At 37.6% G+C, this 72,089-nt stretch overlaps 1 protein-coding gene and 1 pseudogene across 1 annotated transcript; both read right to left on the bottom strand.

The window, feature by feature from the left end:
* Window positions 1-27,382: 27,382 nt before the first annotated feature.
* LOC107759658 (receptor-like protein Cf-9 homolog) lies at window positions 27,383-30,788 on the bottom strand. The gene is made up of 2 exons (XM_016577648.2): window positions 27,809-30,788; window positions 27,383-27,590 (listed from the first exon to the last, which is right to left on the bottom strand). The coding sequence occupies exon 1, from the start codon at window positions 30,512-30,514 to the stop codon at window positions 27,842-27,844; it is 2,673 nt and encodes an 890-aa protein (XP_016433134.2). The 5' UTR covers window positions 30,515-30,788; the 3' UTR covers window positions 27,383-27,590; window positions 27,809-27,841.
* A 3,481-nt stretch (window positions 30,789-34,269) lies between these two features.
* On the bottom strand, window positions 34,270-38,891 carry LOC142174646 (receptor-like protein 9DC3; annotated as a pseudogene).
* Between the last annotated feature and the right edge of the window lie 33,198 nt (window positions 38,892-72,089).

Here is a 72,089-nt window from a genome sequence, read left to right as displayed (position 1 = left end):
ATAGAAGAGATATATATATATATATTTTCTTATATGAAACTGCAGAAAAGGAGATTTGGTTCACTGAAAATTAAATTTAGTAGAAAAAGAAAAAGGGCAGAGAGCATTTAATTCAAACAAGGACAGTATCAAGTGGCCAAGTTTTGTTTTGTTATTAGATGAAAATGACCACTCTGTCTTAGTATATGGCACAAACATGTTTGATATTCAGTCTTAGAACAATAAGCTCGAGTAAATTTCTCAAATGAATTATCTCTAATATATACCGTAATTGTATAAAATGCAGGTACAAACACAACTTTGAAAAATAATATTTGAAATTTAAAATTATGTTTGGACATGCATTTCACTCGAAAAAATATTGTAGTTTCGTGAGTGGAAATAAATTCCGAAAATTTTGAAAATGTGGTCAAAACCACTTTTTGGTTTTTGAAAAATCTCCAAAAGCTTATAAATTGTCATGAACAAATACATTTAAAAAAATCGGCAAAAATAATAAAAAATAAAAAATCTATGAACAAACGAATCCTTAGAATCCATAGTAAACTCTGGATGAACAGCTCATTAAGTGATGAGTGAAAATATTATTGATTTCCAAGTCTTGCTGTGAAAATTTCAAATGAAAGCTACTTAATATACACATTCCTTTCACTTTGAATTTTCATATTGATTTTACTACTCATTAAGTGAACGTATTGTTTACTCTAATTTTCGTTGCCAAGGATCATGGGTTAGTATATAACCAATCACTCAATTCTTGTTGTTTTGAACTATAAAAAGAGACCCCATTGTTTTGGTGTTGCTCCCCAAGGATAAACAAAAGGTAATGTTTCCACTAGATGATGGTTTAAGTGATTAGAAACAGAATTAGAATTTGATGCTTATGGATTCAAGATTTTTTAGTTTTTTAAGCTATTGAATTTTAAATTAATAATTTGTACATATTGATCGTCGGAATTTCAAAGAATCCATTTTTTCCAGCGCAAAATTATTTTCAGGTGACAAGATTTTTTGTCCAGACGTCGTCGATGTATGTTGTATTCGATGGAACCTCATGTAAAGAAGAGAAGAAAAGAATATTATAGAAAAAGGCAAAGAAAAAGAAAAGAGAAAGGTAAGAAGGTATATATTTAATTAAAAAAATCTGCTCCTCACTCTCTTTGAAATACACACACTGCCACATAAGCCTTTAGGATGTAAATAATTCCACCCTAAAGTAGTTTAGCAGAATAATAGGACCACCGTAAAGGGAAGATGTGTAGTTGGAAATATGACTATAGTTCAGGGGCGTACTTATTCATTTTCTCTAACTTATTTGGAATTGATCAGCGTAATTGTTATTGTTATATACTCTCTAGTAGTTCAGATTTCATTACATGTACTTTCAAAGGGAAAATACATAAGTACCCCCGTGACCTATACCCGGATTTCCAACTGCACACTTTATCTTTGCGGGGTTTTTATTACCCCCTAAACTATTTTAAAGTAGAATTATTTGCACCCTTAAAGCTGACGTGGCAGAGTGTATGTATTTCACTCTACTTGGGAGAGTGAGAAGCAAGAAAAAATGATTTTCAGATTTTTCTTTTTGCTTTTTTTACCATTTTTTCTTACTTTTTGTCCCTTTTCCTTTTTCTTTGTCCTTTTCTTTTACTTCTTTTTTCGTTTCTTCTCTAGCGAATATCCATTCACCGGCGACTTTGTCTAACCGTTTTTCTTTCATTTATTATATTTTTTTTCCTCTTTATATCTTTTTCACACCCAAATTAAACTCTTAAAAAGAGCTATTCATAAGCAAAGCAAAATATACTCAGATCGGGATAAAATTTGTCGCCGGAAAAAATAGTGTTCTTGATAATCCGACGACCACCATTTTCTGCCACCGGTGACCAAAACAAAAAGAAAGAGAATGAAATAACCAAAAAAATTGAGAATAATAAGAAATAAGAAAAAGAAGAAAGAATAAAAAAAATAAAAATACATGTGGCAGTGCATGTACTTCACTTCTTGTCAAGAGTTTGGTTGTCTAGTTTTAGGGTGGTATTTATTCCATTTAAAATAGTGTAGGGGGTGGGGGGTAATAGGATTCTCGCAAAGATAAAGTGCGTAGTTGAGAATCTGGGTATAGGTCAGGGTGGTACTTATGCATTTTTTCTACTTTTTTTGGTAATTAAATCATTGTATTAACCACCAAAGTAAATATTTACAAGTCAGTAGGTCATCTCGACCTAACTTCCTTACTGGAAAAAAACACTCAACTGACTCTATATCAGACTACCTTCTAATATCTTCTATGTAATTTCTATCTGACTACCTACTCAGTAATTACATTTTGCTAGTAAGACACAAGTATATCCCTCAGCTCTAATGTTGCACATGCATACTACTCTCCTTACAAGAACATCCGATGCTGTTGCTTTTTTCTCAAATTTCTTGCATTTCTTTCAATCCACAATGTGTATGTGTATTCTGGGGCATTTGCATCTATACCCGCTTTTTGTGTCATGTTTTAACTTGTGCCCGCTTTGCAAAAAAAATTGCAAGTGTACCCGCTTTTTCGCATAACTTCAGCATACGGGGCTGAAGTAGCAAAGGAAATCGCGCAAAACTTTAGCATTCTAGTAGCCGGGCCTAAAATTCAGCTCTAGAGCTGAAGTTTTTGTTTTGTAACTGTCGAACTTCAGCTCTAGAGCTGAAGTTTTTGTTTGTAACTGGTGAAGTTTTTGTTTGTAATTAAGCTTCAGCTCTAGAGCTGAAGTTTTTGTTTTTTAACTATCGAATTTGTAAGCTTCAGCTCTAGAGCTGAAGTTTTTGTTTTGTAAGCTTCAGCTCTAGAGCTGAAGTTTTTATTTTTTAACTATCGAACTTAAGCTCTAGAGCTGAAGTTTTTGTTTGTAAGCTTCAGCTCTAGAGCAGAAGTTTTTGTTTTGTAAGCTTCAGCTCTAGAGCTGAAGTTTTTGTTTTTTAACTATCGAACTTCAGCTCTAGAGCTGAAGTTTTTGTTTGTAAGTTTCAACTCTAGAGCTGAAGTTTTTGTTTTTTAACTATTGACCTTCAGCTCTAGAGCTGAAGTTTTTGTTTGTTAGCTTTAGCTCTAGAGCTGAAGTTTTTGTTTGTAACTGGCGAACTTCAGCTCTAGAACTGAATTTTTTTCTGGAAAAATAAGCTTTTTGTGTTATCGTCCGCTTTGCAGCAACCTCATTTCGTCTAACTCACGCTCAACTTTGCTCAGCCATTTTTATTGCTAAGCAGCTGATATTCGAAAATACAAAACAATTAGAAAATCCTTATGAGGATTTATCTTTATGATATGTTGGAGTCGAAGTCTGGCTTATAGGTTCAGTTACAGCTTTAAAATAAGAGAATGACAACGATTAAGGGTAATGGCGTGTAATGCAGTAAAAGGGAAGCAACACAGAAAAAACATTCCACTTTGAAATGAAAACAATAAAGACTCAGACTACCAAGAACAGTAATGATCCCTAAGATGACATATTCAAAAGATTCAGTAGCTCCACCACACTGTACAATCTCAGACAATCACCAAGAAACTTGCATTCACAGGTTATATACATAGCCGTAACAGATCTCTTGCAGAAAAAGGGAAAAGGAGAAGTTTGAGAAAGAAGAGGCGGATATAACTTTGAGGAGGAGAAAGAGGGCTGAAGTTGTTTAAAAACTGGGTACAAGTTAAAAGTTTTAAAAAAAAAATGGGTATAGGTTAAATGGGGGAAACCAAATAGGGCGCCCCATGCAATTTTTACATGTATTCTACAAATACCATTTTGAGGATTCTAGCCATTTGAGATCTACCTTTTGTCTTCTGTATTATCCAATTCTGCCATTCAGGCTATGAAGATATTATTGGTTGAACTTGTAACCATTTCATGAGCCTGCACCACATGTTTCTACCATATGAGCATTCTGCAAAGATATGCTCCCTTGTTTCCAGTGCTTGATTGCAAAAATAACATGTTTCATCCACTTGTACTTTCCATTTCTTCAACCTATCATTAATAAGTAACCTTCCATGCATTAGCAACCACATTGCGAAGATTGCTTTTAGTCGAGCTCGATTCTAGTACATTAGGCCTTTCCATGTAATCTTTGGCAGCTCACCTAACAACTTCAAGTAGACTTTCTTAATCATTGTCTTTTAATTAACTTGATTGCTCCTGATATTGTCCATATTACCTCTTGCTCCAAATATTTTCCTTATCATCCAAGAAGCCTGTTTTGGTGCTTCCATATTGGCAAAAAATTGATCCTTAATATAGTAACTACGGATCCATTTGATCCACTGTTTGTCCTTCTTGTTTTCCAACTCCCAGCTTGCTTTTGTAATAGTTGTCTTGTTCCATATTGCTAAATTGATCAAGTTGAGCCCCCTTATAGCTCTAGGTGCACACACTTTTTTCCCATGACACTAAAGCCTTTTTAGTAATGACATTCTCCCCTGACCATACATAGCTTCTACAATATGCCTCTATTGTTTTAATAACTTTAGCTGGGATGATGAATATCTGAGCCCAACAAGCTTGAATTCGAAAGATTACATGTTGTACCAACTGAATTCTGCCTGCATACGATAGTTTCTTTGTTGTCCAAGATGATATTCTAGCAACTATTTTTTCAATAAGTGGCTTCCATTACATAACTGAAAGCTTGTTTAAGTGGTATGCTTAGGTATTTTAAAGGCAATGAACCTTTGCTATAACCAAGCTTGTGTTGTATCTCTTTTTGTACCTTCAAGCTAACTCCTCCATAGTAAATAGAGTTTTTAGATAGATTAGCATTAAGCCCAGATGCTGCTGAGAAGGTCTGGAATCTGTCATGCATCAATGCTACTGATGTAGCATCTCCTCTTGCAAAAAGCAAGAGTTCATCCGCAAAACTCAAGTGAGTTATATCTAACCTTGAACACATAGGATGAAAGTGAAATGTTTTTTCCAGCTTCAAATTCTTCAAGTATCTGCTTAGGTACTCCATTGCTATAGCAAACAAAAAGGGAGACATTGGGTCCCCTTGTCTCAATCCTCTAGCTGCATCAAAAGGTCTAGTTGTCTCTCCATTAATGAGTACATTGTAGTTTACTGTTGTAACACATTCCATAACCCACCTAATGAATTTAGTGGGGAAGCCCAGTTCTTCTAACATTTAGTGTAAATATCTCCAATCCACAGTGTCATAGGCCTTTTGAATATCCACTTTAATGAGGCATCTAGGTGAAATATTCTTCCTTGAATAAGACTTGACCAATTCATGAGCAAGTAAAACATTGTCTGCCACCTTTCTACCTGGAAGGAATCCTGCCTGTGTATCTGATATAATAGAAGCAATTATTTTCTGGATTCTGTTGGCTAGAACCTTGGCAATGAGCTTATATAAAATAGTACAATAGTCTATTGGCTTATATTCTTTGATGCTTGAGGGGTTAGGAACTTTAGGGAGAATTGTAATAGTTGTACAATTGACTGCTCTGTATAACTTCCCTGTATGAAAGAATCCTTCTACTGCTTGGCACATTTCTGAGCTTATGATAGACCAACCTTTCTTGAAGAACAAAGCATTATATCCATCTATCCCTGATGCTTTATCATCTCCAATAGCACACAATCCTTCATATATTTCTTGATCAGTAACCTCAGCACATAAATTCACCTGTTGCATATAATTGATCACTGGTCCATTCTTCATTACCTGTTTATTTACTATAGGTAATTGGCTTACAGCTGATCCCATCAAGGATTTGTAAAAATTAATGATCTCTGCTTGTATCTGCTACTGATCCATTATTTTGTCTCCAAAGCCATTAACTAACTCTGTGATGACTTTTCTTTGCCTTCTTTCCTTCATAATTGCTGAAAAATACTTAGAATTTGCATCTCCTAACCTTATCCATTTTGCCCGAGCTTTTTATTGGATAATGCTTTCTTCTATTAGTGACCATTTTCTCAGCTTCTCTAAGGTTTATTTTTCCTCTGTAGCCAAATAATTTGAATAACAAGTTGACATTTGAGCTTGAATCCCCTGTAGTAAACCTCTTATTAGTTCCAGTCTTTCTTTGATACCCTTGAATTCTGAGTTGTTAAGCTGCTTCAGTAAAGGCCTTAAAACCTTCAGCTTCTACCAAACATTCTTCATATGATCATAATTATAGTACTCTTTCCATGTTTCCTCAACTAGTGTCATGAATTTTGGATGGTCAGCCCATATATTAAAGAATCTAAAAGGAATCTTTCCACCTGGTTCTAATCTCCTTATTGTTACAACCATTGGAGCATGATCTGATATGAATGGTAGCCTGTAATCAACTTCCATGTGCCCATAAGTCTGTATCCATTCATCATTCCATATGGCTCTATCAATCTTGTTATAGACTCTATCTATCCCTTGCTGTTTATTTGACCAAGTGTAGAAACCCCCCTTCCAAGATAACTCATTCAATTTTAACATCTGCATACACTCTGAGAAGTTTTGTATTTCATTCTTTGTAACTGGCTTGCCACAAATCTTGTCTTGTATTATTAAGACTGAGTTGAAGTCTCCCCATATGATCCATGGTATATTGCTCTGTGGTGCTAAGTCATTCAATTGTTGCCATAATGGTTTCCTTTTTTAATTAGTATTGAATCCATAAACTACAGTCATGATGCAATTTATTAGATTCTGTCTGCCAGCAACTCTACAATGTATTATTTGAGCAAATGTTTCTAGGACTGTAATTTCATAAGCTTGAGGGTCCCATAGTATCCAAATGCTCCCATTTAGTGCATAATCATAGTTGTAACTTGCCTGCCAACCTGGTGCCACTAGTTGAGTTATCTGTTCTGCCTTATCCTTCTTTACTCTAGTTTCCACTAAGCCTATAAACTTTATGTTATTCTTTTTTTTATAGGTACACAACTCCTTTTATTTGTATCTCTTGTTGGTACCTCTTATGTTCCACACCATCCAGGACATCATACATACTGAATTTGGCCACCCGTGATAGGTGGTTTCAAGTTAGCTATCACAAGTAGACTTGCTTGTTGTTGTGGTCCTTGCTTCACAGGAGACGGAATTGCTTTAGCATAAGTCATTGGAACACCATTGATCTCCACTGCAATCTTCCCCTTTTTTAGTTGTCTTTGTGCACCTTCTTCTGTTTGTTGTTGATCATCTGTGCTTTCTACTAGCTTTGAAGTACACTCTACTTCCTTGCTTATTGTGTCCACCTGCTTTTGGCTTGCTTCAACAGTGGGAGCCACTGTTGATTCTTTGGCTTTCCATATCTACTTCAATGGTGGAGGTCTCCTCTTTCTGGGCTGGGGGTCTTGTTTAACTCTTTCTTTTGGAATTTTTTATTGAATAAAAAAAATACAATAAACACAAAATGGATTTCCTTGAGCCCCTGTATCCAAAACCAAATCCAAGCCATTATTTCACTTGAAATTAATATTCCTCCGTCGTCAAACTAGCTATATATATTTTCAAACTTCAAATTCTCTATGTAAAATAAATACTTATTTGATACTCTTTACCCAAGAGTAGGGGTGTCAATAAATATTTCAAAACCGATCGAACCATATCATATCGAACGAATTTTAAGAATTTTTAAATAATACTGTAGGTTTTTATATAAATTTATAACCGTACGGATAATTAGGGTAGGTTTTTCATTTTATAAAAATAAACCGAAAAAATATTGAACCGTACCGAATAGATTTACATGTGAAAAATATATTTATATATATAAAGTTTAAAAATAATAATGTATTAAAATTATCCCTGGGCCTTAGAGTTGCGAAACTGTTACAAACCAACAAGTAATTAAAATCAAAATTCTAATTCCCAAATCTATAATGCTACTCCTATTAAAGCTAAATTATTTCCAGTATATTCACTAGCAAGACATAAAGGTATTCTAGCGATTAGTAGCAAACTACAATGTATTGAATATGTTTCCTTTTGTATTGTAACGACCCAGTCCCTCATTTTGAGAGTTGTAGTTCCATTTCCCCATTTACTATTCATTTCCTGCTTAATTGTTATTATGTGACTTGCCGGGGTAGTTGGTTCGGTTCCGAAAAGGTTTCGGAATGAATTGAGACTGTCACGACCCGAATATCCCACCGTCGGGACCGTGATGGCGCCTAAAATCGCACTCGCTAGGCAAGCCAACGTTAGAGTTATATTCACCTTTTTCCTATACATTTTTGTAGTTATAATTAACAAAGCTAAACCAAACAGAAATAAATGCGGAAATACATATTAAATCGATTATCTATCTTTATTAACAATTCCGAAACTGTTACCACCTAGAAACTGGTGTCATAATCCACGAACATACTACAAATCACTACAAATACTGGTCTGAAAGAAGTACATCTGTCTCAAAAGAAAAGAAAACAGGAAAATAGAAACATAGGAGGGGACACCAGGGCCTGCGAACGCCAGTAAGACTACCTTGGGTCTCCTGAATGAAGTATCTGCAACCGACCTCTCGATCAGCCACTACCAGCTCCGAAATCTGCACAGAAAGTGCAGAGTGCAGTATCAGTACAACTGATCCCATATACTGGTAAGTGCAGAGCCTAACCTCGACGAGGTAGTGACGAGGCTACGACGGGGCATTTACAATATAACTTGCATACAATATATAATAAAGCAAAAAGGAAGTACGGAATGAAAAGGGACAGGAACTTGCAGTAAAGTAAATACGGAACTCAATTATCTTGCCGGTTTCAGCTATAACCAATCCTTAAGAGAGTTACAATGCTACAGAATAAAATCACAGCAGAGGAAGAATACATAAACAACAAAATGATGCGGCGCGTATCCCGATCCCACCATATCATCAGTAACAATATGAACATTCACCCTTATTACTCCTGTTGCAGCGTGCAACCCGATGCCACCAGTCCACCATTATTACTCCTCAATATATCACCCGTATTCCTTCTGTTGTAGCATGCAACCTGATCCCACCAATCCACCCTTATTACTCTTGTTGCGGCGCTCAACCCGAATCCCACTAGACAATCACATTCACCCTTATTCCTCCTCAATATGTCACCCTTATTCCTCTTGTTGTGGAGTACAAACCGATCCCACCATATCAGTACTGATCACACAATAAGAACAAGAGTTTTCACAATTTAGCTCAAAACCCTCCACAATATTTAAGCCTAAAAGCAAAGCAAACGAAACTATATACCATTATGAAACTTCGCTCAATTAATACTACAACGTGAGACCAATCAAAATGTACCATGAAGCACCAATAACCAACTTAAACTAAAAATGTAATACAATGAAACTACGAAATTAATACTTCAATAAAGAAAACAACATTTAACAAGAAGCAATTAAACATGGAAGAACCAATAAGCATATAACAGTTAAGACAGGAAGACAATATATTAGGAACGGTGAAGGGAATAGGCTAAACAAATAATTTGGCGGCGCATAGGTACTCGTCACCTCACCTATACACCACACACATGGGTTTTCACATAGCAAATAAGTCGGGGATCCCTAATCCCTCGAGTCAAAGTTAGACCAAATACTTACCTCAATCCAACAACCAACTTAACGCTCAATTACCGCTTTTCCTCTAGATTTCACCTCCAATCCACTCGTATCTAGTCATAATTAACTTAATAACATCAATTATCGCTAAAGAAATTAATTTCAATGCATAATTATAGGTTTTCCAACAAGTTCCCCAAAAAGTCAATAACCGACCTCGGGTCTGCTTTGTCAAAATCTGAAATTCGGACCAAAACCTGATTACCCATTCACCCCTGAGCCCGGACCCGAGCCCGGATATACAATTGATTTTGAAATCCGACCTCAATTTGAGGTCTAAATCCCCAAATTTCGAAATTCCTAAGTTCTACCCAAAAATCCCCAATTCCACCCTGAAAACCCTAGATTCTAGGATAAAATATAATGAAAGAAGTAAAAAGATTGAAAGAAATGAGTTAAGAATCATTTACCTATGATTTGGGGAAGAAGTAGTCTTTAGAAGATTGCCTCTTGAGTTTAGGTTTTGAAAAATGGGAGAATAAATGAAAAATCCAGTCCAAAATAGTTTTTGAACAGTTGCAGATATCGCATTTGCGATCGGGGGTTCGCAAATGCAAACCCCGCAAATGCGAACATCCCTTCGCAAATGCGAAGAATGTCCAGGACCTGTTACTATCGCAAATTCGAACATTTGTTCGCAAATGCGACCAATTCTTATCGCAATTGCGACCTAGAGATTCGCAGTTGCAAAGGTCCCCTCCCAGCCCTTCTAATCACAAATGTGAATCTTCTTCGCAAATGCGATGCTTCCATTTGCGATGTCTGCAGTGCTGAAGCATACTAGCAAAATTCCTTAAGTCTAAATAACTCCGTAGCCTATCTGAAACTCACCCGAGCCCTCGGGGCACCAAACCAAACACGCACACAAGTCTTAAAACATCATACGAACTTGCTCGTGTGATCAAATCGCCAAAATAACACCTAGAACTATTAATTTAGTACCAAATTGCATGAAATTTTCAAGAAAGTTTCAAAAATTTTATTTTCTTAACCAAAGGTCTGAATCATGTCATATCAGTCCCGTTTCTCACCAAATTTCATAGATAGGACATAAATATCATAACAGACCTGTACTGGGCTCCGAAACCAAAATACGGACCCGATACCAACGAGATCAAATATTAACCAATTTCTTAAAACCGTTATAATTTCAGTTTTATATTTTTCATCAAAAATTCATTTCTCGGGCCTGGGACCTTGGAATTCGATTCTGGGCATATGCCCAGGTCCCATATTTTAATACGAACCTACTGGGATCATCAAAATACATGTCCGGATCCGTTTACCCAAAACGCTGACCGAAGATAACTAAAATCAACTTTTTAGGCCAAAAGTTGTTATTTCATAAATTTTCCACATAAAGGCTTTCCATAAACACGCCCGGATTGTGCATGCAAATCGAGGAGAAATAAAATAAGGTTTTTAAGGCTTCGAAACACAAAATTGAGTTCTAAAACATAAGATGACCCTTTGGGTCATCATAGAGACACTTAGTCTCAAGGTTGGAAGCTAAATTGAAAAGGTTGTTCGGATGTTGACTTATATATAAACGACTACAGAATTGAGTTTTGATAGTTTTGCTAGCTCCGTTGGATAATTTTGGACTTAGAAGTGTGTCCGGATTATATTTTGGAGGTCCGTAGTTGAATAAGACTTGAAATGGCAAAAGTTGAAAATATGGAAGTTTGACCGAGAGTGGACTTTGTGGTTACTAGGCTCGGAATGGGGTTATGGGAGTTGGAGTAGGTCCGTGGTATCATTTGTGATATGTGTGAAAATTTTTAGGTCAATCGGACGTGATTTAATAGATTTCTGCATCGTATGTAGAAGTTGGTTCAAGAGTTCATTAGGCTTGATTCGATGCACGATTTATGGTTTTAGCATTGTTTGATATGATTTAAAGGCTCAAATAAGTTTGTATGATGTTTTAGAAGTTGTTGGTAGGTTTGGTTGAGGTCCCGGGGGCCTCGGGTGGATTTCGGATGGTTATCGTATGGGAATTTGGACTTAGAAAATGGCTGAGGCTGCAAATTTCTGGTGTCTGATTTCCTTTTTCGCGTTTGTGATAGAAGTACCGTGTTAGCGATAGAAGTCCCGCGTTCACGAAGAGTATCTGGAGGCAGGTCAAGATTTGTTTATCGCATTCGCGAGTGGGGAACCGTGTTTGCGAAGGTTGGGGTCAGTTCGTCATCGCATTCATGAGAAGGATCTCGCATTTGCGTAGAACGTTTTGCGCAGCAAAATGGTTTGTGCTACGCAAACGCGAGAAGAGGGTTGTGTTCATGGAGAAGGGTCACCTGGGCAGAAACATAGATATTTCAAAACGAGGGTTTGAATTCATTTTCACAATTTGATTTTGAAAGTTCGGTGGGAGGCGATTCTTGGAGAGATTTTCAAGTGAGTGATTGGGGTAAGTGATTCTTACTTAGTTTTGGTTAAATTTCATGTTTATATTATTGATTTCATCATTTAATTAGAGATTTGTGATGGAAATTTTGGGGAAAATGGAGGAAAGTTCTTAAGCCAAATTTTGGGGATTTGATTGAGATATTTGTATTGGATTTGAGTAATTTTGGTATGGGTGGACTCGTGGTTGAATGTGTGTTCTGATTTTGTGAATTTTATCGGATTCTGAGATGTGGGCCCGTGGTCCATCTTTTAAGTTGCCTTTTGATTAATAACTTAGTATTTTTTTATGGAATTGATTCCTTTAGCTCGTGTTGTTTGTATCGAACTATTTGTTGCTTGATTCGAGGCATTTGGAGGCCCATTTGCGAGGCAAGGGCGTGTTGGAGTAGGGATTTGTACGGTTTGAGTTAAGTAACAGTTCTAAACTTGGTGCTGAGAGTATAAAACTCCGAATTACGTGTCATGTTATTGGTGTTGAGGTGACGCACATGCTAGGTGACGGGCATGTGGGCGTGCATTGTACTAATTGTGACTTGGTCAATTCCATGGAACTATATAGTTGAATTGTATGTTGTTATCCGTATATTCTCCATGTGTTATAGAAATGGAATTGCAAATCATGCATAGGCTATGTGTTGGTACTGTAGGGGCCCATAGAGGTCGTGTTACATATTGAATTATCTGCTAAATTTCTATTTTTGTACTCATTCATAGGTTTTACTTGCATATTATATCTCAGTCTATGTTATTCCTTATTGATACATTATATCATCGATGTTTGGGCTGATTATCATGATTTTTGAGAGTCCGAGAGATTGGAGAGATTGATGACTAAGTATGGTCGAGGGCCTGATTTTTGAGGATATTTATGGGGTCGAGATGCACACCACAACATGTTTTATTGATTAATGCCATCATTGTCTTACTATAGCGTTTGGACTGAAGGAGCCCCTCCGGAGTCTGCACAGCCACAGTGTTACACCCCGGAAGTTTAACAACCTTGACACCGTTATATATATTTATTTGATATGATATTTTGAGTGGAACATTTTTGTAAAAAAAGGGTTTGAAAAATATAATTTTATATAGTTCTTAATATTACTACTTTCGAATATGTTTTAAATTATACGCATAATATGAGAAAGTTTATGAGATTTTCTTTATTGCATAGATAGATTTTTCACAAGAAAAGAAGGTTACATTTTTATTATTTTAAGAATTAAGCGTACGAAATATTTTACTCTTTATATGAGATTAGAAAAATTAAAAGTTGAGAAAATATATATATTTTTGCATGGATATTTTAATGAAATAATAGTGTACGTATTTATTTTATATGGTACCACATGGCCATGATAGTAGGGTACATAAAATGTGTCAAAAGTGAGTAGTATTTTAAGTAAATTGAGATAATTCTTAATTATGCGGGCAATTAGTTAATTATTGATTAGTAGGAGATTAACTAGTTAATTAAAGATTAGTGGGTAATTAATTAATATGTTGGGATAAGACCTAATAAACCTAAAACATGGCAGCCCCTCCCCTTAAAATTTGGATGACTCATAAAGTCATATGGAAGGTGACAAATTTTGAGAAGTGGTACTTGGTATTCAAGGTTCCAAGCAATTCCAAAGCATGATAGAAAAGAGTAAAGTAGGTGAGATAAAGGTGAAAAAGGCATAGACGCACAACACATTTCTTCTTTATCTTTTAGAAAGTGGATATAAATGAAGATTTTCATTCTGAATGAATAATATTTCTTATAACTCCGTTGTTATAAGAAAAACAAGATATCTACCCAAAAAAAAAAAAACAGAAATATATTTGACTATTGATTACTACTCCAATAACTCTATCTTATTTTCAGTTGATTATACAACTGAAGCTAGGGACATGGATAAGCTTTGAAGTCTTAGGATCAATGTGAATATCTGTCATACAAATTAAACTTCATCAAAGAATTAAGCTTATAGGTAATACCGAAAGCACGTGTAATCTTTCTCAAGAATATCATACGGATTTTTTCCTACTCCAGGTATGTTAAGGCTATTCCTTATTTCTTTTTGGCATGATCCAAGTAATACAAATGAAACGAGCAAAATACACAATTTTCATAAATGAACATAGAAATACTAGGGTGTCTATATTTTTTATCCCCATTTAGGAAGAAAACTTTAGTTCTATCACTGTTTTATCTTGCCATATCTGAGCAAAAAGGCATAAATGAATATTCATTCTTCTATTTTCTTGTAACAATTATAGTTCATTCATTGGATCTCTCGACATTGTTAAGTGTATTAGTTTATTCTATTTTGGAAGATACACAACATATTTGTAAAATTGATTAAGCCTACAGTTGTAGAAGTTTATAAGACACGTTGCACAATCTACATATCTTCTTGGCATACTCCTTGCTCCCCTCATCCATACTTAATCTACTCTGTTTAATAATGACAGTTGCTTCTACAAATGATTATGCACAGGTCGTCTGATATTAATTAAAGGTATAATGGTCTTATGATCCTCCGAAATTTTTTATTGATATACTTCTCATGCATTGCATTCATTTATACATGTGCATTTACCCATGACTCAGACGTTGTTATATAGGCGTATATATGTATATAGGATATGGAAAAAGGTTACGACGTTATATACGCACCACCACCTGATTAGCTGGTATATGTTGATGATTTTGCCCATAGTGGCCAAGATAATATAATGGGATGCCCTCAGAGGCTTGATGATGTTATGAACACATGTACCAATGCACGACATGACATCCATACGCATATGCATGACGCTATAAGTATTTCATAATTTACAGAGCTATCTAGGCTTACAGGTTGAGTCATTTACTCCATGTTTCTTCCATGTCCTTAATTAATGTTGACTTACTCTTATATTTTAGTTCCGCCTTATATACTCGGTACATTATTTGTACTGACGTCTTTTTGTTGGGGACACTGCATTCATGCCTGCAGGTATAGATAATCAGTTTGACGAGCCCTCATAGTAGATGAGGTTAGCATTCAGCGAAGGATCGGTAAGACTCCACCTCATTCGAAGTGCAGCCGAGTCTATAAATCATCGTGTCATAGTTTTGCTACAGACTTATGGGTAGGCCGGTATCCTGTCCCAATAGAGGCTTTATAGACACAGGTTTATTATGTACAGTATGTCAGAGGCCTTGACGGCCCATATGTATTCATGTTTTATGAACAATGGTTCATTGATATAACATTTGCCCACTTAAAATTGTACATTATGAGTTGTGGCCATATTGGCCCATGATAGTTATAAAAGGAATGAATGAGTTACAAAGTGGTTCGCTCGGACCACTATGGCACCGGGTGCCAGCTATGCCTCCCTAGGTTCGGGGCGTGACACACAGTGACCACAGGTAACTACTAAGTGCGAGTGCCGAGCAACTGGAGGAAGTGAGAGACTGTGAGGAATGAGTGATTATGAGGTTGGAGCAAATGGGAGGACTGAGTGACTGTTACTTTGAGAATATGCACTTGATTTCATTACTGAGTACTTCAACTGTCATGTATCACTATCATGTAGTTTCTGAGAGATGCCATATGTTGTTTCAATTGAACTTGACATGAGTTAATTGTCTTGGCTTTAAATGTCAAATTTGAAAGCATGCCTATTTTTCCTGTATTGTAATTTTCTGTAATTGAACTATCTCCGTGAAGCTTGTCAGTACTTTCAGTGCAATAGTTAGTCTTGTGACTTACTGAGTTGGATGTACGCACGCTCACCCTGCACTTCGAGTGCAGATCCAGGGGTTACCAGATATGGTGGGTTCTGTTTATCCAAGCAGCTTGATCATTCGGAGATTTCGAGGTAGATGCCCGGCATTCGCAGACCATGACTCTCCCTCCATATCTTTCAGCTTTATGTCTTTAGTTTCAGCCTTTTCATAAATAGTATTTTCAGACTTATGTTGTGTAGACGCTCATATATTCAATGCCGCCCTGGTTTTGGGAACTTTCATATTGAGTTATGACTTTCTATCCAGTTTATGAGAGTTTAATTTATTTAAACCTATGTTATTTCATTTTTCATTTAAAAGTGTTGAAAAGTTTTTGAGGTATCGGCTTGCCTAGTACCACGTTAGGCGCCATCATGACAGGCTAAGTTTTGGATCGTGGCAAGTTGGTAGCAGAGCCTAGGTTACTTAGGTTTCACGAGTCATGAGCAGGTTTACTAGGGTCTTGCGGATCAGTACAAAGACTTATGTACTTATCTCCGAGAGTCTATCGAACCTTTAGGAAACTTAACATTCTTGTATTCTTGTCGTTTGGATTTATTGATTTCGGAACTAAACTTCTGTTATTATATTCTCTCATAGAATGTGAGGACACGTGCTACCAGACAGGACGGAAATCCACCAATACCATCAGCTAGCGCCATAAGAGGCTGAGGTTGCGGTAGGGGCCTCGGTAGGGGCAGATGTATAGCTCGTACAATAGCTAGCACAGCACCTGCAGATCCACTAGTTGCTCCATCTCAGGAGCAGGTTCCAGAGGTGGTTGAGCCAGTAGGGGTGGCTCAGGCACCAGTAGTGCCCATTGTGATTCCAGGCCTTTAGGAGGCTTTGGCTTAGATTTTGACGGTGTGCACTAGCCTTGCTCAGTAGTTTCTGTTCAGACCGCGCCAGCCATTTCTCAAGCAGTGTGAGGTACTCAGACTCCTACCGCCCATACTGCACAGTAGGTGATGCAGGAACTTCAGACGACGGGGTATTTCCAGTCCAGTCGATTATAGCTGCTCAGGCCCATGTGGGTCCTGTTATGAATGAGGATGGCCAGAAGATACTTGAGAGGTTTGGGAGACTTCAGCCTCCATTATTTAGTAGGGCTGAGTCAGATGATGCTCAGGACTTCTTGGATAGGTGTCAGCAGATTCTTCGTACCGTAGGTATTTTAGAGACCAATGAGGTCTCGTTCACTGCTCTTCAGTTTAATGGGGTTGCCTTCAGATGGTGGGAGGCCTATGAGAGGAGCAAGACAGTCGGTTCTACACCACTTTCATGGCATGAGTTCTCCTTTCTCTTCTTGGAGAAGTTTGTGCCACCGACCCGTAGGGAGGAGCTGCATAGGCCGTTTGAGCAGCTATGTCAAGATGGCCTGTTTTTGACCCAGTATGAGATGCAATTATCAGAGTTGGCTTGTCACGCAGTTTGGTTGGTTCCCACTGAGAGGGAGAGGATTATGAGGTTCATTGATGGCCCCACATATCATTTGCGTCTTGCTATGACTCAGGAGAGTGTATCTGGTGCTCGATTCGACAAGATGGTTGATATTTCTTGGAGGTTAGAGATGGTTTGTATCCAGGAGTGTGAGGGGAGGGAGGCCAAGAGGCCTCATGGATCGGGTGGTTTCAGCGGTGCTCTTTCTGGGGGTCAATTCTACCAAAGCAGGGGTCGCCCTTGTAGGCACGCCCAAATGGCTCGTCCAGTATATCATGGTGCATTATCCGGCCATGGTTCATATAGCGCTTGTCAGGGTCAGTCATCTCTTAGTGCCCTTCCAGCTCAGAGTTCATCCCGTGCTCCATCAGTTCAGGGTTCATCTATGCCAGATCTTTCTAGTAGTTACTCTGATACTCGGGGCCCGATTCAGTCCCCACAACCACGGGGGAATTGTTTCGAGTGCGGGGAGATTGGGCATATGTGGAGACAGTGTCCTCATCGCCCGGGAGGTCTAGTGCAGTAGAAGAGTCAGGTTGTGACTTCCATACTAGTTACTTCACCATCTGCCTTGCTAGCTTGCAGTCGAGCCCAGTCAGCTAGAGGTCGCCATAGAGGGGGAGGCCGATCAGGTGGTGGTCAGGACCAGTTCTATGTTATTCCTGCCAAGCCAAATGTTGTTGCTTCAGATGCAGTAATCACATGTATTGTCTTAGTATGCCACAGGGATGCTTCTATATTATTTGACCCTGGTTCCACTTATTTATATGTATCATCGTATTTTTCTCATCATATACATATTCCCTATGAGTCCTTAGTCTCATATGTTCATGTATCCACAATATTAAGCGATACTATTATTTTGGACCGTGTACATCGATCGTGTGTAGTGACTATTGAGGGATTGAAGACTAGAATTGATCTCTTATTGGTTAGTATGGTTGATTTTCATGGGATATTGGGTATGGATTGGTTGTCTCTATGTCTTGCTATGTTGGATTGTCACGCTAAGACCATGATGTTGGCAATGCTGGGGTTGCCAAAGATCGAGTGGAGAGGCTATCTAGATTATGCCCCCAGCAGAGTAATTTCATATTTGAAGGCCCAGCGGATGGTTGGGAAGGACTGTTTATCTTAATTGGCCTCTTTGAGGGATGTTGGTATTGATACTCCTGCTATTGATTCTGTTCCGGTAGTGCGAGATTTTTTGAATGTGTTTCCTACAGACCTGCCAGGCATGCCGCCCGAAAGGTATATTGACTTGGTATCGGGCACTCAGCCCATTTTTTCCACCGTATCGGATGACATCAACTAAGTTGAAGGAATTGAAAAAACAACTTCAGGAACTTCTTGATAAGGGGTTTATTAGGCCTAGTGTTCCGCCTTGGAGTGCACCAGTTCTGTTTGTGACGAAGAAGGATGGTATTATGCGGATATGCATCGACTATGTGCAGTTGATCAAAGTAACAATCAAGAACAAATATCCTTTGCCACGCATTGAAGATTTGACCAGCTTCAGGGAACGAGGGTATTTTCTAGGATTGATTTAAGGTCTGGGTATCACCTATAGATTCGGGAATTAGATATTTTAAAGACAACATTCAAGACCTGTTATGGTCATTATGAGTTCCTTGTGATGTCTTGGGCTGTCCAACGCCCCAGCAACATTCATGTATCTGATGAACAGTGTATTTCAGCCTTATTTTGACTCATTTGTAATAGTATGTATTGATGATATCCTGGTGTACTCTCGTAGCCAAGAGGATCATACCCGACATTTAAGGATTGTGTTACAGTGTTTGAGGGAGGAGAAGCTTTACGCCAAGTTCTCTAAGTATGAGTTTTGGCATAGTTCGGTAGCGTTCATGGGGAACGTGGTGCCCAGTGAGGGGATTCAGGTGGATTTGAAGAAGGTAGAAGCGGTTCAGAGTTGGCTCAGATCATTCTCAACTACAGAGATTCGGACCTGTTCTCGGCTTGGCCGGTTATTATCGTTGAAGGGTTTCTAGTCTATTGTATCGCCCTTGACGAAATTGATCCAGAAGGGTGCTCCTTTCAGGTGGTCAAATGAGTGTGAGGAGAGCTTTCAGAATCTCAAGGCTGCCTTGACCACAGCTCCAGTTCGAGTTTTGCCTTCCACTTCAGGCTCTTATACATTGTATTGTGATGCTTCTTGGATCAGTAGTGGGTGTGTCTTGATGCAGGAGGGTAGAGTGATTGTCTATGCTTCGCGTCAATTGAAGCCTCATGAGAAGAACTAACTATGTTCATGATTTAGAGTTTGCTGCCATCGTTCATGCATTAAATATTTGGAGGCATTATCCTTATGGTGTCTCTTATGAGGTATTTACGGATAATCGGAGTCTCCAGCACTTGTTCAAACAAAAGGATCTAAATTTGAGGCATTAGAGATGGTTGGAGCTGCTAAAGGACTATGATATTACCATTCTTTATCATCCTGGGAAGGCCAATGTAGTGTACGATGCCTTGAGTAGAAAGGCAGTGAGTATGGGTAGACATGCATTCATTCCTGTCGGTGAAAGACCTCTTGCAGTTGATGTTCAGGCCTTGGCCAACCAGTTTGTGAGATTAGATGTTTCAGAGCCCAGCCGTATTCTAGCTTGTGTGGTTTCTCGGTCTTGATTATAGTATCGCGTTAGAGAGCGCCATTTTGATGATCCTCATTTGCTTATTCTTAAGGATACGGTTCAGCACGGTGATGCCAGAGATGTAAATATTGGGGATGATGGGGTATTAAGAATGTAGGGTCGGATTTGTGTGCCTAATGTAGATGGGCTATGTGAGTTAATTCTTGGGGAGGTCAATAGTCTACGATACTCCATTCATCCAGGTGCGGTGAAGACTTGAGGCAGCATTATTGGTGGAGGAGAATGAATAAGGATATAATGGGGTTTGTTGCTCCGTGCCTTAATTGTCAGCAGGTAAAGTATGAGCATTAGAGAGGTGGATTGCTTCAAAGGCTTGAGATTCCAGATTGGAAATAGGATTGTATCACCATGGATTTTGTAGTTGGGCTCCCACGAACTTCGGGGAAGTTTTATGCTATTTGGGTGATTATGGATCAGCTGACCAAGTTCGTGCACTTTATTCTAGTTTGTACTACTTATTCATCGAAGCGGTTTGCTGAGATTTACATCCACAAGATTGTTCGCCTTCACGGTGTGCTAGTGTCCATCATTTCAGATCGGGCATGCAGTTTACATTGCTATTTCAGAGAGTAGTACAGTGAGAGTTGGGGACCCAGGTTGAGTTGAGCACAACATTTGATCCTCAGATGGAGAGACAATCAGAGCGCACTATTCAGATATTTGAGAAGATGCTACGTACTTGCGTCATTGATTTTGGGGGTTTTAGGATCAATTTCTACCGCTCACGTGCGAAGTTGCCTACAACAACAAATATCAGTCGAGCATTCAGACGGATCTGTATGAGGCTTTTATGGCAGACAGTGTCAATCCCCAGGGGTTGGTTCGAGCTGGGTGAGGCTACACTATTGGGTACTGACTTGGTTCAGGATGCTTTGGACAAGGTTAAATTGATTCATGACCGGCTTCGCACGGTGCAGTTTAGACAGAAAATTTATGCTGATAGGAAGAATCGTGATGTTGCTTTCATGGTTATGGAGAAGGTACTGCTCAATGTTTCACCCATGAAGGGTGTTATGAGGTTCGGGAATAAGGGCAAGTTGAGCTCTCGGTATATTGGTCCATTTGAGGTACTTCAAAAGATTGGAGAGGCGGCTTACAAGCTTGCCTTGCCACCTAGTTTGTCGAGTGCGCATCCAGTATTTCATATTTCTATGCTCCGGAAGTATGTCAGTGATCCATCTCATGTTTTGGATTTTAGCATGATTCAGTTGGATGGTGATTTGACTTATGATATGGAGCTGGTGGCCATTTTGGATCGGCAGGTTTGAAAGTTGAGGTCAAAGAACATAGCTTCAATGAAGATGCAATGAAGAGGTCAGCTAGTTGAGGGGGCTACTTGGGAGACCAAGTGGTAGATGCGAAGTAGATATCCATGCATTTTTTAGACTCCAGGTACGTTTCTAGATGCATTCGAGGACGAACATTTGTTTAAGTGGGGGAGGATATAACGACCCGATCGGTCGTTTTGAGAGTTGTAGCCATGTTTCCACATTTAATGTTCATTCCCTGCTCAATTGGTGTTACGTGACTTGTCGAGGTAGTTTGTTCGGGTCTGGGAAGGTTTCAAAATGAATTGAGACACTTAGTCTCAAGGTTGGAATCTGAGATGAAAAGATTGACCGGATATTGACTTATGTGTAAACGACTCCGGAATGGAGTTTTAATGGTTTTATTAGCTCCGTTGGGTGATTTTGGACTTATGAGTGTGTTCGGATTGTGATTTGGAGGTCCGTAGTTGAATTAGACTTGAAATGATGAAAGTTGGAAATTTGGAAGTTTGAGCGAGAGTGGATTTTGTTGTTAGAGGGCTCAGAATGGGGTTCTGGGTGTTGGAGTAGGTCCTTCGTGTCATTTGTGATGTGTGTGCAAAATTTGAGGTCAATCAGACGTGATTTGATAGGTTTCGATATCGTATGTACAATTTGGAAGTTCAAAAGTTCATTAGGCTTGAATCGACGCGCGATTTGTGGTTTTAGCATTGTTTGATGTGATTTGAAGGCTCGAATCGATGAGGAAAGTTCTTAGGCTGAATTTTGGGGATTTGATTGAGATTTTGGTATCGGATTTGAGTAATTTTGGTAAGGGTGGACTCGTGGTTGAATGTGTGTTCGAATTTTGTGACTTTTATCAGATTCCGAGATGTGGGCCCAGGGGCTGACTTTTAAGTTGACTTTTTGACTTTTGATTAATAACTTATTATTTTCTTATGGAATTGATTCCTTTAGCTCTTGTTGATTGTATCGAAGTGTTCGTCGCCAGATTCGAGGCATTTGGAGACGGATTCACGAGGCAAGGGCGTGTTGTTGTAGGGATTTTCACGGTTTGAGGTAAGTAATAGTTCTAAACTTGGTTCTGAGGGTATGAAACCCCGACTTACGTGTCATGTGATTGGTGTTGAGGTGACGCACATGCTAGGTAACGGACATGTGTGCTTGCATCGTAGTAATTGTGACTTGGTCAATTCTATGGAACTATATAGTTGAATTATATGTTATTTTATGTATATTCTCTATGTGTTATAGAAATTGATTACAAATCATGTTAGAAATTATACATAGGTTATGTGTTGGTATTGTGGGGCCCGCAGAGATCGTGTTACATATTGAATTATTTGCCAAATTTTCATTTTGTACTTGATCATAGTTAGCATATTATATCTCAGTCTCTGTTGTTCCTTATTGATACATTATATCATCACTGTTTCGGCTGATTATCATGATTTTTGAGAGCCCGAGATACTGGAGACATTGATGACTAAGTGAGGTCGAGGGTTTGATTGTGAGGATATTTATGGGATCGGGCTGCACACCGCAACCTATTTTATTGAGGTTGGAGTGAATGGGAAGACTGAGTGACTGTTCGAGAATATGCACTTGATTTCATTACTGTGTACTTCAACATGCATATATCGCTATCATGTAGTTTCTGAGAGATGCCATATCCTATTTCAATTGAACTTGACATGAATTAACTGTCTTGGCTTTAAGTGTCGAACTTGAAAGCATGCCTATTTTTCCTATATTGTAATTTCTGTAATTGAACTGACTTCATCAGTACTTTCAGTCCAATAATTAGTCATGTTACTTACCGAGTTAGTTGTATTCACGTTACACCCTGCACTTCCTGTGTTGATCTAGGTGCTGTCGGACACGGCAGGTGCTAATTATCCGAGCAACTTGAACATTCAGAGATTTTGAGGTAGCTGTCCGGCATTCACAGACCTTGACTCTCCCTTCCTATCTTTCAGCTTTATGTATTTAGTTTCAGCTTTTTCATAGAAAGTATTTTCAGACTTGTATTGTGTAGACGCTCATGTACTCAGTGACACCCTGGTTTTGGGAACTTCCGTATTGAGTTTTGACTTGCTATCCAATTTATGAGAATTTAAATTATTTAAACCTATGTTATTTCATTTTTCATTTAAAAGTGTTGGAAATATTTTGAGGTGTCGGCTTGCCTAGTACCACGTTTGGCGCCATCACGACATGCTAAGTTTTGGGCCGTGAAATGTATGATTTAGATTTATCTTTTGAATATTTAATCTTCTATAGACTTTACTCTTGAGTTCCAGCTTGGTTAATATATTTTTACTCGTGTGATTTATTTTTCTTTATCTTTGTTTAGTTTCTTTTACGCTGCTGTAGAATAATTAATGGATCTATACTTTGATCATCTTTCATATATTCTTTGATCATCGCCTTTAAACAGTAAAAATGTCTAGAGAGTTTATTAAGTCATATAAAAGTACGCATGTCATTGCATTCTACATGTACTAGTGACTTTTACATGACATTTAAATAAAATATCCAAAATTATCCGAACTGTACCGATACCGAAGAGAAATCGATATGATTGGGACGGTTTCGAAAAGTCTAATTTTGGTTATACATAATAAAATAATCGAAAAATTAGTATGGTACATATTTTAGAAAATAATCGTCTGAACCGAACCATTGATACCCCTACCGGAGAAAGACGAATTTAAATTAATTCAATATAATTTATGAAGATTTATATAACTGATTCCAACTTATCCGAAATTGAGATATTGTGTGATATACTCTGTACAAAATTATCCAAATACTCAAGTCATAAGTCCCAATTAGAGGAGCATTGGAAAGGAGCCTTATTTAAAAAAAAAAAAAAAAAAAAAGTCAAGCATAAGAAGCCATATATAAGTAGGAAAACATTACTTTCAAATGGATATAATCAATGGTCTTCTTTTGTATTTGTCTAAAGAAAATAAATTGTCAAACGACTTTTTCTTTCCCTCCGTATAAAAGTCCCTGACCTTCAAATTCTTTGATGTTAAATAGTTTGGAGCTATTGTCTTCCCTTTAAAATTATGTAGAGAGATATTCAAAGTTGAAAATATGTGAAAGATAATAAAGCAAGTAATATTACAAATGGAAACGTAGAGATGAGATACACGTTATACAAAATAAAGAATAGAAGTGAACGCAGGAATTACTTCAACTTCTTCTTATCCTTGACATCTAAAAGTTTGATAAAATAAAAGACTGAGTCAACCACTTCTAAGAATACTACATTGTGAATACTATTGTCATGGTAAGAAGACGGGATTTTCAATTTATAGAGATCATCACCGTTTTCTCCCAAGAAAGAGATCTGTTAAGTATGGAAGAGATCTATATTTTTCTTATAGGAAAAGTAAAATTAAGTATGGTAAAGTCTCTTTCCTTTAAGAAAAGGTAAAATGCAAGTATGATAAGAGAATCAGGACAAAATCCTAATTGATCATCGTGAACAACTTAAAGCGTTATTTATGTATGTCGCCTAACAAATATAAAGATAGAATTGAATAACTGTACTTGTATCTATCCTAGAAATTTCCCCCTCTCAAATAGTATATTGTACTTAAACTATAGCCAAATTACTATACTCATCACTATCGCTTCTCATCTGTCAAGCGGCTTGGATCAATCAATAAGAATTTCTTTCTCTTATTCTTCATCATTCTTTGTTTAGTTGCTTAATTTGTGATCTACTTTTACTTTATTTCCACAACATTATCGTATCAAAGGGTTGATATAATTTGTTTTAATCATATTGTTTGTGGCCTAAGTAATAAATCTAGTCGCTTGACCTAGCAACTAAAAATAATATTTGGAAAGAAAAGATATGCATTGTAGAGCGTTTGATTAGTTGCTGACGTAGTAAAAAATGTGAAAATCAAGATACTAATTAATAGTTGCGATAAACTAAAGATTAGAGATGGCAATAGACCAGGGCAGGGCGGGGCGGATGAAGCATTGCCCTGCAACAAATTCAACCCGCCCTGCCCCACCCCACCCCATTTAATAGTTTTTCTCTTTTTCAACCTGCCTTGCCCCACCCTACTTAGCCCTGCCCCGCCCTGCTCTGTTTAGCTCCTTTTCTCTTTCTTTCTTTTGTGTTAAATTTAGAACTGTAAATTATCCATGTTATTATAGAAAGAAAGAGGAATAACTTCAAAGCAACAAAATATGATATCTATGATAAATTTCATAACAGTGTGTAGAGTCGTTAAAATGGGCTTGGCCTGTGAGGCTATCCCAATCCAGCCCGCTTCTTGGGTAGGGTTGGGCTAGGATTTTTTTAGCCCATTTAAAACTGAAGCTTATAAGCCCGATCCAAGTCAGCCCGCTAGCCCTTGAGGCTTGACGGCTGGGCTTGGGCCATCCCGTGGGCCAAAAACTAATTAACTATTAAATATCTAATATTTAAAAAAATAAAAACTAAAAAATTATTAACTATAATCCTCATTCTTCAACCCTAGGTTGCTCATTTACCTTCCATATCAACTAAAATTTATATTTTTGACATGCATGTAATATGACAAAATTAGTTTTTATTTTGCTTAATTAATAATGAACACGAAAAGTTTTAGTCGGCCAATAATAATCTTTTTTCAAAAGAAAATATTACTTTAAGTGGCCAATGAATAGTTTGGATTACTTTAATATATTATTAATATTTAAATTATTGTTCAGTGCATAAAAAGAACGATTTTAAATGTACACACAAAAAAATTGACTACTAGCAAATTTCAGAAATTTTAAAAATTTCATGGACTATAATGATGAAATCAGCAAATGATGTTAATCCTGAATTAAATAAAACTCAGCATATAAACTTATTGAAGCAATCCCTGAATCTGAGGAAAATGAAAGAAAAGTATTAAGAAAATATTCATGTAACTTTAAAAAAGAATAGTTAGAGATATAGAGAATTTGCATTTCAATTACGAGATTCCTCTCAAATATAAAGCTTTTTGTATGCTATACGCAAAAAAAAGTTATTTACATGATTAATCGACTATGTCACGAAAAATATTTAAGGATTTAAAGAAATTCTTTTTTCTAAAAAAAAATTGAAAGGCTAGCCCGCCCTAGCCCGCAGTCTTCTTAGGGATAGGTTGGGCTGGCCATTTTAAGGCTCATTCATATGGCGGGCCGGCCTGTCGTAACCCATCAAATTTTAAAAGCCCACGAGGCTTGGGCTAGGCTGGGTTGGGCTGGACTGACCTGTTTTGACAGCTCTAATGGTGTGTCTTTGCTTTGCATAACGTAAAATTACTTTGTAAATTCTTTTCTAATGCTTGTCGTAAATTTTTAAATAATTTAGTAAATAGTTTTACACCAAATGAAAAAAGCTTTTTTCTTTATGAGTGTAAGTCATATCTTTTATAAATTTATTTATACTACTACTAGTTTACTACTACTATTGCTGTAATTTACTTGCTCCAATCAATGTATAAATATTTTTCATTATTTGCACGGCATAAAGCAGAATTATTACTAAACAAATTGATATTTTATAAAACTACTATATTTGCTAGCATGCTAATATTAATCAACAAGCTTTAGCAATAAAAATTAGTTTGGGAGGAAAGATTCATGTTAAGTTGCTGGGTACTTTTTCTGAGTTCGCTGCTTCTTTTGCCTTCTCAAAATGATTATGTATTCTAGTTCATCAACGATCCAAGAAAGCCAATCAAAGGGTAAGTGGGGAGATTTTAACTTTATGGGTTTTTGTAAAACAAAGTTTTTAAGTATTAATAATTGAGTCTAAATTTAATATTTATATATATTCAATAAATGTTTTAACATAAATATACTTTTTGAGTAAAAACTACTGGATTCGACTGAACTCGTACCCTAGCTTCTAGCTTCGCCCGTGAAGCCAAATTGGATTTTGAGCTGAAAGCATGAAATATTCTATGGAGAATCCAATAATTAGTCCACTCCCATATCCCATAAGAACCACACTTTCCAACTGAATTCAATTAGAAATGTCGAATTGCTTTCTTGATCCAGTACACATGTTTTAATTTGTTGTTTGTCTCTGGTATCCATTTACTTCGACAACCTTCTGAAATAGGGAATTCACGTAATTCATCATTGCCTTCATATGAATTGCTCTTAAATGTAGCAAATTGACGTCCTCTAGGGATACATATCCTTCATTCAAGATGATTGCGGGAGAGGCTTAAAAATTAAAGAGATGAAAGAGAAGCAAGTTGTTCTGGTATGTCAAAATTGTATAAGGTATTGATGAGAAGATTTACATAACTTAATATCATCAAAATTCATAATATTACATTTTCCACGTCAATTCCTACTCTTAAAGGAAGAAGGAAAAAAAAACTTACATAGAAACTAAAAATCAAATCCAGCATCATAAGATATGCTGCATCTGATGTTGCATCGCCGATGAACATTCCAATTAACCACCTGCATGTTCGAATTTGAAGCACTTGTTAAACCAGCCGTTAACCATATTATTGGATCACTTCAACTAATCAAATAATTTGGTTTTAAAATATTTTTTGGAAAGAAAAATACATGCATTATAGAGCATTCGGTCAATTGCTGATATAAGAAAATTATGAAAACTAAGATTTTGATAGTTGCAATAAACAAACGATCAATGTTGAATTTAACTTCAATACCTGAATTTTTAACTCCTCTACAAGCAAATAATTTCATCTTCTGTAGTACCTTTGATGGGCTCGCTGCTTCTTTCGCCTTTTCATGATGATTTTGTGTTCTAGTTCTTCAACAATCCAAGAAAGCCAATTGGGATTTCGAGCTGAAAGCATGAAATATGCTATGGATAATCCAATAATTAGTCCACTCGCGTATCCCATAAGAGCACCTTTCCAAAAATCATTGAGAAATTCAGAAGTGCTTTCTTCATCCAACACGCGTGTTGCGTTATTTGTCTCGGGCATCCTGCTACTTCCACAACCTTCCGAAATTGGAAATCCACGTAATCCATCATTACCTTCATATGAGTTATTCTCAAAGGTGTGGAATTGACGTCCTTGAGGAATGCATCCTTGGAGATGATTGTGGGAGAGATTTAAGAATGCAAGATATGTAAGAGAAGCAAGTTGTTTTGGTATCTCTCCCGAAAGCTGGTTATATTTGAGGTCCAATGTTTCCACTAGAGATAAATTTCCAAGTGATGGTGGTATATCACCTTCCAATCCATTATGAGACAAATTCAACACCCGAAGCGAAATGAGATCTCCCAAAACACTTGGAATATGTCCTTCAAATTTGTTATTTGAAAGATCCATAGTGGTGTACAAAGACAAGATTCTCACAACTTCAAGCTCCAGTCCCTTTGTTACCACAGTTACCGAGTCTTCATAATATCTATCTTCACTCGGTACCTTTATTGTTTGATCAATTCTCCTCATGGCTTTCAAATGGTGAAAGAGACTTGTTGGCAGCTCTGCTATAAATGCATTGCAAGAGAGATCCAATATCTGAAGATGAGGAAACAAGTTTTTAGTCCTTGAAGCTCTGATGGGTCCATGCAATTTATTGGATCTCAAGCTTAAAACTTGTAACTTCGAAAGTGTTCCCAGCCACATAGGGAATGTGTCATTGAGGTGATTGTTTCCCAAATCAAGAACTTCCAATTCTTTGCAATTGGCTAAAGATTTTGGGATTTTTCCCTCTACCTTATTGCCATGCAAGTTGAAGCTTTTCAGTCCACTTCCAACTCTAAAAGTTATTTGGAGATTCCCAGAAAGACTATTGTGTTGCATATCCAAAACCTCGAGTCGATCGCTCATGTTACCCAAACATTGTGGAATTGCTCCCTTCAGATTGTTTCTTGCCAAATCAAGAACTATTAATGATGTCAAATTGCAAAAGAAAGAAGGGATCTCCCCATCGAGACTATTATTTGATATGAAGAATAATCCTACACAGGGCGGTGGAATAGGTAGCGATCCTTGAAGAAAATTAGATCGTAAATCAATAGCATATAGAGGAAGAAGATAAATGTGGTCAAAACTTGTCAACATGTTGTGGGATAAATTAAGAGAATTCAGTGAGTACATCCAATTAGACCATGCCCAATCAGGAATTATTCCTTGAATCTTGTTATTTGAAAGATCCAAGAAACGAAGATTCTTTGCTGATCTCAAAAAGTCCAATTCGTTTACTTCATAATCGGACAAGGATAAGTGTGTAAGAGATTCGGGCAAGGTAGACTTGACATTGTTGTCATTGGTCAGCGAAATACTATTATATGAAAGATCCAGATCGATAAGTTGTTTGAGGTTTGAAAAGAAGCTGATGTCTACAATGCCACTAAAATTGTTAGATGAAAGATGAAGTAGTGTTAGATTCACAAGGTTTTGAATTGACTTGGGAAGATGACCTTGCAGCTGATTGCCTCCTAATGCAATCTTGACTAGTGTATTGGACTTGAAATCCTCAAGTTGACCAGAAAAATGGTTATCCTTCAAGTACATTTCACGTAGTAATGGAAGGGAGAATACCCATGACGGTATTGCTCCATTCAGGGAGTTATTTGATAGCGAGAGTATCTCCAGATTCTGCATTCCACTTATAAACAGAGGAATTGGTCCCTCAAGATTGTTACCGTGAAGATCCAAAAACACTATACGGGTGAGATTCCAAAGAGATTCCGGAACCGGCCCCGAGAGATTGCAAAACTCAAGTTTCAGTCTCTGCAATGAAGTTAGATAGCCAAGAGATTCGGGCAGAAAATCACCAGAAAAATTCACTGCAGAGAGATATAACTCCCTGAGAGATGCAGTGTTGTTCCATTTGGTCTTTGGAAAATAACCACTGAGCTGAAAATTGATTCTTAAATCGAGAATTTCCAAGTTTGGCAAGTGAAAAATACTCTCAGGTAATGCCCCATGCAATCCTGTCCCCGCAAGCATCAGAGTTGTTATATGAGAAGAGATGTTTAGAGGAATGGTGGAAGATATATTTACTGTAGTAAGATCAAGCTCTCTTAATTGGGTCAAATTTTGAAGAAGCAATTTGAAATTGTGAGGTCCAAGACTGAGCATGGTATTACTTGATAAATAAAGAAACTGTAACTTGGAAAGATGAGAGATTTCAGAAGGAATTTGACCTGTGAAATGTGAGTAAGAAAGATCGAGATGCGTCAAGTGCGAAAATCTGCCAAATAGAGGTGAGATTTCCGAAGACCGGAAGGAATTAAAAGAAAGGTTAAACCTTTGGAGATAAGAGAGCTGGAATAGGCTGCTGTTAGAATCAATAATCCCTTTAAGCTGGCTGCAACTGAGATCGAGCTCAATAACATGACCAGTAAACTCATCGCATATCACGCCATCCCATAAGCAGCAATCTCTGCTCATATTCCATGTACTCGTTTTCACATAAGATTTCTTACCATAGTAACCACACAAATCAGAAGCAGAGGGATCTACAATAAGCGTCTGCTTGAATTTTAGAAGGGAAATACTTTGATCTTTATTGCACAATTGAGGTAATGTGGATGAAGAAAAAGCAAGTTCTTGACAGACAAAGACAAAGAGCACAACTGCTACTGTTTGATGGATATTAAGATAAGGAGCATTTTTTCCTACCAAATATAATGAGGACAAAAAGGCCTATCCTTAATTCTGGGGTGTATAATTAATAGAACTAACTTGAAGCTATATAGTATGAATAGAACTTAGTTGAAGCTCAACTCACAAGAATCATATCTGCGGCCTGTTTTTTTTTTTTCTTTTTTTTTTTTCAAATAGACAAATACGTAATTGGTTTAATGTTAAGAAAAAGTGAAATTCTTGAATTTTTTAACTTCGCCATTAGGGTAACAATATTGATCTAATCACTAAAATAAGAAATAAATAACCCAATATTTAGTCAAGTCAGTGCACAAGTCTTTCCATGGAAATTTCAAACGAAAGCTACAAGGGACAAATATTTTCGAGTTGATGTTTCACTTTGATTTTAGTCATTAGTAATTGTTGAACAGACCATATATAGCTCCAAGTCAATGCACAAGTATGGACTAGGGGCTACTTGTTCCTTCATATTTGTACATCACATTTATAGCATCTTTAGTGTGTGTTTGGTACGAAGGAAAACATTTTTCGGAAAATATTTTCAATTTTCTCATGTTTGGTTGACTAAAATATTTTGGAAAATATATTTCTTATGAACTCATTTTCCTCCAATTGAAGGAAAATATTTTCCTTATCAAGAGAAGAGAAAACATTTTCAAAAACTCCTTCTCAACCTTCCTCACCCCCACCAACCCACCCCACTCCCTCTCCAAAAAAGGTTTCTCTTTTTTTTTTTTTTTTTTAAATTTCAGTTTTTCCCTTACCACCCATCCTACTACCCCTCCATCCCACACCTACCCCCACCCCCACCCCCACCCCACTCCCGCAAAAAAAAAATATTTTTTTACCTTAATTTTTTATTTCTTGCAATTTTAAATTTCTGTTTTTTCGTTTTTCTGCACCACCTACTCCCTCCCGCAGACAAAAAAATTTACTTTTTTTTTTAAATTTAAATTTCTGTTTTTTTGTCGTTTTACTATCACCCCCCTCCCCCCGAAAAAATATTTTTTAAATATTTTTTTTAATTTTTTATTTATCGGTTTAAATGTTCAATATTTTACAAGTTCCAAAATTATGAGTTCGGAGGTTTATGTGTTTGGAAGTTTACGGGTTTCGAAATTATAAAGTTTACGGGTTCAAAATTCCGCGGTTTTAAAAGTTTAGCGGTTGAAAGTTTATGAAATTTGTGAGTCCGGAAGGTTGTTGGTTTGAAAGCATGTTTATTATATCTATATTATTTATGAATACTCTTGAGAAGTCATTTTCCTTAATTAGCACACCAAACACCTGAAAATAAACAAGATTACTACTTGTTTTCCAATAAAACATTTTCTTGAAAAACGTTTTCTACGGAAAATATTTTTCTTCATACCAAACACATCCTTAGTGAAGAATGAAAAGAAGGGACAATTCCAAATGAGTGATATATAGTAAGTCAATGCACTAGTCTCTCCATGGAAATGTTAAATGTTAGCTACAAAAATATAATACTCACTTTGATGTTAGACATGTTTAGTAAGTTTATTTTATGCAGTTAATTAAGGGCTAAAAGTCATAAAAGTCTGCTAAATAAATACAAATGCAATAGCAACTCAAATAGTAGAAAAGATAAGCTCATAAGCACAACAATGATTAGAGTGACCTCTTTCTGTTATTTTCCGGTATTTGTTTTTTCTTTATGCCATATAATTATTTCGGAGTGTTGTTAAAATAAAAATATTTCTTTGTTTTTTGTTGAAAGAAAATAGAAAACAATTCACTGTAGGAAATATTACACCTTTTATAAAATAACTTAATACGAAAATTGCACCTTTAAGCAATATATGTAATCATATGTTAACTAAGGAATATAATCTATTCTCTTTTTTCTATTTAAAAACAAAAGAAAAAGAAAAAATGACAGCAACATTTACGGCACAAAAAAAAATTATTCAAAAGCATCTATTAATTTTCATGTTCCTTGTGGCATTAGCTGTTGTAAACATCTATAATACAAAGTCTTTTCCCATTCTCCTGGTATTTTAACTGGACACATTCTTGCCTACATTTAATTCATACAAGTTAAAATGAAAGAGCCAGATACAGAATATATAATCACAATTCTCATTAATTAATAAAGATACACCTAGCAAGCTAGTAAAGCAAGAAATATTCAAATGAAGACATACAACACCAGTTAATATAAAAAGGGGCAGCCTGATTCATTAAGCTCCCGTTATGCACGGTGTCCGAGGAAGAAACGAACCATAAGGGTCTATTGTATGCAGTCTTACCCAACATTTCTACAAGATGTTGTTTCCACGGCTTGAACCCGTGGCCTCCTGGAATATCAGTTAATATAAACTAAGAAAAGAATCAGGCATAGAGCTTAATATTAATATATATCTGAAATTACATATTAGAATATAAATGTCTATAAAATAATTAGTTATTTCGTAATTGATTATTATTTTTGAATTTAAATATCTATAAAATAATAAAATAAAATATTTAATAATAAAAAACATAAATTATAAAAAACTGTCCATTCAAATCTATATCTATACATAAGATAAGCATATTATATATAAATAAATTAATAATTCTTAAAAATACTGGTAGTTTTTTTATACAAATAATAAAAGGCTTATCTCTTTATAGTTTTGATGAATTTAATATTTTAATTTAGTAAAAAAATATGACATTATTTAAATTATCAGTAACTTACAAATTGAGAAAATTAATCAAATATTATAGTAGAAAAAAATGACGAAAAGAGAGGGATAAGGATAATTTTATGATAGTTATATTTTGAATTAATTAAAAAAATAAAAGATAAATAAATAACTCTCAAAAATATTATTGATAAATTTAGATAATTGGAGAATTTTGAACGGTATAACATACGTTTTAAGAATAAAAATATTTCTAGAGTAAGAAAATATATATAACAAGTGAAGTAGTATCAAAATATTAAGTCAATTGACAAGACTATAAAAATTACATTAGTAAATAGATAATACTAAATACTTGCTAATTTTTATAAAAAAAATAAAATAAGGGACAATAATTTATTTGATTACTATATGATGTGTATCCTTCGATTTTGTATAGATTTGTTATATTTCTGCATACTACATCAAATAAGAAAATAAAAACTAATATTTATTAAAATAAAAATATATTAGTTCATAATTCTATAAGATTAATATTCTGTCAAATCAACCGTGCATCGCGCGGGTACTGACACTAGTTAATAAAGATACACCTAGCAAGCTAATAAAGCAAGAAATATTCAAATGAAGACATACAACACCAGTTAATATAAAAAGGGGCAGCCCAGTGCACTAAGCTCCCGCTATGCACGGTGTCCGGAGAAGAAACGAACCATAAGGGTTTATTGTATGCAGTCTTACCCAACATTTCTACAAGATGTTGTTTCCACGGCTCGAACTTGTGATCTCCTGGAATATCAGTTAATATAAACTAAGAAAAGAATCAGACATAGAGCTTAATATTAATATATATCTGAAATTACATATTAGACGACTGGAACTTGTCTAGACGCCATTAATTCTTCTTCTGTAATGCCTTTGGCCTCGCTGATTCTTTTGTCTTCTCACGGTGATTTTGTGTTCTATTTCTTCAATAATCCAAGAAATCCAATTGGGATTTCGAGCAGAAATCATGAAATAGCTATGGATAATCCAATAATTAGTCCACTCGCGTATCCCATAAGAATCGCTTTCCTAAATTAACTTAGAAATGTAGAATTGCTTTCTTTATCCAAAACACATGTTGTGTTGTTTGTCTCGGGCATCCTGCTACTTCCACAACCTTCCGAAACAGGGAATCCACGTAATCCATCATTACCTTCATATGAGCTATTTTCAAAGGTATGAAATTGAGGTCCTCGAGGAATACATTCTTGGAGATGATTGTGAGAGAGATTTAAGAATGTAAGAGATGTAAGAGAAGCAAGTTTTTGTAGCATCTCTCCTGAAAGTTGGTTATATGAAAGGTCCAATGATTCAACTACACATAAATTTTCTAGTGATTTCGGTATATGATCTTGCAATCCATTATGAGACAAGTTTAACACACGAAATGCAATGAGATCTCCCATAATACTTGGAATTTTGTCACGACCCAAATACCGGTCGTGATGGCGCCCAACACACTACTAGGCAAGCCCGACCATTATTCAACACTTAACCCAATTTATCAAAAATAGCGGAAAGAAATATCAATTAAGCAAGATTAAAGTACTGAAGAATTTAACAAAATACACAATATAATCTCACTAGGACCCGGTGTCACGAATCTGAGCCTTTAGAATACAGAATATCATCCTAATACATGGTATATCCAAAGTCAGATAATGCGGAAATAAAGAGATAGGATAGGAGGGAGAAGATCAATGGTTGCGAACGCCGTGCAGCTACCTCGATACTCCCAGAAGCTGGATCTACTGAGCCTGAGACTGCCCTGGATATGCACACAAGGTGCAGGGAGTAAAGTGAGTACTCCGACCCAGTGAGTAATAAAAGTAACTACAGTCCGAAGATAAGAAAATTCAGTAAATACACAAAGTAAGCTAAAATCCAAATATACAGCAACATATGGAACTGAGCAGCTAAACAACAGTATAAATAGAAATACATGAATGCAATGCAATGCATATGATGGTACATTCCAGTACCCACTGCGGCGTGCAGCCCGAGCCATCCATATTTATTTATCGTCGACGGCGCTCACTGGGGGTGTGTACAGACTCCGGAGGGGCTCCTACAGCCCAAGCGCAATATCTTGGTCAGTCATTGTTACCTGACCGGTCAGCCATTGTTACCTGACCAATTTATATCATACAGTGCCATTGTTACCACTGTTCAAGTATATCATCTAGTGTCATTGTTACCACTATTTCAAGTATATCACACAGTGTCATTGTTACCACTGTTTCAAGTATATCACACAGTGTCATTGTTACCACTGTTTCAAGTATATCACACAGTGTTATTGTTACCACTGTTTCAAGTCACTTTATAATCAGTCCAGAAAATAATATAATAAGCCCCTTGGGCATTTACAAAACAGAAGTTCCCAGCCCGGAATACATTTAAAAATATCATTTAAGTTTTCAACACTTAGAATTATGGCTGAGTTTGCAAAACAGCATTTAAAACCTTGGACTGAAATTAAATGATATGCAAATCATGCTAAGCAGTAATATCAATCCTTGAAGAATTTTACAAATCGGCACAAGGCCCCAAACATGACATCAAGCCTAGTAATATCAATGAAGTATGTGTATCAATCACCAGTATAGTATAAACATCACACGGGATGGACCAAGTCACAATCCCCAATAGTATCCTACCCCGCACTCGCCATGGAGTGCGTGTCACGCCTCAATATAGCGCTACGATGTGAAAGTCCGGGGTTTCAAACCCTCAGAACAACATTTACATCTATTACTCACCTCTAACCAGCCGTAGACTAGTCCGCAATGCCCTTTCCTCTTGAATTGACCTCTTCGCGCGTCGAATCTAGTCAAAACCACAACGAATATGTTACAATAGGCTACGGGAATATAACCCAATCGAAAAGACTCGAAAAATATCGAAAATCACGAAATTTGCAAAACCCGAGCCCCGGGCCCACTTCTCGAAAAATTATAAAAGTCACATCACCGGATTCCTCGTCTCGCCACGAGTCCGTACAGATAAAATTTACCAAAATCGGAGTTCAAATGGCCCCTCAAATCTTGATTTTAGAATTTCAATCTCAAACCCTAATTTCTTATAATTTGGCTATGTTTTCATGGATTTCAAGGATGATTCTTCAATAAAATCATGTATTTAACTCATAAAACTTACCTCCAATCGATCTCGGTTGAAACTCCCTTCAATCCCCGTCCAAAAGCTCTTAAAATGACTGAAAATGGTGGAAAAATGACCCAAAATCGGATATAAACTCATTGCCCAGATTTTTTGCAATTACTGTTCACCCGCGCGGTACTGTTCACGCGCGGGTTACTGTTCACTGCTGCTAAAAAAATGCACCAGCAGCCAATTTAAATTGCAGCACAACTATTTTTTACTAAAATGGCTCTAACTCCATCATACGAACTCAGAATTAGACGATTCATGTTCCTATGAGTCACAAATAATAATACGAACACAACCCTTCAATCGAAACTCAATTTGGAAGTCATTTGCCCAGTGCGATATCCATTTCGCTCGTTAAACAATTACTCATGTTTCGTGTCAAAAACCTAATCCCGACTTGATGAAATTAGACCAAAATTTCCAGAGCAGTCCTATAATTCATTATCAAAATTCTGGAAGTCTCGGAATCAAATTTGGGTCTCTAGAACTAAAAATGAACCTTTAGATCATTACATTTATGCTCAAAACGGCAAAAATCTTCCAAAAACTCTTCCAAAATTTGTCCAAGCCTCATGGGATCCCAACAAAGTATACTAACAAGTCCCATAATATGACACAAACTTAGTTGTTCCTTCGAATCACCAAAAACAACGCAAAAATACCAAATTCACCACGGATTCAAGCCTATGAACTTTGAAACTTCAAATTTTCATATCCGATGTCGAAACACGTCAAACTAGTCCGAATGATCTCAAATTTTGCAGACAAGTCCAAAATGACATAACGAAGCTACAACAACTCTCGGAATTCCATTCCGAGCCTCGGATCAAAATCTTACCTATCAACCGGAATTCGCCAAAATACTAACTTTGCCGATTCAAGCTTAATTCTACACCGGTCATCACAAAAATATTCCGGACACACTCCTAAGTCCCAAATCACCTAACAAAGCTATCTGAACCATAAAATTCGCATTTCGAGCGCTCTAACACATAAGTCAATATCCGGTTGACTTTTCCAACTTAAGCTTCCTAAAAAGAGACTAAGTGTCTCAAACCTTACCAAAATCATTCAGGAATGACTTCAAATTTTGCACACAAGTCACATTCGACATTACGGACTTGCCCCAACTTTTGGAATCGCATTCCGACCCCGATATCAAAATTTCCACTTCCGGTCGAATTTTCTCAAAAACCTTCAAATTTCTATATTTAGCCAAACGACTCCAAAATGACCTACGGACCTCCGAATTCACTTCCGATCGCGCTCCCAAATCCAGAATCACCATACGGAGCTACTCCCAGTCTCGGAATTCCAAACGGACATCAATAACACTGAAATGCATTTTAAGCCAAACTGATGCAATTTCTTCTAAAATGCTATCTTCCATAGTAGGCGCCAAAACGCTCCTGGGTTATCCAAAACCCGATCCGGGCATACGCCCAAGTACGAAATTATCATACGAACCTGCTGGAACCTTCGGATCCCAATTCCGAGGTCTTTTACTCAAAATTCCAATCCTAGTTCATTTCTTCAATTTTAAGCTTTCAAAATGAGAATTTCCATTTAGATTTGACTCCAAACTTCCTGAATTTTAATTCTGACCATACACTCAAGTCAATATACCTGAGATGAAGCTGCTCATGGCCTCAAACTGCTGAATGATGCGCCGGAGCTCAAAACGACCGATCGGGTCGTTACAAATTTTCCCTTTTGAAAGACCAATAGTGGTGTAAACTGTTAATATTCTAACAAATTTAAGCTCCAGCCCCTTGGTTGCAATTGTTACAGAATCTTGGCAGTACTTACCTCCAAGGTATGTGGGTGCCTTCAATGTTTGATTAATTACTCTCATGGCTTTCAATTGTTGAAACAGACTCGTTGGTATGCTTCCTGTGAAGGCATTGTAAGATACATCTTATATTCGAAGCTCAAGGAACATGTTTTCATCCCTTGAAGTTCTAATGGATCCATACAATTTATTCGATCGCAAGCTTAAATCTTGCAGCTTTGGCAGAGTTCCCAACCACATTTGAATGTGTCGTTAAGGTGATTATCTCCTAAATCAAGAACTTGCAACTCTTTGCAATTGGCCAAAGATCGTGGGAGTTTCCCCAATAGCTTATTGTCATGCAAAATGAGACAATGGTCCTTCCAATTCATTCTCTGACAAACCCAAGACGGTGAGGTTAGTACACATGAGGCCAAGCTCAGAAGGAATGGTTGTATTCAAACGATTCTTTCGAAGATCCAACTGTTGAAAATTTCTGAGTCTTCCTATTAAAAACGGAATCTTTCCTTGAAATGAATTGTTGAAAAGTACAAAAAATTCAAGACTGGTGATCGAACCAATTTCATCAGGAATTAAGCTAGAAAGCATGTTGCTACCAAGCTGAAGTTCTTTTAACTTGGACAACTTGGAAAAATCTGGCGACAGTGCTCAGATATGTCAAACATAGGCATATTCTGAACATTGCTTATTTGATAGGGAATAACACCATTGATATTGTTGTTAAAAAAAATTAAACTGAGATGTTCCAGTTGTGTTAACTTCCCAATCTCTTTTTGAGCTTTGGGTGTAGTATTATGTATACATGCATGTACAAATTAGGTTTGTGGGAAGATTGTTGAACATAAATAAGTAAAGATTGGGTTGGGGAATGAAAGAAACCTTGTAAAAGAGATTTGAAATCAAGATGCTCAACTAGTATTTGATAAAATGCTCAAATGAGCTGAAACCTTGAATACCTTCCTAATTTGTGTTCAGTTTTGTTATGTCTCAAAGTTGATTGGAATTTCTAGAATTTCCGTAATGTTGTAGTAACTTAAGGAAAAGCTCTTCGAGATATGTATGACTAAAACCCCATCTTTTAGAAATTGAGCTGCATTGGTGTTTGTGTAAATGCGGTAAGATTAAGGTTGGATTGTTATATTGATTGTTGTTTCATATGAATTGGAGTTTCAACCTTATAGGCGTGAAAGATGTGTCTCAATGTGGTTGAAGTGATATTCCTAATAACTTGAAAAGGTGCAATGAATATGAATCATGTATTGAAATGCCTATACCTTAAATTAAGATTGAAGTTGCATATGTTGTGCCATCTATGTGAAGTCTCATCTATGCTTACAATTTTATTTTCTCTTGTGTGCACATATTAACCTAAATTACAAATCTAACATTGAAATTGGGAATGATGTGAGATGTGACCTAGTGCCAACTATATGACGTGATAGTTGTGGCCCCAAGTGCCTATGAAATGATATATGTGAAAGAAAGATTGAAATGAGATGATTGATGGAAAAAGGGAAACGCCTTAGTTGGGTGGCATAGCCGATCGGGCCGAGATCGGACGCCATGTCGCACACATGGTGGTATTGTATTTGTGATTGAAGTGTATGTCTCAAATGAGGAAACCTAGTCGATCGGGTCGTGATCGAACTCCGCTCAAGATAGCAGTGATATTGTGGACAATGATGAATAGTATGAAATGCCCCAAAACTAAAAGCTATGGGAAAATGGTATGATTCTTTTATTTGATAATGTTGTGACCATTTGAAGTGTTTGAGTTATACTTGTGATTTCCTTATTCTTGTATGAAAGTTCTTTCAAATTAGATGGTGTTCAGTTATACATACTAGTACTATTACATGGTACTAACGTCCCTTTTGCCAGGGCGCTATATTTTTAAATGAATGTAGGTGGCTCCGTAGTGGACAGTGTCGATCGCGCGTAGCGGAGTGTCCTCCTCTTAAGGTCTTGGTGAGCCCCTTCTTCCTTCAAGGGGTTATGTTATATACCTTTTGTTGTAGACTCCCACTTTTGAGGTACAGCCGGAGCCTTATTGCCGGCATTTCTATATTACTCTTCAGTTGTGTTTAAAGGCTCTGTAGACAGGTTGTGGGTGGTGTCGGGTATTGAAAATTTGAACTAGATATGTTGTTATTTGGCACAATGTTTCCTTCGTATCTATTAATTGTAATAATTTTGATAGTATGGTTGAACTGTTAATGAAAGACAAAGATAAAAATTGTCAATGTAATGCTCATAAAGTAGGATTTATGGAGTTCATCTCCTTGTTATTCATAAAATTAATTTTTGGGTAGAATTAAACCTATTAGGCTTGCTCCGTCGGGCTTGCTCGGTTGAGTGCCGGCCGTGCCCCTCGGTTTTGGGGCGTGACAACAGCATTAACCACGACTCCAGTGTTGGTTTTGCCATCAGCTTCAGGTTCATATACCGTGTATTGTGATACTTTGAGAGTTGGTATTGGTTGTGTATTGATGCAGGGGGTAGAGTTATTGCTTATGCTTCTCGTCAGTTGAAGCCCCATAAGAAGAACTACCACGTTCATGATTTGGAGTTGGCTGCCATAGTTCACGCGTTGAAGATTTAGAGGCATTACTTGTATGGTGTGTCTTGTGAGGTGTTTACTGATCATCATAGCCTCCATTCATCCGGGTGACGCGAAGATGTATCAGGATTTGAGGCAACACTATTGGTGGAGAAGAATGAAGAAAGATATCGTGGGATTTGTGGCTCAGTGTCTCAATTGTCAGCAGGTGAAATATGAGCATCAGAGATCGGGTGGCTTACTTCAGCGGATAGATATTCTAGAGTGGAGGTGGGAGAGGATCACTATGGACTTTGTTGTTGGACTTCCATGGACTTTGAAAAAGTTCGATGCTATTTGGGTGATTGTGGATCCTGACCAAGTTCGTGCAGTTCATTCCTGTGTGTACTACCTATTCTTTAGAGCGGTTGGCAAAGATCTATATCCGAGAGATTGTTTGTTTGCATGGTGTCCTAGTTTCCATCATTTCAGATAGGGGCACTCAGTTAACTTCTTAATTTTGGAGGTCTCTGCAGCGAAAGTTGGGTACTCAGGTTGAGTTGAGCACAACTTTTCATCCTCAGACGGATGGGCAGTCTGAGCGTACTATTCAGATATTGGAGGACATGTTGCGTGCTTGTGTCATCGATTTCGGAGGGTCATGGGATCCGTTTCTACCTCTTGTAGAGTTTGCTTATAACAAAGGATACCAGTCGAGTATTCAGATGGCTCCATATGAGGCTTTGTATGGGATGCGGTGTAGGTCTCCAGTTAGTTGGTTCGAGCCCGGTGAGGCTAGGATATTGGGGACTGATTTTGTACAGGATGCTTTAGAGAAGGTGAAGGTGATTCAGGAGAGGCTTCGTACAGTGCAGTCGAGGCAAAAGAGCTATGCTGATAGGAAGGTTCAGGATGTGTCCTACATGGTTGGTAAAAAGGTTTTGTTGAAGGTTTTGCCCATGAAGGGTGTTATGAGATTCGGGAAGAAAGGAAAATTGAGTCTGCAGTTCATTGGGCCTTTTGAGGTGCTTCAGAGGATTGGGGAGGTGGCTTATGAGCTTTCTTTGCCAACAACTTGTCGAGTGTGCATCCGGTATTTCATGTTTCTATGCTCCGGAAGTATATTGGGGATACGTCTCATGTTCTGGATTTCAACACGGTTCAGTTGGATGATGATTTGACCTACGATGTGGAGCCAGTAGCTATTTTGGGTCATCAGGTTCAAAAGTTGAGGTCAAAGAATATAACTTCAGTGAAAGTGCAGTGGAGAGCTCGGCCCGTGGAGGAGGCTACCTGGTGGACCGAGCTGGAGATGCGGAGCAGATATCCTCACTTGTTTGAGGCTTCGGGTATGTTTCTTGATTTGTTCGCGGACAAACGTTTGCTTAAATTGGGGAGGATGTGACGAGCCGGCCAGTCGTCTCATGAGTTACTGCTCTGTTTTCCCCGTTTTTACTTCTTTAGGCTTTGTTATCTCTGTTTTGTAGTGTCGGGTTGGTCGGACTGAATCCGGAATGATTTTGGTAGGATTTGAGACACTTAGTCTCTTTTAAGGAAGTTTAAGTTGGAAAAGTCAATCGGATGTTGACTTATGTGTTAGAGGGCTCGAATGTGAGTCTGCTGGTTTGGTTAGCTTTGGGAGGTGATTTGGGACTTAGGAGCGTGATTAGAATGAGTTTGAGGTTCGGAGTAGACTTAGTCTTGAATTGGCTAAGTTGATATTTTGGTGTTTTCCGGTTGGTAGGCGTGATTTTGATATAGGAGTCGGAATGGAATTCTGAGAGTTGCAGTAGTTCTGTTGTGTCAATTGGGATGTGTGTGCAAAATTTCAGGTCATTCAGCCGTGGTTTGGTTGGGTTTTTTATCAAGAGTGTAATTTAGAAGATTTTAGAAAGTTTGGCTTGAATCCGATGTGTTTTGGGTGATTTAATGTTGTTTGAGGTGTTTTGGTGATTGGAACAAGTTTGAATAAGGTATTGGGATATGTTTGTGCTTTTGGTTGAGGTCCCGAGGGCCTCAGGGTGATTTTGGGTGGTTAACGAGAAGTTTGGATTGTTGTTGCAGTTGCTGAATTGCTACTTCTGGTATTTTTGCACCTGCGGATTGGGGACCGCAGGTGCGGCGCTGCATATGCGAGAGAGGGGCCATAGAAGCGACCAGAGGTATGTTTGACTGGGACTGCAGAAGCGGCTAGGAGAACCGCATCTGCGATGTCGCAGATGCGGGCGAGGAACCGTAGATGCAAGTGGCTTGGAGCTTAAGTGATTCCGTAGAAGCAGACGTAGAACCGCAAATGCGGTACAATAGATGCGGTTGAAGTATCGCAGATGCAAAAATATCTGGGCAGAACATGTAAGTTATTCCATTCGCAATTTTGAGCTATTTTCACCATTCTTAACTTCGGCTTTGGAGCCTTTTGGGTGATTTAAAAGAGGGATTTCAAGGGAACTTCATTGAGGTAAGGGATTTGGATTTAAAACTCATTCCTATGCTAATATTTCACAGATTAAAGCTTGAAATCATGGAAATTAAGGGTACAAATTGAGGAAACTAGGGCTTCGGAACATAGGCCTTTAATTGAGGATTTGAAGGACCATTTGTGGGCGGATTTGAGAACTTTTGATATGTATGAACCTGTGGGGAGATAAGGAACCTATTGATGTAAAAGTTTCTGAATTTCGAGACGTGGACCTAGGGATCGGGTTTTGGTAATTTCGGGATTTATGCCCTTTATTGATTGTTTTCGCTAGGGCTTCGTTCCCTTAGCATATTTTGACGTCCTCGTTCTGATTTTGGATAGGTTAAATGCGAGTGGAGGCCGATTCAAGGGGAAAAGGTGTTGCGAGCTAGGGATTTGATCGGTTTGAGGTGGGTAATGATTGTAAATGATGTTTTGAGGGTTTGAAAATTGCACATCGTAGTGCTGTATTGAGGTAAGGCACATGCTTGATGACGAGCGTGGGGTCGTGCACTATTAGGGATTGTGATTTGGTCCGTCCCGATTGATAATTTTACCGCGTATTTGACTGAAATCTATTTGATATCATCATTATTTGGGCTAAATGCCATATTTGGTCTTCGTGCCAACTATTTGAACTATTCGGGGATTTTTATTGATATTTCCTCACTTTTTTGACTTTATAGTTGAACTCAGTCTTGTTATTTTCCACTGTTTTTCATACTCAACCATGTTTACTCAGTTTTAATACTTAAATGATGTTTTAATTGATGTTTGGGCTGAGAAACACTGTTTTACTATTGCCCGAGTGGCTTGCGAGGATTTTGACTGAGTAAGGCCGAGGGCCTATGTTTTGAGGAAACATTTGATAGTGATTCTGAGACCGAGGGCTTGAGATATGTATGCCACGAGGTGGCTTGATTGATATGAGGCCGAGAGCCTAGTGATGACGCCACGAGATGACTTGATATTGCGCTTGGGCTGTAAGGGGCCCCTCCAGGAGTCTGCACACCCCTTGTGAGCGCGGGTACCCATTGTGACGTGAGATTAAGCCCGAGGGGATGGTATTGTTCTGAGATGTTGCCCAGGGGCGGTTTTGTTGATACAGTGCCCGAGGGGCAAACCTTTATGTGTTCATTTTTCTTAATTGCCTATTATTTACCTGCTATTGTTGAAAAGAGTCTTTTCTTGAAATTTCACTTGAGTTAAAGGATTTTTAACTGTCTTTCACTAATTTACTATTTTAATTGTTTTACTGCTTCATTATGGAGTGTCTTGTGCCTTATGTGTTTTCTCATTTTCAGTCTTTATTTACATTTGTTACTCACTGAGTTGGAATACTCACTTTACTCCCTGCACCCCTGTGTGCAGATTCAGGCGTAGCTGGTTCCTGTCCCGAGTGCTAATCCTTCCAGCTTCAGGCGGACATTCGGAGTTCACGAGGTAGCTTCTTGACGTCCACAGTCTCGTGTTCCTCCTCCTTTATCATTTTTATCCCTTTTCGGACAGTTGTACTAGTTTATAGACTGAGATGCTTTGGAGTATTCCTTGTTGTTAGATGCTCGTGACTAGTGACACCCCGGTTAGGGTTGTTTTGGGTTGTACTTTCACATTTTTATGATATTATCTGCTACTTAGTATTATTAAATGTATGCGAGAGGCGCCATCATTTGGAGTAGAGTTGCTACTTAGTATTATTAAATAATATTATTTGGAGTAGAGTTGGCTAGCCTTGTCTTTCCGAGAGGCGCCATCACGACCGGATTCAGGTTTAGGGTCGTGACAATAAAATGCATGCCCAAACACAACTTCAACTTCCAAAAATTATTTTTCAGCAAAACTTGAAAAATTATTTTTCAAGTTTCAACCAAATTTATGTCCAAATGCTAGCTTAGAATTATTTCTAACAACTAGATTGCGTCTTCATCATTGAACATACATGGCCTTTTCAAATCTCTAAATTTTAAACTAAGAACTTCTCTCCCAACTTTTATTCTCATCAATCATAATCAATTCATTAATTAGTTATTTCATGAACTAAAAAGGAAAAATTACATTGTATAGCTGCTGTAAAAATAATCTCTCTCTCTCTCTCTCTCTCTCTCTCTCTCTCTCTCTCTCTCTCTCTCTCTCTCTATATATATATATATATATATATATATATATATATATATATATATATATATATATATATATATATATATATACACACACATTCTGTATGTTATATACAAAAATTATACACTTTTTCGGCTACCAAATGTAAATAGTTTCTCGTTCGGACTAAAAGTGACAATACCCAACTAAAAAGGCCATGTCAAATTAATCATCTTAGTATTCTTAACAGTTAAGATCACTTTTCTTTTTTGAAGATCAATTAGCTCAATGCGTTTCACCATTCCTCGGCCTAGAATTTTGAAAATGTGGTCAAAATCACTTTTTGATTTTTAAAAATCTCATTTTTTAGAAATCTTCAAAAGCTTATAAGTTTTCATGGACACATATTTTTGAAAAATAAATAGGAAAAACAAGAATAAAATTTATGGACAAACGGGTTCCTTAGAATCCATAGTAAACTCTGCAAGAACAACTCATTAAGTGATGACTGAAAATACTATTATTTTCCAAGTCTTGCTGTGGATATTTCAAATGAAGCTACTCCACACACACGTTCCTTTCACTTTGAATTTTCATGTTGATGTTACTACTCATTAAGTGAACATATTCTTTAGTCTAATTTTCATTGCCAGGGATCATAGGTTAGTAAATAGTCAGTCATTCAAGTCTTCTTCTAATATTTTGAACTACTAGGGCTCATTTGATATGAGGTATATAATGGATAATTAATCCCGAGATTAAATTTGAGATGAGTTTATCCCACATTTGGTTGGAAAAATATAGCGGTATAACTAATTTCGAGATTATTTATTATGATATTGTTGCATTATTCGTATCCCGATGGGAAGGTGAGATAACAATTCCCAAATAACTAATCTCAAAATAACTAATCATGAGATAACTTATGTGATGACCTGATAGGTCATCTAGAGTTTTAAAATCTAATTCTGTGTTTCAAAGGCTCAAATACCTTATTTTAGCCTTTCTAAATTTGTGCACACAGTCTGGGTGTTATTACGGAAGGATTTTGTGTTAAAACTGATAAAATATAAAATTTTGCCTTAAAAATCCATTTGAGTTGACTTCGGTCAACGTTTTGAGTAAACGAACCCAGATTCGTATTTTGACGGTCTCAGTGGGTCCGTATCGTGATTTGGTACTTGAGCGTATGCCCGAAATCAAATTCGGAAGTACCTAACTCAAGTTATCGCATTTTGTTGAAATTTGAAAGGTTAAAGGCTTAATGAATCAAAAGGTTTGACTAATATTTGACTTTATTGATATCGGGTCCTTATTTTGGTTCTGGAACTCGGTATAGGCCTGATGGGTTTTCAATGTCTTTGCCTTATGCTTCGTATGTTTTGATGATCTAACAAACTTATTGTCAAGAACCAGATAGAGAACCTGTATAGATTTCAGATGAACAATGTCCAGTCTCATCTCCAGTAAATGAGTGAACAACCACAAAGGAAGAACACAACAGGGACCTGGTCCCTTAGGGTTCCCCGACAGAAGTACAAGTCAACTGTACAATTAGAACATAATAGCAAAAAGTGATTCTCCGCAACAGTTATAAAGAGGAACACAATAGCGACCGGTCCCTTAGGGTTCTCTGACAGAAGTACAAGTCCATCATACAGCTGGAACGAACAACAAAAGGTGACTGTCCACAACTGTACACGCGACAGTGCATCAAACAGTGCAACAATTACTTTTTATTGTATGTACCAAGAATTGACATCACCATTGTGATGTCTTTTGTAGTATAACAACCTGGTGCAAGGCATAATATTTTGACTTGGGTATTTAGTGATATTCTCTCAAGCATTAAAGTGTTCATCCGACATTAAAGTCACTGGTGTGTGATTACAAGTTAGTGAAGTTGAAAGTCTACAAGTGTAGGTCGTAGTTTTTGTCCCCTTGTGTGGGATGTTTCAACATAAAAAATCCCTTGTTTCTTTTACTTACTGCTTCATAAGTATTCTAAGTAGAAACTCATAAAGGATCAAGTGCTCTATAGTTTGGTGGACTTATATAAGCTATCAATTGGTATCAAAGCGGGTTCTTTCTAAAAGGTTAACACCTAAAAAAGGATCTCAATGGTTGCTCCACCTAAATTTGAGGAACGACAATCAACCTACAGACCTCATATATTCAATGGTCAGTACTACGGCTGGTGGAAGACCTGCATGCATGATTTTATAATGGCTGAAGATTCAGAACTGTGGGACATCATCTGTGATGGTCCACATGTTTCTATGAAGAAGCTTGAAGAAACTTGACCAATGGTGCCAAAAGACAGAAAGGAGTACAGTGATATTGACTGAAAAGCCATAAAAAAGAACTATAGCGCCAAGAAAATCTTGGTATGTGGTATAGGACCCGATGAGTACATCAGAGTTCAGTTTGCGATACAGCCAAAGAAATATGGAAAGCATTGCAAACCGCACATGAAGGAACTACTCAGGTTAAATAGTCCAAGATTGACATGCTCACCACAGAGTATGAGCTCTTCAAGATGAATGATGATGAATCTATACAGGATATGCACACTAGATTCACATCCATCGTAAATGAGCTTCACTCACTTGGAGATGTTATTCCTAGAAACAAGCTTGTAAGAAAAATCTTTAGTGTTCTACCTGGTTCTTGGGAAAGTAAGGTAAATGCCATCACTGAAGCTAAAAATGTATAAACTCTAACCATGGATGCGCTGATTGGTAATTTGAAGACATACGAGATGAAAAGAAAGAAAGACAGTGAAAGGAGAGAGCTAAAGAAGGAAAAGAACCTGGTACTCAAGGCTGAAAGCAGTGACTCAAGTGAAGAAGATAGTGATATGGCCTATCTTACTAAAAGATTTTGAAAAATGGTTCGAAGGAATAGTGGTATACCAAAGAGGGGTAGTTCAAGTAAGGCAAGAAACAATGATCTCTGTCACAGGTGTGGAAAGCCAGGGTACTTCATCAAAGACTGTCCACTTGCGAAACATGAGCAATACAAACAAAACCTTGATAAAGCAGCAAAAAGGAACCTGGTTCCAGACAAACGATTCAGTCAAAAACGTGCAGCTGACAATATTGTGAAGCAGACTCTTGCTGCTTGGGGAGACTCCTCCAGTGAATCAGAAAGGGAACCAGATGCAGAAAACAACTCCATGATGGCAGTGGAAACTAAAGCAATGAAGTATGACTCACTGTTCGCACTGATGGCTCAGTCTGATGATGATGAAGAAGATGAAGATGATGAGGTAAATTTCAGGGATGTTCAGAGAAATCTAAAATCCTACTCTTCTAAAAAGTTAAGGTCATTAGCAAACGTTCTAATTGATGCTTATTATAGCCTTGATAATGATAAGGAGATCATGACCACAGAACTAGGAGAAGCTGAACAAACTAGAGATGATTTGGTGGTCTGTGTAGTAGACCTAATGAGACCATAACTAACCTTGAAAAAGAAAAGGAAGTTCTGAATGAAAAAATAACTAGTGTAGAAAATGAGAGAGATGACATGATGGTAGTGGTTGTTGACTTGAAAGAAACAATAGATGGTCTTGGCAATGATAAACACACTCTAGGAGAAAATATTGCAGCTATTGAGCAAGAGATGGATGAGTTTTTTAGTAATAATCAATGACCTAGAGGAAATCATTGAGGGGATCAATAGAGAACATAGGACTGTGAGTCTTGGGAAAGGGAAGGAAATAGCTACTGAGATACACATCAAGCTTGAAAAGGAATTAACTGATGTGAAAACTAGTCTATGTGGTGAACTTGAGAAAAATCGGCAACTTCAAGCTGAATTGGAGAAAGTAAAAATTGATCTTGAGAAATCTCTAAAGTGGACCTGGTACTCAAATGTTGTCACTGACATGTATCTCAACAATAGCGGAAATAGCCAGGGAATCGGGTTCCAAATGGAGAAAACTCCTTACAACCCTCATAGCAAGTACGTCACTGTTCCTCATAACTTGTTGTGTACCCATTGTGGGAACAATGGGCACTTTAAAGAATACTGCCAGGCTAGGGTTCAATCTATTCAGAAAAACAAAGTGACTACTAACAAGGGACCACGTACCACTTGCATGAAACGAATGCTGCCTGCATGGACTAGAAAAGCCTTTATCCATCCATTTTCTCATAACAAGGGACCCAAACTAGTTTGGGTTCCTAAATGTAACCCATAATTTGCATGTGCAGGGAACAATGAGAGGAAGCGGATTGCAATGGACCATGGACAGTGGATGCTCAAAGCATATGACTAGAAGAACCATGGATTTCTTCTCACTGAAAGCCCTGCAGGAAGGGAATGTATTTTTTTTAAAAAGGGGGTACATTCTAAGTATTGGAAAGGTTGGAAAATCTCTTTGTCACTCAATTCAGTACATGTACTATATGGATGCCCTGAAGTACAGTATCATGAGTGTTTCTCAAATTTATGATAAAGGGAACAAAGTAGAGTTCTTATCGAAAGGTTGCACAGTTACCAATCTAGTAACTAGCAAAGTGGTCTTAGAGGACCAAAGAAACAAGAACATCTATGTGCTGACTTTGAACTTCTACAAGCTGGTGATATGAGATGCTTGAAGTCAGTTGATGATGAAGCAGAACTCTGGAAGATATGGCATGGACAATGCTCATCGACAGTGGAATTGCCAAAAAATTTCTGGACAAAAGCAATAAACACTGCTTGCTACTTGGTGAACAGGTGTATGATCAGGTCCCTCCTAAACAAAACTCACTATGAGCTGCCAAATGGAAGAAAAACCAAAGACAGCTCATCTGAGAACCTTTTGAATTAAAATACCATGTTCTCAACCACGGGAAAGACCAACTTGGGAAGCTTAATGCAAAAGCCGATGAAGGAATCCTTCTAGGATACTCCCCACAAAGCAAAGGCCAGAAAGTCTACAACAAAAGGGCACACTGGGTGGAAGGAAGTGTTCATGCGCTATTTAACGAGACACCTTTTTCTAACAAAGGAGGAAACAATGATGATCAATGTAATGAAACATCTCTGGTCCCCGGAAAATATCTGAGGTTTCAAATGGGAAGGATGATACAATGAGTAAGATGAAGGAGACATGTGAAAGACAATGCAACATCTTCTTCCACCTCTCACAAGGAACCTAGTACTTCAATTACTACCACTGAAGCAAAAGAAAGAGTGGAGATGCAGTGCAAGTCACTCTACAAGTAACAGAACAAGGAGCGTAGGAAAATCCAATTAACCTACCATGTTCCTCTACCAATCAAACCTCAATCCTAAATTGGAAACACAAAAGCTCCCATCTACCTGATAATATAATCACTCCCCTTCATTATGGATTTAGATAAGAATCAAAAATTCCAAAAAAAAAATTGTCCCATATGTATTTCCTTTCCAGAATAGATTCCAAAATCAAGTCCCAAGGAACCCTACTTGAAGGCTACCAAAAGAAGTGTGAGACACCTTAACGGAACACAGGACTTGGTCCTGTATTACCCCTCAGGTGACAGTTTTAACCTTATTGGGTATGCTGATGTTAACTATGCAGGTTATCTTGTAGACAGGTGATAACTAGGGATTATGATGCATTTTACACTCCTTCTTGCTTAAGTTTTGATTAGAAATGTGTGCAAAATAGTCCCAAAGGCTCACATGTTGTACTTGATTACAAGGTTTGGTCAACAAGGTAACAATTCATCAAAACTAGCTCAAAAAAGAGTGAAACATACACAAGTACCAAGAACAAGGCCAAGCTAAGTATAACAGGACTAGTGCAGCCGCACACCATTCTGTGAAGTTCGCAAAGAGGAGGTTCAGAGAGTGCTCATTTCAGGCAGCCAAGCAATGCGACCGCAAAACATTTCATGTAGACCGCATTGACTTTATTGCGACCGCACTCGATTTTGTGCGATCCGCAAAGCTCAAGTTCAGAGAGGTGCTAAGTTGGAGGAACATTGCCAATGCGGTCCGCAGTCCATTTTGTGCGGACCGCAATAGAAGCCACTGCAGCTGCGGTGCATTTTGTGCGGCCCGCGGTGGCCAACTTCATAGAGCAGATTGTTTGAGCCAAGAGCCTTAGTGCGGCCGCACTCCATTTTGTGTGGTCCGCACTAGCCCCACAGGGATATTTTTGTCCAGAATTTTTAGCCTAGTATAAATAGTTTCTTTTCTCATTTTTAGGTCATGAGTTATAACAATCAGCTACGCTTGTGAACAGTACTCTTTTACTGTTTTGAGTAATTTTGGCTTAGTTTCATCATTGAATCTTCAATTTTTATCTAGTAATTAAATAGTATGGGTTTTTATTCATCTATTTCTATGTTTAATTCTATACTTATGAGTAGCTAGACCCATTAGCTAGGGTTGTGGCTCAACCCTAGTGTGGGTAATTGATGGGTCTTGTGTTTTATGGTTTGAATGTCTATGGGTGTTTGATATTTGGACTAATTTATGGTTTTAATATTGAATTAGTGGTTGCAAACACTAGTTTATGCCTAGTTGACTTTGGCACTTCTTGAGAAAGAGAGCCTAAGTCGATGAAATTGGTCCAACAAGGAATTGGGGCATATACAAGAGATTGATAGCCCAATTAAAGGGTTAAACCTAGAGATAGTAATACCAGACTTGAACCTCAATTGCTTGCACAAATTATCATACCCAATTGGTCTTGAGAAAGTCAATTAGGGCAAAATCACTCAAACTACCGAGAGGTATAGAGTGAGTAGAATCGTGCAATGGTTATATCGTAATCCCCAAATATAACAATCGTGCCTTAGACTCGAGAATCCGTCAATTATCCACCTAGGAGATAGTCACTTTCCTAGTGCCTTTTACCTATTTAGACAACCTTCAATAGTTTACTCTTATTTTCACTTAGCCTAATTTAGCATCTTTGTAGTATAAATTTAGAAATAATATCAAAACCAACAATGTTTCGAAGTGCAATTAGGGACAATTACGCAATTCCAATTTAGATAGAAACTCAACTCCAATATCTAGCTCCCCGTGGAAATCGATCCCAACCTTCTCAGGTAAAAGATGCTTTGACCTCTCTTGCTACTTTGTAGTAGTACAGGGTTGGCCTCGATCACTTTTTGGCGCCGTTGTCGGGGAGCTAACTGTTTTGGCTATCTGTCTAAATAGTTTTGTGTATTGTTTTTTCATTCATTTTGTGTTACTAATTTGTACGTGTGTCACAATTTTAGGTACAAAATGGCAGCAAACAACAATGACCCTCTTGGAAATGTGATTGCGGGGGAAGATGTAGATGATGTCGGAGATGATGAGGTGCCTCTTATACCTCAAGGACAACATAGAGGCCACCAGGCCAATGCTAATGATAATATTCCAGACCCTCCTCCGCAACCTCCAAGAGTGGCTCCTCGAGTGCTTCCAAACCAAGGCTATGCAAGTGCAATTGTCCCCCCCCCCGAATTCAGGTGGGCAATTTTCAAATTACCAATGTAATGCTAACATTGCTGGAGCAGCGTGGGTATTTTATGGGTGTTGCCAATCAAAATGCTTACAAATATCTCAAGGGTTTCGTGGATACCTGTTGGGGGAGCAAGTAAACTAATGTGTCCGAGGATGCACTTCGGTTAAGACTCTTCCCATTTTTACTTAGAGGGAAGGCATTGGATTGGCTTGAGCGACTCCCCAACCATTCCATCACTACTTGGGATGAGTTGGCGGATAAGTTCGTTGCAAAGTTTTTCTCACCGGGGCATATGGCTACATTGAGAGATGAGATCTTGGCTTTCAAGTTGGAGCCCACTGAACCATTACATGAGATTTGGGAGCGCTATAGAACAATGGTAAAAGAATACCCCAACAATGATATGACTAAGGCAATGATCCAACAGACTTTCTACCGGGGTATTAACATAACAAACCAGTGCATAGTGAACCAACTCGTTGGTGGCAACTTCATGAAGCTGACTTATGATGAGGCTTGTGACATTCTTGATGAGATGGCTAACACTTCATCCGCTTGGAAAAGTAGAGGCAATATGCCCCAAGGTGACCCCACAGTCACTCATTTGCACATAGAGCTACATGACCATGGACAGGCTATAGCTGAGCTGACAACTACAATGAACCAACTAGAAAAGGCACAGTTGTAACAAGGTTAAAATTCTTGCCAAGTGAATGCCATGGAGGGTGTCAACATGCTAGTGAACAAAATAAGACAAAGAGGTCAACAGAACCAACGAAATTCGAAGCAATTTGACAAAGATCGTAGTGGATTCCAAGATGATTGTTATGATGGGTAGAATGAAGAGGTGCAATACGTGAACAACTATCAAGGCCAAAGGGGAAATTCTTCCGACCAACATCAATGGAGACCCCAAGGCAGTTGGGGCAATCAACAACAACAAGAAATGGTAATTGGGGGAGTAACAACTAAAATTCCAATTTGGGCAATCAGAACAATCAGGGTAATTGGAATGGCAACAACAACAACTGGGGTGGCAACAACAATCAAGGTGGTTGGAACAATAGAAATCAAGGAAACCGGGGGCAAGAATTTCAAAGGCCCCCAATGTATCAACAACCAAACAATCCACCCGCATTTCCATCCCAAGGTCCTAGTTCTTCCAACAATGATATGGGGAGAGTTGAAATGATGTTTGAACAGATGATTAAAAAGAATGTGGACTCTGATAGTTGTCTTCCCACAATATTTCAATTAGAAATTTGGAGGTTCAATTAGTCTAAATCTCATAGTCCTTGAATACTCGCCCTAAAAGGGCTCTACCAAGTGATACTGTAGTAAACCCGAAGGGTGGGAACAATCATGTTATGGCGGTACTACAAGGAATGGATGAGGCGGTGAAGTGAATGCCTCCAGACAAACGCAAATTTTAAGTGATGAAGTTGAGTTGCAATAAGATAAAGTCCCTTTGGTGGTTGAAAATGTGATTGATAAGAATATGAATGAAAAAGTATGGATTAATATTCAAGATGCTGAGGTGAAAACTCAAATTGATGTGAACCCATCTAGGGAACACGTAATAGACATGCTAGATACAGTTGTGCCTAAAACCAAGGCTCCTTTTCCAAGGCCACCTCCACCTTATCCTCAAAGGCTCGTGAAGTAGAAAATTGAGAATCAGTTTAAAAAGTTTATTGATATGATGAAGAGCTTATCCATTAATGTGCCTTTGGTATAGGCTCTTGAACAAATGTTGGGCTATGCTAAATTCATGAAGGACTTGGTGACAAAGAAACGATGTAGGGATTGTGAAACTGTAAAGATGACCCACCAAGTTAGTGCAATAGTACATTCAATTGCTCCGAAGCTTGAAGATTACGGTGCTTTCACCATTCCTTGCACCATTGAGAGTACAGATTTTGCTAAGGCTCTATGTGATTTGGGGGCAAGTATCAACTTTATTCCCTACACAGTTTTCAAAACTTTGGGCATTGGGCAGCCGAGGCCGACTTCTATGATATTGCAAATGGCGGATAGAACGATGAAGAGACCATTGAATATTATTGATGATGTGCTTATCCGGGTGGACAAATTTATCTTTCCAGTAGATTTTGTGATCTTGGATTGTGAAGTAGATTATGAAGTTCCAATCATATTAGGGAGACCTTTCCTCGCTACTGGGAAGGTCTTAGTTGATGTGGAGCAGGGGAACTCACCTTTCGGGTGGGTGATGAAAAAGTGGTCTTTCATGTGTGCAAGTCAATGAAGAAACCCAACAGTTCTGAGGTGTGCTCTTTTGTGGACCTTGTCACGGTAGTGATAGTTGATGATACCAGTGCAATGATCAATGTGGAGGACCCTCTAGAGGCCGTATTGTTGAATTTTGATGTCAATAAGGATGAAGGCCAAGTGGAGTGTGTGAATGCTTTACATGGGATGGGCTCTTACTCTTATGAGCCTAGAAAATTATCTTTGGACCTTGAGAATAGGAAGACTCCACCATCAAAACCTTCAATTGAGGAACCTCTAGTGTTGGAGTTGAAGTCGTTGCCTCCATACCTCAGGTATGAGTTCTTAGGCCCTAGTTCTACTTTGCCAGTTATTCTTTCCTCTTGTCTTACTAACATTCAGGTTGATGCCACATTGGCGATGCTTCAAAACCGGAAAAAGACAATTGGATGGACTTTAGCTGATATTCAGGGGATAAGCCCCACATTCTCTATGCACAAGATTATTCTGGAAGATGATGCAAATCCCTCCTTGGAACATCAAATGAGGTTAAACAAAGCAATGCAAGAAATTGTGAAAAAGGAGGTGATCAAGTGGTTGGATGTCGGGGTTATGTACACCATCTCTGATAGATATTGGACTACGCCGGTGCAATATGTACAGAAGAAGGGTGGCATGACCGTGGTTGCAATTTCACAAAATGAGTTGATTTCTACCAGAACCATCACCGGTTGGAGGGTATTCATGGACTACCGCAAGTTGAATAAAGTGACCTGCAAGGATCACTTTCCATTGCCTTTTATTGATCGGATGTTAGACCGACTTGTTGGGCGTGCCTTCTACTATTTCTTGGATGGGTATCCTAGATACAACCAAATCTTGATTGCTCCGGAAGATCAGGAGAAGACCACATTCACTTGTCCATATGACACTTTTTCCTTTTCTCAGATGCCTTTAGGGTTGTGTAATGTACCGGCAACATTTTAGCGGTGTATGATGACCATTTTTACTGATATGGTGGAAGATATTTTGGAGGTGTTCATGGACGACTTTAGTGTTGTGGGTGATTCATTTGATGAGTGTTTGAAAAATCTTGATAGAGTGTTGGATCGTTGTGAACAAACCAATCTTGTTCTTAATTGGGAGAAATGCCACTTCATGGTGGAAGAGGGCATAATTCTTGGGCATAAAATTTCAAAGCATGGTATCGAGGTGGACAAATCAAAAATTGATGTGATTTCAAGGCTCCCTCCCCCTAACTCTGTCAAGGGAGTTAGAAGTTTTCTTGGGCATGCGGGGTTCTACCAGATATTTATCAAAGACTTTTCGAAGGTAGTTAACCCCTTAGGCAAGTTATTGGAAAAATATGCCAAGTTTGTGTTCGATGAGATATGTATGCAAGACTTTGAACTTCTCAAGCACAAGTTGACTACCACTCCTATCATTGTGAATACCTAATTTTTGACAATATTTAATTTTTTTATCACTTCTTTTATGTAAATATTTTAGGGGGTTTTAACCTACTATTATTTTAGCTTTATTACACTTTTTATTATAAGATAAAAATACCAAAAAAATTAAAAGCTGAATTATCACTATTAATATTTTTATTATTTTTTTTTGTTTTTTTTTATATAAAAAAAACCGAAAATATTTTTTTTAAAAACAAAAATAATAATTTCGGGAATGATTTAAAAAAATAAGAAAAAGGAAAGTATTGAATAAAAAATATAAAAGTAAAAATAGGTGGAATTCTCTTTTCAAAAAAAGTAAAAGAATGTAGAAAATTTAAAAAAAATAAAAAGTTTTGTAGAAATTTTTAAAAAATTAAAAAGTAAAAGAAGGTTGGAATTAAAATATAAATATAAATGTATCTGAAAATTTAAAAAAATTTAAAGTAATTGAAAGTAGCATTTTTAAAAGAAAAAGAAAAGATAGTGGTTTATTTTTTAAAGAAAAGATAAATAAAGTGAGATTCTCTTTTAAAAAATAAAAAGTGGGATTTTAAATAAGATAAAAGTAATTAAAGTTGGAATTTTAAAAATAAAAGTAAATAAAAGTGGGATTTCTTTTTCTAAAAAAATAAAAGCAATTTGTAAGTGGGATTTCTTTTAATTAAAAAATAAAAAAAACAAATCTGAAAATTTCGAAAATTTTGCTATAAATAGAAGAGAAAATTTAGGAAGAAGGGGGTGGAAAAAAGAGGAAAAACTAGATAGAAAGAAGAAAAAAAGAGGGGGCGGAGGGAGCAGTATACACTCGATATACATTCTGGATACATAGAATATACAAGGACAGAATTCATTTTGGAGAGAGTAAAAAAGATAGAACCAAATTTTCTGAAATATTGAGAGCGGAAGAACACCATAGAGAGTTCAAATCTAGAAAGAAAAAAAACAAAGAGAGATTTTCGCACTATTTGTCTTCTCCATTTTTACTAGTTTTCTCCGTGTTGCTGGGATTTCTGGACTGAGGTGTTGAAGCTACTGTGTTGGGCTTTCTGTTGCTGTATGTTGCTGTGTTACATACTACTTTGCTGACCTTCTTCTTCTTGTATTGACAATACCAGGTACACATTTGTACACTCTCGGCTTGAAGCGAAATGAAATATTAATCAGGCTTTGTTCCTGTTGAATTCTTCTTGTTTAGATTTGTGTTTGAATATAATTTTCCTTTCTTTGTATAAAAATGTAGTTGACTGATTAATGAGTAATGATGTTGCATATGTATAACTTCTTCATCTAATAATGTTAGTTTAAATTAATCAAAGAATGATTTGTTTCGATATTATTATCTATCTCATGATCTAGTGTTAGTAAATGATAGAATATAGAATAAAAGTATCCTTCTTGGTACAAACTCGGTTGCAATTTTCCATTTGCATTAGCCGTAAACTAATAACTAATAAGTTCGACTTTTTCAGCATGTAATTAATTGAGGGATTTCCTTTTATTTTTAGAGACGAACTTAATAGAAGAAATGTAGTCACTATAGGTTTATCCTTTTAAATAAAACGAGACGAGCCTCGCCAAATAAAACACACAGATTGCGGGGCCCTCACAAAAATATATGTGTTAATTACTTAGAATTCGGGAGGGCCGTTTAGCGAATTTCACGGCCTTCCCAAAATAATAACGCGATAGTCTCTTTAGGCGCGTGTTTAATAGTTTACTTTCTTAAGCTTGGGTGTGCATTTCATGCGACCCAAATCCAAATCCCAAAACATCAAATAAAATGTGTTCCGGATTGTGGGTGCATTTCATGTGACACAGTCCAAAGACGTGTTTTAAGCGATGTTCACATTCTTTTAAAAATAATAATAATAAAGTGGTAAAAAGTTAAAATTGGCACATCGGTTCATAATTGTATTAAAATCAGATAAATAAGCCGAATATGACAGTTGAGCGACCGTGCTAGAACCACAGAACTCGGGAATGCCTAACACCTTCTCCCGGGTTAACAGAATTCCTTATCCGGATTTCTGGTACGCAGACTGTAATATGGAGTCATTCTTTTCCTCGATTCGGGATTAAAATTGGTGACTTGGGACACCCTAAATCTCCCAAGTGGCGACTCTGAAATAAATAAATAAATCCCGTTTCGATTGTCCTTTAATTGGAAAAACTCCTTGTACCCCTCGCGGAGGCGAAAAAAGGAGGTGTGACAGCTCTGGCGACTCTGCTGGGGATAATTACCCAAAACCACTGGTTCAGGGTTAGAAATCGAGCTTAGAATAAATTGTTATGTTCAGCTTTATCTGATTTTTTACATGATCTGTGCTTAATGTGCTAACTAATTGCTTTTACCGCTTTGATATTTTGTGAACTGTATATAAACTGTGCCGAAACCCATCTTCTCTCTGAGTCTTCTGAATCATGAAGAAGGGTGTACTTCGTACGACTTCTTTTCTGTATAGTGTCAAGTCCCAATTTAGAACGAGGTTTGGATAAGTCGCAAAGCCGGTGAAGCTTCTGTATTCCCGGACTGCCGCCTCCTCCTCGGCTCGAGCTGTCCGCTCGGGTAAGCCAGGTCTAGAACAAATACCCAGGTTCTGAACCTAGAATAACTCAACTTCATGCCAGATCCCTAGTAGGAACGCTTATCTGCATCATGTGCATTTTTGACTTAGGGGACTCAACACAGGGGTTGGGTCCGTCTAGGAATAGCAACCTGAAACAGAAAAGACCATTCTGATGCATCCTACTCCCTGCTTGTGCATTTATTTGCTTTGAACTTGCATGATGACCGGTTTTGAGTATGGGGAAAAAATTAAAAAAAAAAGAGAAAGAAAGGAAAATAGCAGTGTATAGGGTTACTCTTCTGTTTTGAAAAAATAGCAATATCCAAATACTGGCGAAATTCTGCCGAAATTTTGGAAAAAAGAAAAAAGAAAAGAAATTTTTTTATATATATTTTGTTTCACTCAAAAAAAAAGCAAAAGAAAAAAAATAGAAAAGAGTCTCTTATTTTTAGTCATTTTGTTGAAACGAAAAGAAAAAAAAATCTTCTTCACTTTGTCTTGTTTTCAAAATGAAAAAAAAAAGAAAAAGAAAATCGTTTGTCTTGCCATGAAAAATGAAAATGAAAAAAAAAGTTTGTTTTAAAATGGTTTTTATTTATTTATTTTGAAAATGCCAAAAATAAAAATAAAAAGAGTCATGCATTGAACTTGGTTTTATTATTTGTTCCAAAATATATATATATATATCTTTATTTGTTGCAAAGAGTATTTGTCTTGCCAAGAAAATTCAAAGTAAAATTCCAAAAAGATATGTCTTGCAAAATATATATATATATATTTTCCATTATTGATTTCTTTAGAAAGTCTTTTCAATTGTTTTTTTTAAAAAAAAATATAAAAATAAAAATCTAAAAATAAAAATAAAAATATTTTCTTTTAAAAAAATACGAAAATATTTTGATTCTTCTTTCAAATTGAAAAGAAAATTCAAAATTCAAAAAAATATTTTTAGAAGCATTTCTTTTAATAAAGGTAAAATTCCAAAAAATATTTTCTTTCTTCTTTAGAATAAGAGAAAACAAATGAAAATTCAAACAAAAAATATCTTCCTTTTACTTTTGAAATTCTCAAAGTTCAAATCAAAAGAAAAGGAATTCTTAGAAGTCTTTCTTTCAAAAAAGAAAATCAATCAAAAATCAAAAAAAAAATACTTCCTTTCTTCTTTTAAAGCAGTTCTTTCACAAATTCCAAAGAAAAAATAAATAATAATTTAAAATTAGTTTATTTACTTTATTCATGACCCGCCCGAACTACGCGGGTTTGATTCTCACCGGATGTGAGATACGTCAGCAACCCTCATCGGGTCCAACCCCCCCATTTTGCTAAAATAGCCAAAAACAAATAATAAATAATAATAATAAAAAAAATATATATGTCAAAATTTTAATTCAGTCATGAATAAGTCAGGTGAAGTTGTTTTGTCATAAATAGTCGAATGTTCCCGAAAGGGACGTCGGAAGGCTGACTTTGCATAAACAACCACCTTTTGGGTCATGTTTAGGATTTTTGGTCTAGTTGACCCACACAGCCTTAAAATCTTCGTCCCCGAGGCGCTGAAGGGCCGTGTTTGCAACACCACGTTTTCATTGTAATTTGAAAAAAAAACAAAGAGTCGGCGGTCAGGTGAATACCGTTTGGGCTTTTGGTCAAAATAAGCCGAGCCAGCTTCAGCAGTGTCTTAAACCGTTCTTGCCGAAATAGCCTTAGAGTATCTTTCAAATGTCGAAAGGTTATTTTCGTAAAAGAACGGACAAGTTTGTAAAGTGTCATAAAATAATCCTTCCCGGCCTCAAATTCATGTAAAATTTGGAAGGGGCCACATTTGCAAAAAATAATCGTTCGGTTGCATTTGTCAAATGGAGAAAGGGAGCTGGCCATTTGTTTTTGGAGTTTGTAAATCTTTTGATTAGAATATGTGGGTTGTTTGATTTTCGAGTTTGTAGGTCATCTTCAAACCTTTGAAGCCCAGTTTGTTTTAATATGAAAATTGAAAAAAAAATGTTTATTATTGTTTATCTTTTATTGGTCACGAACTACGCTCGGTCTGATTCATGCGGTGTCATGATACGTGGGCAATCTCCATAAGATTCGACCACCACTGAAAAAAATAAGAAAAATAAAGGAAAGCGTGAGTGCATCGTATCTCTGATAGAACGGCCTAACTGCTTAGGTGCATTCCATCTCTGATATATGATTATCTGTCAAATGCCCTAACACTAACGTAATGGCTTCCCTTTGCTGTGTTCATATATAGAAAAGTGGTTGGTTGTGGTAACTCCTCCCTGCAAAGCAAATGACACAGAACCTCAGAACAGAGTGGGTCGGTACCAATGACCAACAACAACTGGTCGAACGGAACAACGGGTTGGTAGAAGAAGTGAAGATGCTGAGGCAGCATGTGGCAGACATGTATCAGGCATGGATAACGGGGAAAACACCGCCCCCTCCACCGCCAAGCCTCTTGAACTCTGTCATTACCCAAGCACCCAACACCATAACGGAAGATCCCCCATACTCTCCATCCCAACCCACTTATGGCAGCTTTCCCCGCTACCCGAGTAGCTCCATCACTCCTCAATGCTTCTCCGCTCCCCAACACCACTTCTCTCCCCGTGACCTTAAAAGCTATACTTCACTTTCCAGGTACCCGGCTCCACGAAATGCCTACCTACTCATACAAGCCTACCAAAAGCCATCTGGATCAGGTTTCCGGCCCTGTCAACATGCAAGAATGAAGAGGTTGCTGAAACGAGGAAAGGCTCTCACCCCTATCGGAGTATCTTATGCCAGTCTGTTTGAAAGGCTAAGGCATGCTGGCTTGATTGAGCCACTCCCCGCATGTACTCCAAATCCACGTGCAAGGAACTTTGATCCGGCAGCACGATGCGCATACCACTCCAATGTCAGAGGACATAGCATTGAAGACTGTCATTCCTTAAAAAAGGAAATAGAAAGAATGATTCAGGGAAGGGCAATTGTGATCAATGACAGTGACATGGAGCACGCGAATCCTCTTGAGAGCTCGCTGACCAAGGTTGATGATGTTGAAGCTGGTAATGGTTTTGGCAGTATTGACGCAAAGCTCAGTGGCTAAGATGCCAGGTTTGAGAATTGGGAGGGCGCTTCGTTCCTTGGTTATCAAAAGAGAAATTTTGATGGTTTATTTTGTTATCATTTCTGTTGACCGGATTATTCTTAGGGTTGTGTCAAACTTTCTTATCTTTCCATTTGTCATAGCGGTTTGTTTAAGTTTTGTCCAGTTTGTTTTTTGGGTTTTATTCTGATTTGTTTTGTTTTGTTATTCAAACCATTTCACCGGTAGTCTAATGCAAAATCCAGTCTTTTATTATTTCCAGTCATCTTTTTTGTTTAGTCCTTTTATCATTTTTGTTCAAAGCCGATTCTAGTGACATAACATGCGCACACAGTTCGGGCCTAATCTTAAAAGTTATTCATAAAACCCTGGAGAGGTGATCAGAACATTTAAAGAAAATAAGGACGGTTTGAGATTATTCAGAGCTCGAGTCATATGGAACTAGGGAAAGTTAAACACAAAGAAAACCGTTAAAAGCAAGATTCGCCAAATTGGCATGAGGGTCGTTTGTAATAATGAGAATGAGAGTGTCGCCCAACGGTGCTTTAGAAATGACAAATGGAAAAGCAAATGTGAATATAATTGTCAAGTCCAGCACCATCAGAAGAGGCTACAAATCTTTGTTTAAATTATGTTGTTTGCACTTGGCATGTTTTGAAGACTGGAATGACGAAGGCATTTTGTTCTGCTACCTAAACACTTTATCCTTCGTTACCCCTTTTGAGCCTTGTTTATTTTCTTTCATACCCCTCGTTCGGAATCAGTAGCAACGACTAGAAAACGCAAGCATGGCAGGTAAACAAAAGAAAAAAAAAGAGAAAAGAAAAAAAGAAAGAAAAGAAAAAAAGAAAGAAAAGAAAAATGATAACAAAAAACAAAAGAAAGTCAGAAGAAAACGGAGGAATTAGGAACTACGTTTGACCTGATTCCTCAAAGAGGATACGTAGGCGCTTCACGGCTCGGTCATAATGGCCATAATGGTCATAGTGTGCATAGTGTAACATAATATAACAAAAATAAAAATCCCCAAGCAAGAAACTGGGGCAAGAGTTGCGCTTGTTGTAAGCAAATATGGTTCTGAAGGTTGTAATTTTGAACCTCAAATTGATTTGTTTTTGAGCCTTTGATACCCTTTCTTTCTAGCCTATCCAAAACCCACATTACGGTCCAAAGAAAGACCTTCTGATCAGTCTTCAAAAGATGCCAAGTCAGACAAATGAGAGTCTTACATGTGAACATAACATTCTGTTCTATAGCAGAAAGGACTCTTATCCCCAGCAGAAAGAGTCATATCGGCAACACTCCAAATCCCCAGCTGTAAAGTGATACAACTGAGAGTCTTATCGGTGAAAATCTTCACGTACACCATAAGACGATGAAAGCTGAGAGAAAAAAAAAAACAAAATGAGAGAGGCTTGATAGTGAAAACCCTTTAGACACTACAAGTCGAATAAGATTAAGAATCAGATGGGGAATCTCCAAGTGAAGATCTTGAAAGACGATGGACGGCAAAGGATAGGCCACATGTGCATGTCACGACCATTAGAGTCAGTATCGGCGTTTGATAGGTTTTTATTTATAGTTTCTTTTGTTAAAGAGTCATCTTTTTCCTTTGTCTTTTATTCGGTTCCCCTTTTGTTTATATTTCTCCTTTCATAGAAACATTCCCCAGTAGAGTCTATTTGGTCAGAACCAGTGGGAAATGACTTCAAAATCTGCCATCAGCTTTCCAATTATGCAAGACCGGATCCGATTAGAACATCCAAATGGTCTAAGTCAGCAAGGAACAAACTCGAGGCCAGTGTCAAAAGATATCCCCAGCAAAAGGGAATTGACAAAAGGATTGACGAATGTCAAGAGGGATATCCTTGCCAAAATCAAAGGTTATAAACCTCAAGGCCGAGGACCGTGGACAAAGCAAGGAGAGCAATGAGCATGATTTGGGAAATTCATACGATACTAAAAGGTCGGTGAAGTGCAAGTTTCCGAGCTATGCCACGAAAGAAGAGGGATATCCCCAGCAAAAAGGGATTATCCCCAGCAAATAATATCATCCCCAACAAGTTTTGGAACGCAGAGCGGGGAAAGAGAAAGGGAAAAGCCATCCCAGTAGGAGTATCACAACCAACCACCGCGTTTTAAACTAACAAATTTTGTTTGATTTGAAACAGGTAAAAGAAATGGAATTGATGACGGGAATGCATGCCACAAGGGAGATTATCAAACTGGGGCAGAACATTTTCCTTTCATTTAGAAAATTTTCTGAAAGTCAGATACCCATATGGGGAAGAATAAAGATAGCACCAGTCTCAAGGGAAGTGGTCTTTGAACCGGTATTACCCCCAGCATAATAAGTTTTAATAAAGGAAGTTGTTCTCCACCGGACAGAACAAAAGGATGAAACTTGTGCTCGGAAAAAGCAAAAGGCCAATGTCATTCCCAGCAGCCTTCCGAAGAGCGAAGTACTAATTTTCAAGGAATCAAAATCCCCAAGCAAGAAAAACTGGGGCAGAAGTTTATGTTTGTAATTTTGGAAAGAATGTTTGATTCCAAGAGTTGTAATGTTTCACCCATCAAAGTTATTTTTGAATTTTTGGTAGCCTTTTCTTTTAACCCCACACAAAAATCCCTATTGATATCCAAAAAAAAAAAAAAGAACAACCTCCCGATCAGTATCCGAGAAGTGCCAAGTCATGCAAACGGAAGTCGGGAATAACACTCTGATCCCCAGCAGAGAAGAGGATCATAAACTGGAAATGAATTGATAGTCGAAAAGAATCCCCAGCAGAGAGAGTCATATCGGCAGCACTCCAATCCCCAGCTGAAAAATAAAATAAAATGAGAGAGTCTTATTAGTGAAAACCTTCACAGGCACCATAAGACGATGAGAGATGAGAGAAACGAGAGAGTCTTATTAGTGAAAACCCCTCGAATGGCACTATAAGGCGACAAGACAAGATTGGCGGAAAGGATCCACATTTGGCAAAGAGGTGAGTGCCTGTTTATCCCCAGAAACATGAGGCCATCCAAAAGGTTGATTGATACAAATAGACTGGGTTGATTAATCCGGAATGCGCGACATGATCATTGGGATCGGTTATATCATTCAGATAAGTTCTTTTCTTTCCTTTTCCCCAGCATTCGTTCAGAAAGACTTCTTCTTTTTTTTTTTTTTTTTTTTGAAATCATCACTTTTTCATTTCTTGGTTTAAAGATTTTACCTCCCCAGCAGTTTGTTTTTGAAAAGGATTTTTAGAGCTTTCTACCAGTTGCCAAAATGATGCAAAGCAAAATGCGAATGAGACAGGCCAAAGATAAGGCGATAAAGCGAAAAGAAGTTGGTCGCAAGACCAAATGATGAATGGGTCTAGATCCCAAGAGGACCAAATTTCCAAGGGAAGTTGGAGAAAAACAGGAAAACAACAGTTGAGAAAATTGTGGACCTAATTCCAAGAGGGCCCCCAGCAGATCATCGAGATGTAGGAGCATCCCCGACAGATTTTCGACCAAGTTCCAAGAGGGTCGGACAACACAGAGTGGGGAAGGAAGAAAAGGAAAATTCATCCCCAGCAAAATAATCCCCAGCAAGTTTTGATAGCGTAATGAAACACAGAGCGGGGAAGGGAGAAAGGGAAAAACCATCCCCAGTAGGAGTGGCACGACCACTCACCATGTTTTAAAACTAACAAATTTTCTTTGATTTGAAGCAGGAAAAGGAAATATTATTAATGGCGAAAAAACATGCCACAAGGAAAAGCACCAAAACTGGGGCAGAAAATTTTCTGCCATTGTCGAAAGTTTTCTCGGAGGAACGAGGAAATCAATTCAAGTTTTAAGAGATAGCAAGACAACACGATTTTAAGAAAAATAGTCGGAGGTAAGACAATTTCAAGTTTTTAAGATGGGTTCATCCGCCCTCGAATAGGATATTTTGGGTTCGTCCGCCCTCGAATAGGATATTTTGGGTTCATCCGCCCTCGAATAGGATATTTTGGCTTCATCCGCCCTCGAATAGGATACGATGGGTCTATCCACCATCGAATAGGATATTTTGGGTTTATCCGCCCTCGAATAGGATATTTTGGGTTCATCCGCCCTCGAATAGGATATTTTGGGTTCATCCGCCCTCGAATAGGATATTTTGGGTTCATCCGCCCTCGAATAGGATATTTTGGGTTCATCCGCCCTCGAATAGGATATTTTGGGTTCATCCACCCTCGAATAGGATATTTTGGGTTCATCCGCCCTCGAATAGGATATTTTGGGTTCATCCGCCCTCGAATAGGATATTTTGGGTTCATCCGCCCTCGAATAGGATATTTTGGGTTCATCCGCCCTCGAATAGGATATTTTGGGTTCATCCACCCTCGAATAGGATATTTTGGGTTCATCCGCCCTCGAATAGGATATTTTGGGTTCATCCGCCCTCGAATAGGATATTTTGGGTTCATCCGCCCTCGAATAGGATATTTTGGGTTCATCCGCCCTCGAATAGGATATTTTGGGTTCATCCGCCCTCGAATAGGATACTTTGGGTTCATCCGCCCTCGAATAGGATACTTTGGGTTCATCCGCCCTCGAATAGGATACTTTGGGTTCATCCGCCCTCGAATAGGATATGATGGGTCTATCCGCCCTCGAATAGGATATGATGGGTCTGTCCGCCCTCGAATAGGATATGATGGGTCTGTCCGCCCTCGAACAGGATACGATGGGTCTATCCGCCCTCGAATAGGATATTGGATTTAATCCTTTCTCAAAAGGACATTTAATTTATTTCGACCCAAGTGGTCCTGCTTGTATAAATATTGCCAAAATATATATTTTCATAAATCATTGCCAAATGCATTTTATTTTCAAAGTTGCTGATGAAAATTAGGAGCCCGCCTGGAGAATGGAGGTTGTGTCATCTTTCAAAAGTCAAGGTGGAGTCAGGAGCCCACTTGCAGAACAGGGGAATACATTGAAGTTTGAAGTCAGTAAAGTAGAGAGTTACAACAAAAATCCCCAGCAGAAATCAGAAGTAAGACCACAAGTCGAGCTAGAAGTAAAGAAATACCAAAGGAAACACAAAGCAACAAGGCAGCAACAATCACATGACCAAGCTCGAGAATAAATCTTTGTAATTCATAGATCATAGCTTAGTATAACTTCTTGTTTTCTTTCTAGCAATGGTGTAATAAGGAGATCGAAAAGCAGTGGTAATAGCATGCAACAGCAGTAACAACAACATCGCAGTCTCATGGTAGTCCCAGCTACCAAAACTTTCTGAACTAGACGCGATCTGATTCCCTTATAATCAGGGATATGTAGGATGTCCAAAACCAGGACTCGGTTGCGCCTTTCCTTTTTTTTATTTTCTTCCTCTTTTGAATAATGATATGATCAAAAATTAGTCGCATTGTTCACTTTATCTTTGCCCGAAAGCTCTTCGTGTTTTCGAGCAAAGAGGGGCACCTGTGAACACCTAATTTTTGACAACATTTAATTTTTTTATCACTTCTTTTATGTAAATATTTTAGGGGGTTTTAACCTACTATTATTTTAGCTTTATTACACTTTTTATTATAGGATAAAAATACCAAAAAAATTAAAAGCTGAATTATCACTATTAATATTTTTATTATTATTTTTTGTTTTTTTTATATAAAAAAAATCCGAAAATATTTTTTTTAAAACAAAAATAATAATTTCGGGAATGATTTAAAAAAATAAGAAAAAGGGAAGTATTGAATAAAAAAAATATAAAAGTAAAAATAGGTGGAATTCTCTTTTAAAAAAAAGTAAAGAATGTAGAAAATTTAAAAAAATAAAAAGCTTTGTGGAAATTTTAAAAAATTTAAAAGTAAAAGAAGGTTGGAATTAAAAAATAAATATAAAGGTGTCTGAAAATTTAAAAAATTTAAAGTAATTGAAAGTAGCATTTTTAAAAGAAAAAGAAAAGATAGTGGTTTGTTTTTTAAAGAAAAGTTAAATAAAGTGAGATTCTCTTTTAAAAAATAAAAAATGGGATTTTAAATAAGATAAAAGTAATTAAAGTTGGAATTTTAAAAATAAAAGTAAATAAAGGTGGGATTTCTTTTTCTAAAAAAATAAAAGCAATTTGTAAGTGGGATTTCTTTTAATTAAAAAATAAAAAATAATAAAAAAACAAATCTGAAGATTTCGAAAATTTTGCTATAAATAGAAGAGAAAATTTAGGAAGAAAAAGAGGAAAAACTAGATAGAAAGAAGAAAAAAAGAGGGGGCGGAGAGAGCAGTATACACTCGATATACATTCTGGATACACAGAATATACAGGGACAAAATTCATTTTGGAGAGAGTAAAAAAGATAGAACCAAATTTTCTGAAATATTAAGAGCGGAAGAACACCATAGAGAGTTCAAATCTAGAAAGAAAAAAAACAAAGAGAGATTTCCGCACTATTTGTCTTCTCCATTTTTACTAGTTTTCTCCGTGTTGCTGGGATTTCTGGAGTGAGGTGTTGAAGCTACTGTGTTGGACTTTCTGCTGCTGTATGTTGCTGTGTTACATACTATTTTGCTGACCTTCTTCTTCTTGTATTGACAATACCAGGTACACATTTGTACACTCTCGGCTTGAAGCGAAATGAAATATTAATCAGGCTTTGTTCCTGTTGAATTCTTCTTGTTTAGATTTGTGTTTGAATATAATTTTCCTTTCTTTGTATAAAAATGTAGTTGACTGATTAATGAGTAATGATGTTGCATATGTATAACTTCTTCATCTAATAATGTTAGTTTAAATTAATCAAAGAATGATTTGTTTCGATATTATTATCTATCTCATGATCTAGTGTTAGTAAATGATAGAATATAGAATAAAAGTATCCTTCTTGGTACAAACTCGGTTGCAATTTTCCATTTGCATTAGCCGTAAACTAATAACTAATAAGTTCGACTTTTTCAGCATGTAATTAATTGAGGGATTTCCTTTTATTTTTAGAGACGAACTTAATAGAAGAAATGTAGTCACTATAGGTTTATCCTTTTAAATAAAACGAGACGAGCCTCGCCAAATAAAACACACAGATTGCGGGGCCCTCACAAAAATATATGTGTTAATTACTTAGAATTGGGGAGGGTCGTTTAGCGAATTTCACGGCCTTCCCAAAATAATAACGCGATAGTCTCTTTAGGTGCGTGTTTAATAGTTTACTTTCTTAAGCTTGGGTGTGCATTTCATGCGACCCAAATCCAAATCCCAAAACATCAAATAAAATGTGTTCCGGATTGTGGGTGCATTTCATGTGACACAGTCCAAAGACGTGTTTTAAGCGATGTTCACATTCTTTTAAAAATAATAATAATAAAGTGGTAAAAAGTTAAAATTGGCACATCGGTTCATAATTGTATTAAAATCAGATAAATAAGCCGAATATGATAGTTGAGAGACCGTGCTAGAACCACGGAACTCGGGAATGCCTAACACCTTCTCCCGGGTTAACAGAATTCCTTATCCGGATTTCTGGTACGCAGACTGTAATATGGAGTCATTCTTTTCCTCGATTCAGGATTAAAATTGGTGACTTGAGACACCCTAAATCTCCCAAGTGGCGACTCTGAAATAAATAAATAAATCCCATTTCGATTGTCCTTTAATTGAAAAAATTCCTTCACCCCTCGCGGGGGCGGAAAAAGGAGGTGTGACAATCATTACCACACATAATTGGAGCTTGCCCTTTTAGCTCATATATGATGCGAGCGATGTTGTTGTTGGGGCGGTTTTGGGTCAAAGAGTGAACAAAATATTTCATCTGGTGTACTATGCGAGCAAGATAATGAATGATGCTCAAGTGAACTATAGGGTGACCGAGAAAGAACTGTTGGTTATTGTGTTCGCAATGGAGAAATTTTGGTCGTACCTTATGGGTGCCAAGGTCATAGTCCATACCGATCATGCCACACTCCGGCACTTGATAACGAAGAAGGATTCCAAAGCTAGACTGATGTGATGGGTCTTGTTACTTCAAGAGTTTGATTTGGAGATTGTGGACTGGAAAGGTAGTGAAAACCAAGTGGCGGACCACTTGTCCCACTTGGAGGAGGAGGGGAGGCCTCATGATGGCCTAGAGATCAATGATTCATTTCCCGATGACAACTCCTTTCGGTGTCGGTGAATGGCATGCCATGGTTTGTAGACATTGCTAATTTCCTTGTGACTAGTATAATCCCATGTGAGCTCTCGTCTAACCAAAGGAAGAAGCTCAAACAGGATAGTTTGGATTTCTATTGGGATGAGCCGTACTTGTTCAAGATTCGCACGGATGGTGTGATCCAAAGGTGTGTCCTGGAGGAAGAGCAATTGAGTATCTTGGAGGCTTGTCATTCCTCTCCCTATGGTGGCCATCATGGCGGGGCGAGGGCGGCTTCCAAAGTTCTTAGTTGTGGGTTTTATTGGCCAACTTTGTACAAAGATGCAAGCGAACTTGTGAAGAGGTGTGACGAATGTCAAAGAGCGGGTGGAATTTCGAAGAAAGATGAGATGCCTCTCAATACCATTCTTGAAGTTGATATTTTTGATACATGGGGCATTGATTTTATGGGCCCGTTTGTTAGCTCGTGTTGGAACACATACATTCTTGTGGCAGTTGACTATATTTCAATGTGGGTTGAAGTCGTGGCTTTATCCAACAATGACGCCCAGAGTGTTGTTGTGTTTCTCAAGAAGAGCATTTTTACAAGGTTTGGCACTCCTCGTGCAATCATAAGTGATGGGGGGCTCATTTATGTAATAGATCTTTTGACACTTTGCTTGCAAAGTATGGTATCAGCCACAAAGTTTCTACTCCTTATCATCCTCAAGCGAGTGGCCAAGTTGAAGCCTCAAACAGGGAAATCAAGAGTATATTGTCAAAGTCGGTCAATGCAAATAGGACTAATTGGTCAAAGAAGTTGGATGATGCTTTATGGGCTTATAGCTTATGCAATCACTAGTGGACCTTTTGAAGTGGTGTTTGTGACTCCGTTTGGTACACTTGACTTGAAGAACAACAATGGGGAAGTTTTCAGAGTGAATGGGCACAGGGTCAAGCATTACCTGGGCATGATTGATGTCAGCCACGTTGTGGCACTTCTTCTTGTGCCGCGACGTTAAATCAGGCGCTTCTTGGGAGGCAACCCATGTGTCTTTCTTCTTATTTTTCTTTGATTTTCTTTGTAGTGTAGGATCTATTTTTTGGGTTGGCTGATTGTGAGATGCTATAGAATTGTGTTGATGTAGTGCAGGAACATGTTGAAAATGATTACTCTCTGAAGTTGGCAATACGGACCGCAGTCATTTTGTGCAGCCGCAAAGGCCTTTCTGCGGGGGTAAGAAATCAATGCAGACTGCAGAAGTAAATTGATAAAAGTAGGGAGTCTCTAAAGTTTTCCACCACGACCGCATTGCATTTTGTGCGGTCCGCGGTGGTCCACTGCGGCTGCACTGGATTTCTTGCGGTCCGCAGTGGTCAATTTTCCAGTGCCTCATGGTTTTGAGCACCACGGACCGCGGTGCCATTTTGTGCGATCCGCGGTGGGTGGGTGAGCTGGGGCTCAGGACCTTTTTCTATAAATAGGACCCGAGGCTCTCCATTTGAACTTTTCGATCTTTTTAATCTCAGAAGCACAAAAACTACTGTTCATCTCGCTAAATTGCACGCAATGAACTACTAAGGCTCATTTAATCATCACTGCATCTCATTTCTGGTAACTTTAACTCCTTCTTAATTGTTTAATTCTATTATTTTCTTTGAATTTTTGTTTTTCTTAATTCTTCTTCCTTCCCTTTCCATTTTTCTTTCAATCTTATA

This window comes from Nicotiana tabacum, chromosome 20 (genome assembly GCF_000715075.1).
Source record: "Nicotiana tabacum cultivar K326 chromosome 20, ASM71507v2, whole genome shotgun sequence".
Lineage (NCBI taxonomy): Eukaryota > Viridiplantae > Streptophyta > Magnoliopsida > Solanales > Solanaceae > Nicotiana > Nicotiana tabacum.
The sequence above is the reverse complement of the archived record's forward strand: the minus strand, read 5'-3'. Positions and strand labels throughout refer to the sequence as shown.

What these genes read in the sequence shown, in the direction of transcription:
- LOC107759658 (XM_016577648.2), bottom strand. Translation starts at nt 30,514, where the DNA reads ATGAGCAGAGATTGCTGCTTATGGGATGGCGTGATATGCGATGAGTTT.